Raw genomic sequence first — 72,089 nt, 5'->3', positions numbered from 1 at the left:
CCTTTGTGCCTAAAACTTTTCAAAAGCCAAAATTCTCACAAGAGCTATGAACTTCCACATGCTCTGAGACTCTGTGTCTATAGCTCCAAGCTCATCCCACCACCCTCTTCCCAAGTCAATGCTTTCCCCAAGCATTACTTCGTTAGTTTCTTACACACTCCACCTCCCAACCTCACACCCTCCTCTTTGTAGCTAACTTCTCCTCTATTCTTGCTTTGCCTGGTTCATTTCTATCTATTCTTCCAGAACTGAAGTTTAAACCTCTCCCTTCTCCACCCTCAATCAAGTACCCTTCCATTTTGCTCTCAAGGCCTTGTGGCATCATTCCATTGTGGAACACAGGTGTGATAGGCATGTTAAAGAATTATTAATATTCTTTTATGTGTCTATCTTAGGAGATCATAAACTTCATGATGGCAGAACCTATTTTACCTATATATCCCAGTGTCTATTACATAGTAGGTATAAAAGAAGCAGCTCATGAATGAATATAACACTTTTAAAATAATTTAAATAAAGTGGAGGCTTAGAAGAGAGACCACAAGGCACGGGGTCTTAAAAAATACCATGATAATAGAAAACATTTCAACACTTTCAACTAGCATTTCAACAATGCTAGTCTTTACACTTTATTTAGACTACCCTGATTAATTATGAGAGCAACTCTGTTAGGGGTTCTACTATTACTATCTTTACTTATTTATTTATTTATTTAGATAGAGTCTTACTCTGTTAAGCCCTGAGTGCCATGGCATCATCATAGCTCACAGTAACGTCAAACTCCTGGGCTCAAGCAAATCTCTTGCCTCAGCCTCCCATGTAGCTAGGACCTTAGATGCCCACCACAATCCCTGGCTAGTTTTTTATTTCTTCCAGGCTCTCCATTACCATTTTTTCTTCTTTCTGCACGTGATTCCAGACCCCCTCCCAATGACTATCCATGTACCAACCTTGTATCTTTAGGCTCCGGAGCCCAAGAACCCCACATCTAAGTAGAGATGGGGTCTCACTTCTGTTCAGGCTGGTCTTGAACTCCTGAGCTCAAGAAATCCACCTGCTACAGCTTCTCAGAGTGCTAGGATTACAAGTATGAGCCACTGCATCCATCCTGAGGAAAACAGGGCTTGAGGGGGTTTCTCCAAGATCATACACACAAGTGCTTAAGAGCTGCATTCCAACGCACATAGGGGGCTCCCAGGTCTGAACCCCACCACCCCGTCTCTGCAGGAACTGAGGGAGTTTCCTTGGGAGAAGAAAATTTTCTTTAAATGCATGAAGCACAAACATGAAAAAGTAAAAAGAAGCTTGGTCTGTGTGGATTCAACAACCAGTTGAATAGAGAAAAACAAGTTTTAGCTCAACATGACATGGAAAACTTATAAGAACTAGATTTGTCTAAACAGAATGTACTGCCTAGGTGGACCGTCTAAGGCTAGAAATCAATGGAACAATGGAGAGGAAAAACAAATATTAAGTGGGCACGTGGATTAGAACTTTAATGTCTTTCTAAGGACAATTGCACAATCTGTCACCTGCACTTTATACATTGCCATGTACTGTGCTGAACAATGATAAATGCTTTCATCGCCATGGCCATGAATCTCAATTGTCAATAAAATAATCATTAATTGACTATTAATAAGGCAGCTTCCATGAATTCTTGTTAGAATGAGGAAGGGTCTGAAAAATGTTTAAATAATTAAATACTTAGGTAAGTGGGCTCATTTTAGAACAATTTGCACCAGGATAAAGGTTTCTTGATTAATTCATACCCAATCAGAAATTCAATTAACCAGGACAAACATCCCCTCAGCATTCCGGTCCATCCAGATTCTCATGTAGAGCCTTTTTTTCCTCCTCTGTAGTCTTTTAGCCACTCTGTCTAAGGGTGGTTAAATTCTATGTCAATTTACATGTTTGTTTACAAAATCTATTGCAGTCTGGGAGGAAATCTAGCCAGTCTCGTCTGTTGTTCCTCTGCTTTTAAAGTAATTTCAGGGTTGGGGAGAAGAAGAGTAGGGAAAGAAAAAGAAATAAAAAAGAAAGTAAGAAAAAGAATGAAGAGGCTGATGGGAGAGGCCTAAACACTGCAATTTTCCAACCATTTTCATCCAAATTGTCTGCAATTTCCCTGTGGCCCAGGCTCCAAATTGTGAGTGAATGCCAAGGTAGTAATCCCACGGAAACTCAAGTGCTGTCTCTGTAATAACAGCCAGATCCACAACAGAACATGCAGACACATATCCTGGCCAGGAAGAGTCCACGTGTAAAGCAGGGGAAATGATGCCCGTCTCCCAAGTCTTACTCTCCTGCTTGTAAAAATGGTCCTCAGTAATCTGAGGTCCACTGTTATCTGAGTTGGAAACATCCATTTCAGATACTACAATCTCTCTTCCTCTCTCCCCTCTCCTCCCCTCACTTTACAGATGAGAAAACTGAGGCCCAGAGAAGTGAAGTGGCTTCACTGAGGTTCCACAGCAACTTACCGTGGCAACAAGGCTGAGACCTGAGGCTGCTGATTCTGTTTCTTCCTCTGCCTCCCTCTCTCTGATCTTGAGAAAAGAACTCATCTCTTTGTCAAAACACTTTACTTGACCATGTAAAGTGGTCAAGGAGCAGAAATAGGAAGGAAAAATAGGAATAGAATCTAGAAAAGTTAATATTCTTTTACCTAGGAAAGTCAATTCAGTGACCCGAGAGAACAAAATCCACCCATAAATGAAAGAGAAGTCACAAACCCAATGGGACGTGAATATCTTGAACCATTGGCCATTCATTAAAATTCATAATGAAGCTGATAATTAAACGCATAAATACGTGGTGCGGCAGGCATTAAATCTAATCACCGCACCTCTGAAGATCAATTTATGTGCATGAGTTTATTAATCTGTGATTGTCATTAATTATCAATGGCAAGATCAATATGTAGCTGTCTCTTGCCTGCCATTGCCTTCTGTCCAAGGAACGGGTCCACACTGGAATTCTAGTGATGTTGGGTTTCCTGGAGAAACAGATTACACACTTTATCAAAAATTTGTTTCAGGAGGAAAAGTGATGCATCTGGGTCAGGAGAGGCAGCTTCTCTGTCACTGAAGTGTGAGTCTTTGCACTAACTGCCCTGTTTCTATATGACACAAGAGGACAATTTGGATGTCACCTGCTCTGTTCTAGCACCTCTCTTCCAATGTTTGTTCTGCCACCTTCTACTGCGGGGTATCGGGAATGTACCTATTCCCTCTGAATCTTCTCATGCAAGGAGACATCAAAAACAGAGGATCTAGAAGGGGGCCAGGCAAACAACAATCATTATTATTTACCACATTCTATCAACCTGTTCCTATATTAAGGGGAAGTTTAATTCATCATCATCATAATATATACGAAACAAAAGTTATTATATACAAAACAAAAGTTATTATTCCTGTTCTTTTGGCCTTGCAAGGTGGCCGAGTGGGCAGGGATCAATGAAAACTAGTATATAAGAAAGCATTTTGCAAACTGAAAAGCACCCTAGCGCCTTAGGATAAATGTTCTTCCTGACATAGAGAGAAAAGGGAAAATCTCCAAGGCCCAGCCCCTGGATGGCACCCATTTCTCCGCCAGGTACCCCACCTGGGGAAGAATAGCTTTTCCAGAACCTCTGTGCAATCCCTTCTGGGAGACCAACTGCAAACCCCCCCATGTTTAAGTATCAGAATCAACCAGTCTTCACCCTTGATGAAGTGACCACTTGCACACTTTAAAAGTCTTCAGGACAGGGCAGCACCTGTGGCTCAAAGGAGTAGGGCACCGGCCTCATGTACTGGAGGTGGCGGGTTCAAACCCAGCCCCGGCCAAAAATTGCAAAAAAAAGAAAGGTCTTCAGGACACAGAAAGAGGCACTTTGGACTTTAAAAACGCCAAACTTACTAAATGCAGAATACAAATGTCTGCATACAGTAACTAAGAAAAGGCCACGAAGGCTACGTTGAACAGTTTGATGAGAATATTTCAGATTGTATATGAAACCCGCCCATTGTACCCCTTGATTGCACTAATGTACACAGCTATGATTTAACAATTAAAATAAAAAATAATACTAAAATAAAATAATGCCTTTGCTAAGTTCTGAAAGGGAACTTATATCTGGTAACAAATAATTCTTCACTTGGCCAAACTTTATTCAGGCTTATGAACCTTCTTTTAGGGCACTTCGGTGCACTTGGTAGTCCATTTGCACTGCTATAAAGGACTACCTGATACTGGATTCTTAATTTACAAAGAAAAGAGTTTTATTCGGCACGTGGTTCTGCAGGCTGTAGGAGAAAACTTGGCACCACCATCTGCTTCTGGGGAGGGCTTCCAGGAGCTTCTAATAAAGGAAGAAGGAAAAGTGGGAGGAGGGTGTCATATGGCAAGAGGAGGAGGGATGCCCAATTCCCCCAAAAAACCAGTTCTTGCATGAACTAAGAGAGGGAAAGGTCGCTTTGTGAAAGATACAAACCATGATCCGGACACCTCCCACTAGGCTTCACCTCCAACATTAAGGATCAAATTTCGATAAGAGAACTGGAGGTGACACACATTCAAACCATACCAACTTCCTTATAAAATTCAGCTTTATAGAAAGAGGGACGGAGGGACGGGGGTGGGGCCTTGGTGTGTGTCACACTTTATGGGGGCAAGACATGATTGCAAGAGGGACTTTACCTAACAATTGCAATCAGTGTAACCTGGCTTATTGTACCCTCAATGAATCCCCAACAATAAAAAAAAAAAAGAAAGAAACACACCCCCCCCCAAAAAAAAAAAAATTCAGCTTTATTTATTTATTTATTTATTTTTGCAGTTTTTAGCCGGGGCTGGGTTTGAACCCGCCACTTCCGGTATATGGGGCCTGTGCCCTTCTCCTTGAGCCACAGGCACTGCCCTATAAAATTCAGTTTTAATAAAAAACCCCGCTAAGTCAGATTGGCAAGAACCCTCCATTCTTGAAGCCTGATTATTTTCAATATCTGATCAGGTTCTTCATCTTCCACCATTCCCCAGGTGGTGTCTGCTGACCCTGGCCTGTCCTGGGCAAGAATCTTGTTAAATTGGTTTAGTCAGTATCCTCTTACCCTGGTGTTGTTTTCTCTTAGTAATTGTCCATCCCCTGACCAACCCCCACTCTCTTTGGCTATAAATTCTCACTTGCCCATGCTATTTACTTGGGATTGAGTCTGGTCTCTCTTCCCCACTGCAAGACCTGGTGCAGTGATCCTTATACCTATTACGATGGTCCTAAATAAAGTCTTCCTTACTGTGCTTTAACAGGTACCACTGAAAAATGCTTTCTTTAAGAGTTATAGTGCAGTGTTTCAGATAAGGTCAGATTCATCACTGGACACCTGGGTCCACCCAGGATCCTAAGTGTGCACCTTCAAAGCCTTTGTCTTCATTTCTGACTGATCAGGGATCCACAGGTGAATCAGACTCCTGCACCACTACTCTGGACAAATGTCTGGCAATCAGGAAGGACACATTTTATTCTGAAGGTATGAGTATACTCTTTGAAGCTGAGCTGGAGTCACACGCATCTTTTGAAAGGTACCTCCTTGGCAAAAAGGTCTTCACTCTGGTTCCTTATTTTGAGTGGACATTGTCTTCTGACTCTGTGGCCTGGAAATTTCTTCTTGACTCCCTTTTCCTAAATGGGGATAATTTCTTGATTCTTTGGGCTGGAAGTCCTTCCTTCACGTTCTCTATGAGGTCCCTTTCTCTTCTCTTTGCTCTTTCTGTTGGGTCTGCCTTTTCCCATAGAAACTAATCTGCCACCTAAAATCCTTCTTCTGAAACCTTTGCTGTCCATGTGCTATGCCAACTCTGTCCACTTCTGCCAGACCCTTTCCCTTCCTACTCCAGCTCCATGAGCTTTAAGTCCCCTACCCTCCATTGGAGGCTCTTGGGGGACTCAGAAGCTGCTCGAAAAGCAACAGAGGCTAAAAAGAGAAAAGAAATAGAGTTGCTCAGTTTTACTGCCTCATGATTGAAATTTTTTTTTAAATGTCATAAGATCTGGTTGTTCTATCTGTATATTTATGTATGTCTATTATGTACCTGTGTGTGTATTATATATTATTCTATGTATGTGATATTTATCTACCTTGGAATAATGTCACCAAAATATATAAAAGGTCTCTGTTTAATTAGCTTTTTAAAAAGTGCTATTTTTTAAAAAAATAAATAAATAAATAAATAAATAAAAAGTGATTATATCAGGCGGTGCCTGTGGCTCAAAGGAGTAGCCCTGGCCCCATATACCAGAGGTGGTGGGTTCAAACCCAACACCAGCCAAAAAAAAAAAAAAGTGATTATATCAAATATTATTCCAGAAAAGTAGAAACTAAACCAATTGCCTTCTAGATCATGTAACTTGAGTAAATCTTTGGTAACTACACCAGGATTTAAACTTTTGATAAAATAAAAATAGGAGTGTCTTCACAATTATCAATATTAAATATAATACAGACATGTCTTTCTGCCTGGGTTTGCTGGTCAGACATGCTTGTGTTGTCTCCACTAAATGTTTAAAACCACAAAACTATAAATACAACTTAAGAACAAATTGCACATTAAATAAATTGCTTAATTGCTTGATGCATGTTAGTTTTGGAAGCAAGAAAGAGAGAGAAAGAAATAGAGAATGAGGAAAGAAACATTTTTAACATTTTAGTTTATTTGATTTTTTTAATACTTTTGATATTTGCCTGCGTTGTCAAGAGGAAAAATACTTTAAAATAGCGGCTAATTTTGTTGACTGTTTCATGGAATGTTTTCTGAGCAATTTAAAAACAGTTGGTGAGAATGAAGGAATTAGGTGAATGTAAGTGGAATAAAATTCTTTTTTTTAATTAAGTCCTATACACATAGATCATGAATACATTTATGCATATGTGGGGTACAAGATGTTGATTTTTTAATACAGTTTGACATGCTTACATCAAACTAATTAATACAGCTTTCACTCATTTACTTGATCATTGTGTTAAGACATTTATGTTCTACACTTGACAGATTTGACTTGTACCCTTGCAATATGCTCCATAGGTGTGGTCCCGCCTTTTATCCTCCCTCAATTAAACCTTCCCCCCCTCCCTTCCCACTCCATTTCTCTCCTTCATCCTGGGCTATAGTTGTGTTCTATCTTTCATAAGAAAGTATGAGAAAATATAAGTTGGTTTCGTAGAAGTACTGAGTACACTGGATACTTTTCCTCCATTCTTGAGACACTTTACTCAGGAGAATATGTCCCAGGTCCCTCCATGTTAACATAAAAGAGCTAAAGTCTCCATCATTTTTTAAGACTGCATAGTATTCCATGGTATACATATACCACATTCATTAATCCATTCAGCATCCTTTTATGATCAGAACACTTAAGAAAATAGGTATAGAAGGGAAATTTCTCTCTTTTTTGTGTGTGGGTGCTGTTTTTGGCCGGGGCTGGGTTTGAACCCGCCACCTCCGGCATTATGGGACCAGTGCCTACTCCTTTAAGCCACAGGTGCCGCTCAGAAGGGACATTTGTTAAACTGATAGAGGCCATCTACAGCAAACCTACAGCCAATATTATATTGAATGGAGTAAAATTGCAAACATTTCCACTCAGATCAGGAACCAGACAAGGTTGCCCACTATCTCCACTGCTTTTTAACATTGTAATGGAAGTCTTAGCCATTGCAATCAGGCAAGAGAAGGCAATCAAGGGTATTCATATAGGGTCAGAGGAGAGCAAACTTTCACTCTTCGCAGATGATATGATCATATATCTGGAAAACCCCAGGGACTCAACCACAAAACTCTTAGAAGTGACAAAGGAATATAGCAGTATCTGAGGCTATAAAATCAATACTCACAAATCAGTAGCATTCATATATACCAACAATAGTCAAGCTGCAAAAACAGTCAGGGACTCTATTCCCTTTACAGCAGTGCCAAAGAAAATGAAATATCTGGGAATGTACCTAACAAAGGAGGTGAAAGATCTCTATAAACAGAACTATGAAACTCTGAGAAAAGAAATAGCCAAAGATGTCAACAAATGGAAAAACATACCATGCTCATGGCTGGGAAGAATCAACATTGTTAAAATGTCCATACTAAATTCTTAGGTAAACTTTCAAAAATAATTATGCTTCAAATTATGTCTCCTTGAAAATGGTTTTAAAAATACTTTTGATAACTTGTAACTTTAATAATACAAAATTATTAACTAAATAATACAAAATTATTAACAAAATAATACAAATAATACAAAATTATTAACTAAATAATATAAAAATAATTATGCTTCAAATTATGTCTCCTTGAAAATGGTTTTAAAAATACTTTTGATAACTTGTAACTTTAAGTTGTGTTAGGTTAAATAGAATAATAGATATTCATTAAAAATCTAGAACTAACCATGAGAAAGGAAATCTTAGCTTGTATGATCAAAGGTGGCTAAGATTGAGTGGTTTATACGGTTTTGTTATAAATTATTTTTTGTACTACACTAATACAAAAGTACAATTTAGTCTTCTCTATTAAAATGACAAAGTCTTCTTGGAGTATTGATCTCAGAATGTAAAGGTTTGGTTTTTTTTTTTAAGTTATTGGCCCAGAAGACAATGATTTTCTGTTTTATTAATTTGTTGTGCTTAATCTTGTTTTTATTAGGCCTTTGATCACTTAATAAAACTGAATAAACTCAATATTAAAAGAGCCAAGTGTTTTATCAACTGTGCAATCCTATTTGTCTTTAAAAATCTTTTATTGTCATTCCAATTAAATAGATAACCAATATCATATTTAATTAAATGTCTTACACCTGTTGCCTTTTTTTTTTCAAACTTCCTAAAATCAAATTTTTTTTTATTAAGTCATATACACATAGATCATGAATACATTTATGCATATGTGGGGTACGCTGCGTTGAGTTTTTTTATACAATCTGATGTGCTTACATCAAACCAATCAACATAACTTTTGCCTCATTTACTTGAATATTTTGTTAAGACATCTATGTTCTACACTTGACAGATTTGACTTGTACCCTTGCAATATGCTCCATAGGTGTGGTCCTGCCTTTTACTCTCCCTCGAACAAACCTCCCTCCTCCCCTCCCTTCCCACTCCATTTCTCTCCTTCATCCTGGGCTATAGTTGTGTTCTATCTTTCATAAGAAAGTGTGAGTAAATATAAGTCGGTTTCATAGAAGGACTGAGCACATTAGACACTTTTTCTTCCATTCTTGAGATACTTTACTCAGCCTTAGAAAAAGACGAAGACTTTACCTCTTTTATGTTTACATGGAGGGACCTGGAACATATTCTCCTAAAATCAAATTCTAAATTAAATCTTTCTGCCTTCAAATTAACCTTGGGATTTTCCAGTTGGACCACTGGAAAGATCAAAGGCTGTGTCTCTCACCTTGGAATTAGTCTTATTTTATTAGTCTTATTTTATAAGTTGAAAGATATGAAAATCATATTTTATATGTTGAAAGATATGAAAATCATTGTCAAAAAGGTGATGCTAAACCTTCTTAAAGTGTATTTGTGGGTATGTTATTGGTATGAGTATTCCAAAAATTGTGTGAGTTTCCTAGAAATCTAATATATTAGTGATCATTTTGGTTAGTGTGTTAAAATTTTGTATGCCACAGAAATAAACAAATTCTCTTGCCAGTTTCTGGTTATAATGAACTTTCATCAGATTTTTAACAATTGTGATTCATTGTCATCCATAGACAATTATTGGTTGGATTCTTCTCCAAAAGCATTTGCAGGTATAGTCCAAACTTGCTTTTTCTTCGAGGAGATTCATGGAAAATACTCTGACAACTACATTTGAACAGGCTTCTGGTAATTTTAATATTATACCATTGGACTGGGTAAGAGTTTGCAGAGCTCCACTGAAGGAACGAAACTCCTGACTCTACATCAAACAAAAAAAGAATTAAATTACATGAGATTAAATGAACTAATGAGGATAATTTTTAATGACTTTGTTTGAAAAATTGCTGGTGCTTTACATGTTTTATTTTTCAGATTTCAGTAAACCTTTTCCTTTTAAGTTATCTATAGCTTACAGCAATTCAGTAAAAATATCTTTGTGAACAAAAATTGAAACATTTTTTTCTCCCTACCTGGTCCCTTCATAATTCAGAACTATTCATGTCTATGTTTACTTTTATGGCAATATAGTTATTTGCATAAGTTCAATAAGAATCTGTTCTCCTTGTAACAGGACACAATTGGAAACAGCAGTCCTATTAGTGAGGTTTTGACTTGAATGTCATATTTTTAGATGTGACTAAACAATTTTAAGGAACTAAAGTTAATTTCGTGGAGGCAACAAAGACACACATTGACAAGATCACTCTGAGTGTCCCAGCCTTATAGGTAAGTAAGATCACTTTCTAGCAGGCCCAGAAACACCAGGATATTTTGGAGAATTTGAGCAAAGAGAAATTTACCTACATCGATAGTGTTACAGATGCATCGGTAACAAGCCAAGTCCTTGGTTTGGCTTCCTAATCTCAAGGAACTTGTAAAAGTACAATCTGAGAATCCTTATCAAAAGTTCCAGCAAAGCAAACTTAAAAAAGAGCCTATATGTAATGTACCATTGCGTCATGCAAGTGAGTATAATTATGATGGATGTGTTACTTAGTTCAATGTAAGTATTTCCCATTGTAGATTGAAGCAGTACCCTGAACCCCATAAATGCATCAATGTATAAAGTTATGATTTAATAAACAATAATTTTTAAAAAAGAGCCTATATGGTCAACCACTATTCTCATTTTTCTTATACCAATAATCAAGCAAAGCTTAATGAGGCTAAATTTATTTCACAAACGAATCAGTCTTACTTTGATTATCTTTGGTAGATATGGGTGTGTCTGTAGACAGAAAAGCTGTGTTTCAGAAGAAGACTATAGTTCACCCAATATGCTAGCCCTGTTCATTTTCTTTGAGATTTTATTATCTCTCTGCAATCTGGACCGGACCCTAAATTGTTCTGGTTTCCTCCAATATCTGGCTATGACTCTTCAAACTAATCTTCCCAATATTCTTTCACCCTTCTGACTTGGAATCACCAAAATGAAAACTGCTCTTTTCCTAAACCTTGTAAGCTAAAGCTGGGTGACTTGATATAAACTTCCGAGAAATCACCACAACCGCTCATGTGTGTACAATCCTTATGACATTCAGACTGCAGGAAAATCTGTCAGATTGCCACTGCCTGTCCCCACGCTCACTGAAGATGCTCCAAGTCCAGCATCTAGAAATTGGAACTGGTTGCCCTCTACACTCAGAAACTGACCATCTGTCAATCTTTGTTTTTCTTTTATTTTCCTAGAACTTAAACTCCCTTCTTTGAAGACCCGATGGCTTACTTTACTCAGATGGCTTAAAGAACAAAAAGTGAACAGATGAGAAAATGGACTTACGTTGTTCAAAGGAAGAGAGAATGTCTTTTCTTTCCTTGAATAAGAGGAGGGATTGGCATAGATTCTTTCCTTGGCCAAACTTGAACCAGGTTTTTGAATCACTTCCTAGGCCCTTCTGTGTACTTCCTTGGAAGATGCACTTTTAGCAAAGAACATACAAGGTGAGTTTAGCGAGAATTCCCATCTCAAATCTGATTATCTTCAATATCTGATCAGGCTTCTCATTCTCCATCATTCCTCAAGTGATGTTTGATCCCCTGGCTCATCTTTAGCAAGACTTGTGTTAGATCAATGAAGCCAAAATTCCCCTTACCCTGGTCTTAGACCATTTTCTACTGCTATAACAGAATATAACACACTAAGAAATTTATAAACAATTGGCATTTATTTGGCTCACACTTCTGCAAGCTGGGAAGTTGAGAGCATGGGACTAATATCTCACAAAGGGCCTCCCGTGGAGGAAGGTGGAATAGAGTGCACAGGATGGGGTGAGAAAATGGGACCCAAACTTAACCTTCTCTCAGATGCTAACTCCCATCACAATGACACTAATCCATTCCTGAAGTCAGAACCCTTATTACCTAACCTCTGCATCATCACAATGGCAAATAAACTCAACACAAGTCTTGGAGAGGACATTAAACCACAGCACCCCTGAGGCTTCCTCTTACTAATTTTCCAGCCACTGATCCCTTCACTGCTCCTTGGCTATAAATTCCCACTTGTCCATGATGTTTTCAGAGTTGAGCCCAATGTCCGTCCCTGCACTTGAACCTCATTGCCGTGGTTCCTGTACCTATTGTGCTGGTCCTGAGTAAAGTCTTCCTTACCACTTTTACCAAGATGGAATAATTTTTTCTTTAACACCAGGAATAAGAGAAATACAGACATCCTGGTGCTAATGTGTAAATGATTGCTCCCAAATTCTTAGGGAATTAAAAAGAGGACAACCCAAAGAGATGACAAGACTTCAAAGGGGCTGTTAGAGGACTCAAAAAATAACCCTGCCAGCTTCATAGCATTGCCCAGGTAACTCTGATAATAAGAATCTACCTGATCCCCTCAAGGCTCTCCAGCAGGTGTCCTTAAACAGATCTGGAAGCACACCCCTCCCACTGCCAGGCCTGCCTCTCACATCCCACCCTGGCACATGGACCAGACTTCCCAGTATGGAATTTCTGGAGGGAAAATCTCCAAGCTAACAAGCAATGCTCAATATCACCAAAGGCTTGATATTCTACAACAATCAAATTGGCTTTCCTGGAGAACCCAGAGATTAATGAAGTCTCCCCACCACCTGCCTATCACCCCCTGCCTGAGAAAAGGCTGGTTTGATTGTTCCCTTCAGGGGATGAAGATGAGAGAGATGTAACATCACACCGAGCTAAAACACTCTCCATAAATCATCTCTAGATGTGATTCAGGAGGGCTACACACCGTTTCTCCATCCGAGAGGACGAGATCAGGCTGAAATATTTCCGCACACGGGAGGCCTACTCACTGGACTGCTCCCAAGTCTCTGATCTGAAGATTTTCAAGTGCAGCCTTTCCCCCAGGAGTAACACTGCCTAGCATGGTAGGCCTGCTTCTGTTTTTCCTCCAAAAGAGCATACAACAATCTTTACAAAGTGCTCTGCTCTGATGGCAGAGCCAGAACCTGTAGATTTTTCTTTGTGCCCGTTCACAATTGTTACAGTTTATGCATTGAAAAGTGTTTTTCTTTTAATTGATACCAAGGGGCAGCTCACTCCTTCAAAGTGATTCAGGATTAGCACTGCTCATTAAAGGAGAGAATGGAAGGTGGGGCTGAGATGTAGTTAATTATGTCAGGCTTCAGAAAGAGGGTAGGTAGAGCCTTTTCATCCGAGACCTTTGCAGATTGCTAAATTAAAAGAACATCTTGCGCTAATAAACAGGTTGGTGCCAGGCAATGGAGTACAGCTACTGAGAGTTCAAGGGCTGCGCTGCTGTGGAGATTTGTGCTGTCGTCCGTGAGCTTTGTGAGGAGGGGTGGGACAGAGGAGAAACTGTCCCTCGACTTCCTCCCCATCTCTGCACAGACACACACACTCTAAAGTCATGGCAATGTGGATCAACTTGGAGGACAGGATGATAATAAGTAAAGTAGGCCAGTGACAGACGGACAAATGGTTTATTATCACACTTACACGAGGGACCTAAAAGAGCTAAACTCATGGAAACAAGGAAATGGTGGTTGCCAGAGGCTGGGGGGGAGGGAGAAAGAAATTGGGAATTACTATTCAGTGGTATAAATTTTCCTTATGGCAAAATGACTAAGTTGTAGAGCAGTGATTTTCAACTGTTGGGCTGTGAAAATTTTTAAAGATCATTAATTAAATTATGTTTGAAAGCAAAATATATTCAATATATTTGAATTAAGTTTCAAAGCAAAATATATTCTTTCTTTCACTCTTTTTTTGATCGACATCATTTAAGTGTGCAGTGGCAGTTTAACGACAGGTTCACATGTGCTGTAAGATTTAAAAAAGGTTCAAAAACCCTATTCTAAAGATTCGTTGTACAACATCACGCTTACAATTAACAATGCTGTAGAGGACACTTAAGAATTTGTTACAAGGTTAGATTTTATGTTAAATGCTTTGCTATAATAAATGAATGATATCCTGGCATAAAAAAAAAATAAGGGGTCAGCTGGGCACAGTGGCTCACACCTGTACTCCCAGGAAGTCAAAGTGGGAGGATTGCTTGAGGCCAGGAGTTGAAGACCAGCCTGAGCGAGAACAAGACCTTGTCTCTACAAAAAATAAAAGAATTAGTCAGGTGTGGTGACAGGTACCTATAGTACCAGCTATTCAAGAGTCTCAGGCAGGAAGATTACTTAATCACAGGAGTTTGAGGTCACTGGGATCTAGGGTGACGCCATGCCATTTTTGCCTGGGCAACAGAGGGAGACTCTGTCTCAAAAAAAAAAAAAAAAAAAGGCTCAGCAAACTACGGCCCACAGGTAAATCTGGCTGACTACCTGGTTTCACATTTTTTGATGAAAATTGGGAGAAAATTAAGAGAATATAGAATATTTCATGACACATGAAAAGTATGTGAAATTCCAACTTCAGTGCATAAATGAGGTTTTATTGGAACATGTATTATTTACCTGTTGTCTATGATTATACAGCACAGTGGAGTGCAGCAATGGAGATTGTTCAGCCCAGAACATCTAAAATATTTACTATCTGGCCCTATACAAAAAATGTTTGTTGACCCTACTTGGTGACCCTATGTGGTGAGAGACGACGTAGCTGAGATGTAGAAACTACCATGAACCTCAGGTTAAAAGGGCCGGATTTGAAGCCTACCCCCACCTTCAGGGAAAAAAAATATTAAACACCTCTCTGATCACAGGTATTACCCTTTGTAAAATGAAAATAAGCAATATATATTCCATGGATGTGGTTTTGAAATTTATATAAAATAAATACATGGGGATAAAAAACTTGGCACAACATTTTATAAAAAGCAGATGATTAATAAATAATAACAGAATGGATAAAAGAATAAGTTCACATACAACCTTTATCCTACACATCTTTAAAGAGCCGATCTTTAAAGATCCCTCTTTGGTTCCATCTCTTCTAGAAAGTTTCATAACTTCCCAGCTAACCTTGCCCAAAATGACTTCCCCTTCCTCCAAATGTCTGCAGTGTTTGCTAAACTACTCTCTTTTCTGCCTCAAGATTCCTCCGTATTAGTTTCCTAATACAGGTACTAGCTCATCTTTCCCTACAGATTGTTAGGCCAGATGACATAATCATTGTGGTCCAGGGTCCAGTTGGGAAGATGTGCGTATGCCATCTATAAACAAGGCCTGCCACAGACAGTGCTGCACATCCCAGGAATTCCACACAGGTCCCAGGGCCTCGTTGACGGCTTCCCAGAGGGCCTACAGCTGATCTTGAAATTTCTGAGTATTGTGTCTGCAGAATCTCCACCAGCTATAGAAGAGTGGCCCTGACTGGGATGATAATACTCGAGCCACAGTATGGAGGCTTGTTTCAGGAATGGAACAATTAAATTGGGGTGAAAGATGAGGACTAGAGTCAAATGAGTTGGGATAATGGGGGATTGTGAATGGCAGAAAGCCAACCTCCAACGAGGTAAAACCTAAGAAAGATGTATTATCTCACCTGCCTAAAAGTCCAGAAGTAGGACTATAGGCACAGTAGAACTTAGGTTCCCCTTGTCTGTGATGCCCTTGAATCTGCCCATCTCTGGGTACACCTGCTCCCAGATACCTGCACTGCCCCACGCCAACATGCTGCACTGATCACATCTGTTGAGACAAGGACTTGATAGGGGAGAATCTCTTCCTTATTCCTGGACCAAAAACCCTTTTCTTCACTCTGATTGGGCCAACTAGGGGCACATGATACTTCTGACCAATAGCAACCTGACTTCCTGAGCTCGTAGTACAATTGCTGTGCTTGGCTCAGACTAATCTTTATCCATCCCTCCCAGCTTCCTCCATTCACATAGGCTACCTGGAGAAAGGTGGGTTCCTGAATAAAACTGGGGTGCTACTAGAAGGGAGGGTGGAAGGACAGATGCTGAGCAAGCAACTCTCACTGTGGCCCTACAGCTAATGTCACTAACCAAAGGCTAATGGAGTTAGGTAGTGTTGAACTTCACAGTGAACTTCAAAGCATTGGATGGTATCTTGGAGAAGAAAAGGGGTCCCTGTGATCCTCCCTGCCACAACCCGCTCATGTGTGGGTTCATAATAGCCAGAACAAACCTAGAAAAGGCTGAGCTAAAAGATTTAGGAGAACAGGAGACAGAAATATGTTGTTATAACCCACATTTCATTTTGACTATCTGTGGGGCATAGACAAAAAAACATAGCTAAAGGGCTTCACTCAACAACCTTGTTATTGGCTCAAAAGATAGCTTCAGTCTTTTAATTACTACTGCCCAGAAAAATAATTCCTCTTCTTGGCCTCCCTTTACTGCAACTTACCAAGAATAGCACATTCTATATATATATTTTTTAGAAATGACAGAAATATACTTGGTGCTTGGGTTAAATAATTAAGATTTGCTGCGGGAACACCAAGGAACCCCATAAAATGGCTGTGTGGCTTGGTAAATTAATTACTTAGTGTTTAATTACTAAAAATTACTATCAATTACTAAGTGTTACTGCAAATTACTTGCAGCATAGACACATTTGTTTGTGGCTATTAATGATTTCAATTACCCCTCATAGGTAATTGGTTTCTGCACGCACCCAGGCACCAAGTGTAGACTAGGAGCTCAGCAATAAACACTATTCCTCTTGTTTCGGCTTCTTTGAGCTCAAGCTGAAAATGTTAACTAAACACTGGAATCTGCTTCCTCTAGGTTTCTGTGCTTCTTTCTTGCTTCCCTTGGGACTTGGAGGGCAGGAGAGGAAGCAGCAGGACCCACTGGTTAGTGGTTACTCAAAATCAACAAATATTACAATATGCATGAATATCAAAAACATTCGGCAAAGGGAGAGAACCAGTCACAAAAGACTGCAGATTGCTTGATCCCATTTATATAGGATATCTAGAGACTCTTATCCCACTCCCCAGCTTCCTTCCATAATCTTAGGCAAACTGATAGTAATGTTACAAGTATATCGGTGACTGCCGGAGGCTGATAAGAGGGGGAAGATCCTAGGAGTGAGGGGTAGGGGAGGGTGAAGAGTGACTGCTAATGAGTACAAGATTTATTTGGGGGTGACAATGATGTTCTAAAATTAGATTATGGTGATGCTTGTACAACTCTATGAATAATACTAAAAGCTATTGAATCATCCACTTTAATTGTGTGATCACTGTGGTATAAATTATGTGTCAATAACACTGTTAAAATAAGTAGATTTAATCATGCAATTAGATGATGGAAGGACTGGATTAAGATTAAGAAGCTGATGCTCTGACTCCCACTGTGCTGCCCTTTCTACTGGACCCTCCTGCTTCAGCACACGTCAGGCTTGCTGGGATGTGGAACTGGATGGCTGTTCAGACTTGTTGTTGAAATTGTGGTTTTATTTATGAAGGGCTCACTTCTAGCTATTTGCATAATATTAAGAGCACATAAACTATGCTCATTAATGTAGCATAGGAGGCAACAGTAAAATGTGCTTAATAAAAGAAAACCGAATGAATAATGTCTTAGCGTGGATTCCCTCTGTAACCCAGAATTTGTGTCAAGGGTTTGCCAGCAGGTAGTTTATTTGGGGCGGTGATCTGAGGGAGTGAGATGGAGGAGATGACAGAAGTACAAAAATGAAAAGAAGAAAAAGTCAATCTCAGGGTGTATTATTGAGTTGATTCAATATTTGTGAATTACTGGAACTCGGTCCCACTAGGGATCTCTAAAGAGTTGTGTATGCTGTGCTTCAGAATTGTCCAATATTTGGAGAAGGAAATATTCAGGCACTGGCTCCTTACCCACTGGTAAGAAATTTCCTGGGCCATTACGTAACTCCTTAGCTCTTCCAGATGCACATTTGAACCAGGACAGCTGAACAGATCTCCATAGAATCCTCCGATGTAGAGGCAGAGAAACATAAGGGCAGAGGGACATAGCAACCAGGCCCATGTGGCATGCACACAGTCAGGCTACTGGTGCATGCAACCTCCTGTCTATCAATTGCCCAAGCCAAAAAGTAAGTCAGGAAGGTATGAGATGGAGTGTCAAAGACGTCCTATGTAAGACACATTATAATAGAAAGAGTAGCTCCAGCAACAGCTCAAACAAGAACAAAATTTAAGAGGAACTGAGTTAGTGGCATGGATAGGAACCATCACTCTAGAATAGACTTTACCTTCACCTATGTTTGGAAGACTACAGAGTCTTGATAGAATTCCAAGCTGACAGCACTTTGGAGGAATATTGTATAGGTCAAAGATCCTGATGCACTTTTTCAAATAACCTTATGAATATTTATAGCCTTATCCCACTCCCCAGCTTCTTTCCACATTCTTAATTATTGTCTCACCAGTCTTATTCCCTAGGAATTGTTTTCTGATATGAGTCAACCCTATACCAGGTGAACATCTTCACTCCTTGGTGCACACATCTTCCTCCTGCCTGACCCTGGGCCTCCATTTATGCTATTGCTTCTTTCTAGAATATCGTCTTCCACGTATTCTTCTCTCTTCTTAGACCCAACTGAGTAATTCAAGCTAATGTTTACTGGGAGCTTGCGACATGTCATGCCCTGTTGTAAGAGCTTTACTTGCTTTATGATAAAATGGTCAACATCCCTGATCACCAGGGAAATGCCAATAAAAATCACAATGAGATATTGTCCCCACCCCGGTTAGAAGGGTTATCATTAAAAAGACAAAAAATAAGTTGGTGAGGATGTGGAGAAAGGGGAATGTGTGATGATGGGAAAGTAAATTAGTATAGGTGTTATGGAAAACAGTATGTAGGTTCTTCAAAAAGGTAGAACTGTAGGTTCTATTAGAATAGAAATGTAGGTTCCTTAAAAATAGAGCTATCTTATACATCCAAAGGAAAGGAAATTAGTATGTCATTAAGATACTAGCACTTCATGTTTATTCCAGTGTTATTCACAAGAGCCAAGATATAGAATCAACCTAAATGCTCATCTACAGATGAATAAATAAAAAAAAAAATACAGTAGAACCTCCATAGTTGACACCTTTCTGTATTGACCACCTCAAGTTGACCTAATTTTCACAGACCAGACATGCACCCCATGTACATATCAGTACAGTAGGCCAAGTTCCATATTTGACCACCTCTATATGTTGGCCAGTCCCTTGGGTGGTCAACTTACAGAGGTTCTACAATATATGTACACACACAATGGAATATTATTCAGCTACAAAATAGAGTAAGATCCTGGTATTTTTGACAAGATGGATGGACCTGGAGGATATTATGGACAGTGAAATAAGCCAGGCACAGAAAGATAAACACTACGCGATCTCACTCATACGTGGAATCTAAAAAAGTTGATTTCTTAGAAGTAGAAAATAGGATGTTGGTTCCCAGAGTCTAAGGCAGTAGGGCTCAGCAGGGAGGAAGGATGGAAAATGTTGGCAAACACATATACAAAGTTCCAGTTAGGAAGATTAAATTCTGGAGTTGTATTAAACAGTGCGGTGACTCTAGCAAATAACGCGGTAGTGTATATTTCCAGAAAGCTGGAAAGGAAGATTTTGAGTGTTATCTGTAAGGAAAAATAAATAAATAAATACTTAAAGTGATAGATATGGTAATTACCCTGACCCGATCATTATACAATGCATACATGTACTGAAATATCATCCTGTACCCTGTAAGTTTGTTCCATTATTATGTGTCGGTCACACGGCCTTAGAGATGTCAGGGGGAGAACAGCTGAAGGCTTGAACAAAGTTTAATGCAAGGGGTTATTTTATAAAGTTATGAACAGGTTTAAGGGAATTCAGCAAGAAACAGTGAAATATGTCAAGGCAACCACCTTGGAGCAAAGGAGGAAAGAGTTTCCAGGATCTGGAGAAAGCTTCAGGGCAGCCTCAGGGGAGCTATGGCCCTTCACGGAGAGATCAGTCTCTGCCAGTTTTTAGGCCAGGAGAAAACCAAAGGAATAAGTATCCCAGATCTTCAGCCTCCTGTAGATGCCTCCCACTGTCTGGACCCAAGTAGAAGCTAGAGGGCAAAAGAGATGCAATCCCTAGAGCTCAACATCCCTGGTCTGAGAGCAAGGATGGAGAAGGATCTCGAAGGCAAATGGAGATATAGCATCAAGTCTAAAATACAACTTCGGCTCTGACTGTGGCTCTCCAGTGCTCTTCCTCGAGGGGTTCAGGGTTGCTTTATACTCAGGCAAAGAGACCAGCTGTCTCCATCCTGCATCTAACTAAGAGAAGCCCAACCCAAAATAGGAGCAGGCGCAGGACCTGTCAAGACCATCATTCCTGAGTGACACGATAGAATGCTCTCATCTCCCACACGGCCAGTCCAGTGTGGCAATAGCGTCCAGGTTGCTTCTCCTAAAACAGACAAGCCTTTGAAGATTTTGCTCACTCTAATGATCCCAAATGGCTCCGGTGAACAGTCTTTTTTAGAAATGAGGCTTACCTTAAAAAAAAAAAAAAAAAAAAAAACCTGTATTGGCTATATATAACAGTTCTCAAATTCCTCTCTAATGAGCACAGAAGGGGACTTCGAGGTCTTGACTGTATAGAACTCATTTCCAAGCCAAAAAGGCTTGCAAGAAATTCTTCTAAAATACGTCTTATAATTATCTAGATTTTTCCTGTTCTAACTTAAATGAGTCAAGATGATCACTAGACTTTTCTAAGCCCCAGGGACCCTAAACAAGTCCACAGCAAGTAGTAGCCACTCCCATGTATCCATTCCACAGTTATCAAGTTCACACCATGAGCCAGACTCTGTGCTAAATAGACAGTCCACTAGCAATGGCTTTGACAGCCCTCACAACATCCCTAGGAGTAAAGTACTATTTTTGAGTCCCATTATATGAATCAGGAAACTGAGGCATGCGGTGATTACACCAGAAGCCTCTTCTATGTGCTGCTCACTGGCTTAGGTCAAGAGAGAATATGCAAACAGAAAATAAGAAGACCATGAACTTTAGAGGCGGAGAGAAGACATTGACCCCAAACAGTCTGTGAAATGAGAGTGGCAAGGAGGATAAAGCTTCCAAGGTTTAGGGTTAGAGGGTCTGGGGCCATCAAGGAAGTTTGTCCAGGGTGACGGAGACTGAGCTGAGGACCCAGAGACAGGTGAGGGAGGATGGGCAGGGGCTGAGGAGATGAAAGCTCCTGGAGGGTTGGACATGGCAGGGGTGATCTGCACAGGCAGAGCTGGGCTGCTGCACAAGCAGCATCCTCAGTGAGAAGACAGATCAGGGAGGATGTCTTGGCTTCCTTTCCCATCCTTCCCCAATTTTCTGATCTCCTGTGTGCCCATTTCTCTGCCTCTCACAGCTCCAGGGCAGCTCTGATGCTCCTGTCCTGCCTCTGAAGGCCTCATCTGGTCTCCCTTCCCACTCCCCTCAGGCTCCATCTGATGGGTTGTAAATAGCCTGTTTGAAAAGTAATTGCATGTTTGGGGCTGGTGCGTGTCATTCGTAATTGTTCATTCTTTCCCCAGCCACTTTCTTCCTACTTTCCAGGCTTGTTTCCCAGGAAGGGAATCCAGAAGCCTTCTAGGTTGGTGACTACAGGAGATAATGAGGCCCTCTGGGCCACACAGTTCAGCCAGATTTTGCTGACCAGGGAGCCACTTTGTATCTACTACCTGCCTTATGCCACAGGACAGAAAAGACAGAATGGACTCATTCCTTACTAGAAGATTCTCTAAGCAACGTGAACTAGCTACAAAAATATCCACATGGACTCTGCTTTGCCCTAGCACTTGGGGCAGCAGAAGCCAGATCTGTAATGATGTCTGTACTACCCTCTACCAGCCTCTACTTCCCTTAATTCCTTCAGGTCTCAAGTAATCAGAATTTATTTACTGAATGCCTATTGGCTGCAAGGCTGCCCTGAGCACTCATTTCAATGTATTTCCCCTCAAAGTTAGGTGTTATAGAGAGGCACAGAGTGCTATTGCCCCAGCCCCTACACTTTAAACTGCTGTCTCCACGTTATCCCACTTCTGTTGGCCTGATCCTACACAGAGACAGTTAAGTAATGGTGAAGCAGATCCTACTGGTGCTCCCCCATTCCCATATGATGTAGTTCAAATTCCAGCCATTGGCGTTAGAAGTCTCTGGCTATTGGGATGTTCTCTAGCTGGAAGCATCTGGGAATGAATGGCTCATTGGGGAAGCCCTCGATGACTAACAGGAGAAGGCGGATAAATAGCCCTCTTCTTTTACTTCTCAGACAGAATAACTTCGAGGCACATATTCTACACTGTTTTCTAGGTTGCCCAGCAAAATTAGGTTCCCTGCCAAGAGTGCAAACTTCCTTTGAAAACACACTATTTATTGGCTTTCTTCTTTCACTGTTTTCTTCCCATCCTCCTATCAGCATCACCGGTATCTTCAAATTAGAAAACGTGCACGTCTGTCCTGTTTCTTGGGAAATCTACATGAAGTCAGTTCATACCGGAAGTGACGTTAGGACAGAGATCCTCGGAATGGGATTCTGAAGTTAGAGCACTTGCCAGCCGGATGACAAGGATCCTATGACTAGTAAATGGAGCAGACTAGAACACAGTGTAGTTGTATAAATTCATCACCCTAAGAAAGTGTTTAAAGAAGGCTTTATCTTCTGCAGATGGAGAGAAGACTGCTGACAGTCAGGCCCACAGTCTGATTTTCTAACATCACTGAATTACATGTTTGAATCACAAATCTAGTGACTTCCCTATGCTAGAGTCAGAAAGGAAAGGTTTTCTGATGCCCGGGATGGGGGCATCTGGGTGGATGCCCTTGAATATCCTATTAATTAGACTTGATGAATGAGAAATAGCAAGAACTCTGTATACCCCATAAGACACACATGCCCCCATCATTGGGTGGTAAATCAGCAAAGATCAAGGGGCCTATCCCATCATTGAAGAGTTTAGGGGTCTCCTGGGCCCCAGCCTCTCTTCAGGGTAAAGGATTAACCATTATACCTTGCCTCTCTTACCACTTAGAAAAAGATTCAGCACTTGGTAGGCTTCTTTGAATTTTTAATGACAGCACATACCACTCTTAGGAATATTGCTGTGAGCCATTAATCTGGTGACTTAGAAGACTGTCAGTTTTAAGTGGTGATCAGAGCCAAAGAGGCTTTGCAATGGGCTGCAGTGGCCCTAAGGCTTGGCTCCTGTGATTTGTCAACTCTCATGGCTTGTAGAGATTTCCATGGTAAATAAGGATGCTTGATAGTATTTCTAGAAAGCCTAAACTGCACAGTTTAGGTGAAGACCCCCAGGACTCTGGAACAAAACCATGTTATCTGCAGCCAAATAGTATTCACCATTTAAAAAGTAACTCTTGCCATGCTACTAAGTAACCTGACCACAGAATATCAATGACTATATTACTGCAGGTGCCAAAGGTAAGCTGGATATTTTCAGACTCAAGTTACATGGTTAAGGGACTATAGCAGAAATACACTATATGCTGAAGGGGGTCCTGGAACTCTTTGATGCCAGCCACCTCTGTGCATGGAACCTCTTGATCAGCTCACACTTCTGGCGCCCTCAGCGACTGGAACAAACAGCTCTAAAGCTGAGTTCACCCAAGGGTCAGCTAGTTAGGTTTCTACGAACACGAAAAGGACTGCTGTCACAAAACAGCCCCTCAGGAATAGTTCTGCAAGATAGGGGTGCGTGGAAATCCCTCCAGTGGACAGAAGCTGGAGCCGTAAACTTTTGAGTTCAGGGTGAGGTACCATGAGCTGATGGTGTGTGTGTATTCCCGGGCAAGGGCCAATGTATTAAATGGTTGGTTGGGGGCCTGGAAGGAGCCATCTTGAATGATCAGAAACAGAGCAGCCTGGGAAGAAAACAGCGTGGACTCAGAGGAGGGGCACAGGGTGTGGAGGAGAGAACAGTCATCTCAGAAGAAGTGCTCAACAAGCAGGCCAACCATTGGCCCCACCTAGGGGACGGGCATTGGCCCCTGTCCTCAGCCACTGCGCTTCCTGCACGTAGACCCGCAGAGGCAGCAGGGGTGGAGCAGAGGTCACTCTTGGTGGACGTCTGACTGTCCATAGTAGAGACCAATGCTAAGTCCTGGAAGTGGTGTCATCCCTCAAGAAAACGACACAGTGCCTTGGTGGCAGGTTGATCACACCGGATCCCTGTGTCCTGGCGGGCAGAGTGACTTCAGACAGATGTCCTGCACGTGTACTTGGGGTGCTGCATTGCCCTTCCTGCACATAGAGCTCCCGCCAGATCTGCCATCTGAAGCTTCCCAGAGTATCTGATGTTTATGACAAACCTCCAAACATTCCCTCAGACCAAGGGATCTACTTTATGATAAGGAAGATAAGACAATGTGAGAAAAAAAAGCACCTTAGGAAATAACCTCTAACCCTTCACAGGCAGAAATGACATTCAGCATCTGTGCAGAAGACACAGAGTCTTCTGGTAAACCTATCACACTGCCACACGGGGGCCCCTGACTTCACCAGGCTGGTGGCACTGTGGGCACTGGACTGCCACTACCCAGAATATGGAGGTCTTCACAGTTGCCACCTTTGCCAGAGGACCTCCCCACTGCCCCTGCTCCTTCGTCTGCACAAGCACCTGACTCCAGTCTGGGACAGGTGTGCTTTCTGGCCACGCCTGCCTTGGGTGGGGTGCCCTGCCTGCAAAGGAGGCTGAGAAATAGCAGCAAAAGGGCTGTCACTCCCACCAAGACTTGATGAGATATACAATTCCCCAGATGTAGGATGTGGGCTTAGAAGCTGGATGGCTAAAATAAGTGGCAGATACCCAAAAACATACCTTCTCTGAAACTCAGAACAGCTCGCTGTGTTCACTGCGGTAAATCCTCCTGGGCCTCAGTTTCCTTCTCTGTAAAATGGGGAGGATGAACAGCTCAAAGTCACATAGGACGGTGACAGAGAAGGCAGCCCTGCGTCCCTCCCCTGCATCGGGCTGTGTTTCTCCCTTCTGCAAACACTACGGCCTTGAGGGCACCTTCTCTATCTACTATTCCCCTATTATTTCAGTATGAGTGAGGAGGAAGGATTCTGTAAGTAAAAACCGATTACAGAGCACCCTATCTCCCCCACAGTCCAGGCCAGCATCTCAGAGGTGCCGAGGCCTTAGCCAGGTGCTTGGGCTTTTCTGTGGGCTCTGCTGCCCTGATGCCTCGGGAGGCCGTTTCCTTGCCTCTCATTATGCACCCTGCAGTATGTAAGTCCTGTGGCCAAGCTTCATATAACAGGAAGTCTATTTATGGCAGTCCATACTCTTCCTTAGGAAAATACTGATTTTCTAACAACGGAATGACTGTAGAGATATTAAATCATACTTGTCTCTCATAAACTCCAGGATTAACCAAAAAGTACTTTTACTTTTTCTTTTATCCTCTCATCAACCATTGGGAGTAGATGTGTCCACTTGCGCAGGATAAGATCATAGCGTTTATTATTCAATTTGAACAATCCACCACAATTCCCCGCTCCAGTGCCAAATAAGTAATTAACCATTCTGCACTTAAAGTCTGACTGACAGGAATGAGGAAGGCTGAGTTGTATACAAAAAAGTCCCAAAGCTAACAACGGGAGTTGCATCCTGTTGCTGGAGCAGAGAGGGGGAGTGGATTATGCTGGCATTGGGGGGCTGCTCTCCAGACCTGCCCCGACCAGAGGATGTGTGAGCTCATTATCTGCCTGTTAAAGTCTTAGTTAGAAGAGTAGTCAGGGAGGCGAGCATCTTTTTCCTTTTTGGGGAAGATCTCTATCTCTCATCTTTATTGATTGCTTGCTTTTCATTTTATATCCTTTCTCCCTTGCCTGAAATGAGAAAAATGAGCCCTTGCCACGGGCTTTAAACTTTACACCCAGACAATATCTCCCCCTTATCTAATGCCAGGCAAGAAGCTTCAGCCCAGAGGACCCTGGGTAATGCTACAACAGATTATGTCATAAAATGGGGAGATAAGCAAAAGAACCAATCTAAAAGACGCAGCAAAATTTACCTTTCCACCTCCCTCTGCTCCCTCTTAGAAGAAGGCTTTGAATCAATCTGCCTTTGCCATAAATTCTCTTTCTAAAATTTGATAACAAGTGCAATATTTTCCTTGGAGATTGGGCTATAACAAGAAGGAGGTTAGGGGTGGGGGTTGGGAGCAAACAGGGTTTAGCAAAGTAATAAAATGCCATGATTGATCCTGGTCGGTGGGGTTGCTTGGAATTACTGCTATTCTTGGCTGGTAAGCGTAATCCAGCCAAGTCATAAATTTCGTTTCTTCCAGTAGACAGTATCGATTCTGATTTGTTGTTCTTTCTTGTGTAATTGCTCCCTGTGATTAAGACTCCAGGTTGGGAAGGAATGCTGGCCGGGCCAGGAACATAAAGGGATGAAGCTCAGGAGAAGAGTTTGCTCAGCCACCCCTAGCAGTGGGTACAGAGATGGGACCCGGACAGCTCTGAAGACCCAGAGTGTCCAGGGATCAGGCCGTTGGCATGTGTTATACACACATGCCGAGGTTCCTCAAACACACTTCTGATGTGGACAGTCTAGACGTATCAACACACCACGGTGAGACTTGTCCTCCTTACCATAATAAAAACACTGAGGCATATGTCCCCCCAACCCACACCCTAAGCAGGTATCCTCCACCCAAGCCACCCAGAAGCTAAGCCTTCCAGCCCACATTGAAGCCTGGCAGAAAACCCCTGAACAGAGGGTTAAGTCCCTTAAATCCCAGAGTTTGGAGCTTGGGTTGCAAGAGTTAATCTGTCTTTGAAGTATCGACCAATCATTTATAGATTAAACAGAATACAAGCATACTCATGTATCTCCCCTCATTAGCTGTGTGACTTTGAGCACATGGCCTAACCTCTCTGAGCTTCAGTCTTATTTGCACATGGGAGACGATAATATTACCTGCCCCATAAGGTCACAGTGAATCTTTGTACCTGGCAGCAAGAACAGTAATTATTATTATTGTGAGTCTTTCAGTTCCCACTAGATAAAGAAGCCTGTGGTACAGAGATACTTTGAATCTTTCTAAGCAAAGGAAGCTTTTACAGTGCAAGGAAATTTAAATTTTGATACCCTGGGGTATCTTACCCAAAGTCTGGGAAATTAATTTAAAATAAGGTTATGTACCTTTAAATAGGAACTCAAATAGAATCCTTGGTACTGCACTGTCAAATGTCAGCTCAACTTTATTTAGTTCCAGTCTTCTTAGAGATAGGAATGGAAATTCCTCAGTCCATGAACCCAGTGATAGTGCAGCTAAATCATCTGTATGTGATCCGCTTGTCTGGTGGTGGAGGCATTTGACTACACGCTTTAAAGAAAATATTCCTCATACTTCGAGGGATGTGCCTTTGCCTCTTTCCTTTTTTCTAAGTTGGAGATGTGGCTGAGGTCATGGTGAAGACTGGGGGCTGTCCAGGCAGTCCTGACTCACCGGAACAATCTCTCTCTCTCTCTCTCTCTCTCTTTCTCTCTCTCTGTGTTTCTCTGTTCTTCTCTTCTTAGAAACCCCAGCCTGAGTTGAGGAAACTGCTGTTAGACACTGGCCCAGCCCGATAGCACAGGGCAGATGCTCTGACTCTAAATCTCAGCCTCCTTCTTTATCTTGTTGCTCACCTACAGCTTCCAACTCATCCCTGCTCATCAATCCCTGCACCAGAAAGTAGTTCTCAGCTCTAAGTGAGAGAAGTAACTATTGGAAATGGAGTCAGACTCCTTGGCTTCCAAATCTGACTCCTACATTTATAAATTTAGACCTTTAGAGAAAGTTACTTCGCCTTTCTGTGTCCCCATTTCCTCTTCTATCAAATGGGGACAAAAGTACCTTAGTTCCTATTCCATAGGGCCTTGTGAGGACTAAATATGTATTTAAAATGCCTAAAACATAATAGTCTTCAATACATGCTAGATGGTATGATTTTCATGATTATTATTAATCTCATCTCTGAGTGGAAGCTTAAGGCATTATTTATTCTATAAAAATGTATTCCAGTTTCCATGTACCAAGTACTGTGATACTAGGAATACAAACATGAATTAATCATACCTCTTGCTTTTTATTAACAGTAGGGAAGGAGGCAAATCATTGAATCATAATAAAATTTGCTAAATGGCTCTAACATCATGGACAAAACAATGCGGGCCCTTAGTGGAGGAAGTGGTCAATTTAATACTTCACAAAGAACATTAAAACTGGGCTGTCTTAGTCAGCTTGAGATACCATAACAAAATACCAAAGACTGAGTACTTAAAATACAGAAATTTATTTTCTTACTTGTAATTATGGAGGTTGGAAGACTGGGTTGCCAGCAAGATTGGGTTCTGGTGAGGGCTCTCTCTGTGGCTTGCAGACGGCCACCTTCTTGCTGTGTACTTATATGGCAGACAGGGAAAGAGACTAAGCTGTCCACTGTCTCCTCTTATAAGGGCACTCGTCCTATCAAATCACCCCCCCCCCACATGACTTCATCTAAACCTAATAAGCTCCTGAAGGCTCCCTCTCCAAATACTACCACATTGGGGATTAAGACTTCAACACATGAATTTCTGTACTTTGCTCTGTAACATCAGCTTGGAAAGATGAATAGGATTTTATCAGGAAGAGAGGACATTCTAAGCACAGAGCCTGACCTCATCCAGGAAACACAGAGCATGTGCAGACCAGCTGCAGCGTGGCTGAAGCACAGAGGTCATGGTACAGGGCTGGCAGGTGGAGCAGGAGGGAAAGAGACACTGGAGAGGCCAGATGAAGCCAGGCCACGGAGAGCCAAGAAGAGTTTATGCTACAGATTGTGGTAGACAATGAAATTTGGCAAACGTTTTAAATGAGGTGAAAACATGATGAAATATGAGCTGTATAAATATCTCTTTGTAAACGGTGCAGGGGATAGTAAGATGAAAGCCACTTAGGAAGCTCTGCTATCGTCCAGGAAAGAGAGGATAAGAGTGAGCATGGGACAGAGACGAAACAGATTTCCAAGGTAGAGACAAAGACCTCTGGACTTCATCCTGGGGCCACAGAGAGTAATGCCATTTACCAAACTAACAAAGGGGTTGGAATGTGTTTAGGGAGGAAAACACCCCTAGTTGGGGATAGGTAGAGTTTGAAGTAGAGATTTAGGAAGCGATCTGGGCTTGAGATCACTAGGTATAGGTGATATTGGAAGCCCTGGGTTGAATCAGATCATACAGAAAGAAGGTACAGAGAGTGGGGCATTCCAGGAAAAGGGACTGAGGGGAGAAATCTGAGGAAGGCCAGAAAAAGTGATCACAAGGAGAGAACAGAAAATCCAAAGGAAAATGGCTTCATGGAGTCAGGAGGAGGGAGCAATCCAAGCTGCATGAGAGTTATGTAGTGTGAGTCAAGGCAAGGAGTGGGACAACTATGGGGAGGACTTTCAATTTGACACAGGTCACTAGAGATGTCCCCAAGAGCTGCTACAAGGTGCTGATGGGAGAGAAGGACAGATGGCAGCAGATTAGAGGAAAATGAAAGATTAGCAGAGACAGCGATAGAAGAGGCTCTTAGAAAAATCTGGCTGGGAAGGAATGTGCATGTCCAGGATGCTGCTCCCAGGAAACCCAAATTTGTCGTGAACTTCTTTTTCCAGCTGTTTAGTCAGGCAAATAATTTCTGAAAAGAAAGAAATTTAGGAGAAATGCTATAATCCTGCTTCACCATCAGGACAGAGAGCATGCAGAAGACTCCAGCATTTCATGGAATGAAGATATGGGGTGTAAAAATAATGAAAATCATGATTCTTTCCCATCTTTGTTTCTCCTCCACCTAGTATTATAATAGCTCTCAAACCTGGCTGCTCATCAGAATCATTTGGGAAGTCAGTAGAACATACAGATGTCCATCTTTCTGTCCCTATGCCCTGAAAATTCTCCTTCAGTATATTGAGGTTAGGGTCTGAAATTTTTTATTTTCCAAAACTTGCAATGTTTTAGTGACCAGGCTGGGGGACCGCCGTGATGTAATCTCTCATTTTAAGTGAAATTTGGGTGTGGCCATGCATACTTTAATCTGTCTTGCAGTGTCCCCTGGGGAAGGGAACCAGGGAGGCAAAGAGAGGCTTTACTCTTAAAATGGGTGCTGTGGCTTGAGAAAGGAAGAGGGGCAATGCCCCTTGAGCACGGGCTCCGAGGGCTTCATCTTCCCCAGACTGCATGCCCACCCAGGTTAGTGATAGTGAGTGGCTTGGGTCCAAGATTGCATGTGAAGAAGGATCCAAAGCTAGCCCTTGACCTCATGTACTAGTCCCCCGCCTGTGCTGCTCCTTCTTCAATCCCTGTGATACCCCCACAGCTGTCAGTTCTTGTCTGGACTGCTCTACGTGAGCAAAGAACAATAATGAGCTCCGACTCAGTGGATCCCAGTGTCTAGCAAACTCCAGTGCCTCAGGCAAGGAGCTATCCTCTGTACATGCCTGGCCCTGAGGAGAAGAGAGAGGGAGATGCCGATGGCTCACTGCTGCTCAGACTCCCCTCCAGCAAGACCTGTGCCTAATTTTCTCCCAGTTACCCAAGGAATAAAGACATCTTATCAAAGCAAGTATTTTTTTATGGGCCAGATGCTGTGGCTCACGCCTGTATTCCTAGCACTCTGGGAGGCCAAGGCAGACAGATTGCTTGAGCTCAGGAGTTGAAGACCAGCCTGAGCAAGAGCAAGACCCTGTCTCTAAAAAATAGCCAGGCATTGTGGTAGGCTCCTATAATCCCAGCTACTTGGGAGGCTGAGGCAAGAGGATCACTTAAGCCCAAGAGTTTGAGCTTGCTGTGAGCTGTGACACCATGGCACTCTACCCCAAGGTGACAGAGTGAGATTCTGTCTCCAAAAATAAGTAAATAAACATAAGAAAGGATTTTTTTACGGTGATAACATAATTCAGTCTCACATGAAGGAAGTACATCATTCCAAATAATGACCTGTGCCTTCTGAAATTATAACCCTAATATTACTACAACATGGTGTGGTTGACTTCTTCTCATTGTAAGGGTCACCATAACAGCTGGGAATGGGTCTATTTTTGCTATCTAATGGTAACAGTCTCCATTAGGTTATCTCTGACACTTAAATCTCTACTTCAAAAGAGGATTGAAAGTGTCTCAATTCACAATACCTACACTCAAATGAGAAGTTCATGAACATTTATGCCATGCGAGTCAGCCCAGGTTGCACAGCTCCCCCCATACGGCCTTATTTCTGGTTCCCATGGCATCCCTGAGCCTCACCAGAGATTGAGTTTCCCCTCAAGTTGCCACAAGTAAGGCAAAAAGCAGAAGGAACACAGAGGAAGCACCAAGTTTGCATCTCTGCTGAATCAGGGTTCTCACATCCCTTTCTGGGCAGCCCAACCCATTGGAGACCACCAAGGAAGAGCCCCTGCTTTCCAATTTGAAAGGCATCAGCACAGCCTCACTTGCTTCACACGAGCACCAGTGAGGTGCCATGACAGACACCAGCCCAAGATCAAACTGGGATTCAAGAGGGAGAGAGTAAAACCACAAATGCCCCGGTCTCTGTTCAAAATCAATCTTCCACAGGCATTTATCCCAGAGAAACACCAATCTTGTTCACACAAAAATCTGACCATGAATGTTTGTAGCGGCTTTATTTGTAATTGTCAAAAGCTGGAAAGAACCCAAATGTCCTTCAACAGGTGAGTGGTTTAACTGCAGGACCAGGAACAAGGTGCTGATACAGTCAGCAGCTCGGATGGATCTCAAGAGAATTACAATGAGTGAAAAGAAAACAGACCCCAAAGGTTACAAACAGTATGATTCCATTCCATCTCATTATTGAGATGACAACATTATAAAAATGGAAAATAGATAGTGATTGCCAAGGGCTGGGGGGCAGAGGGAGACTGCTGTGGCCAGCAGTCCTGGACATGATGGAATGGTGCAGTGTCTTGTCTGTGGTGCTGGTCAGGTCATAAAATTGCATAGACGTACACACTCATATAAAATGGTGAAATATGAATAAGACTGATGAATTCTATCAATGTCAATTTTGTGGTTATAAAATTGTGCTATCAGGTTGCCACTGTTGGGGGAAAGGGGTGAGGAGCAGAAAGGATCTCTCCATATGATTTCTTACAACTACATGCACATCCACAATTATATCAAAATTGAAAGTTGAAAATATTCTTAGCCTCAGCTTAATTCCTTTTCCTTTGACTGTGGGCTGCACACAGTGGTTTTTTCCCAAAGAATAGGGTATGGAAAAGAAAATAATAGTTTATAGGGAAAAATATGACAGGCAGACAATCAATGTCAGTGTTGCCAATGAAAGCCACGTGGGTCACATACCCCTGCTTCTACATGATGAGAAGGGTACGTCACTATGTGCCAGCTATTTGGGAGGCTGAGGCAAGAGGATCAAGGTCAATCCTCTTGACATTGGGCCAGCTGGGAGAATAAGAAAGCTTTGAGGCCATTTTATAACCAGGAAATTGACATTGAAATTGACATTAGCCTTATTCATATTTCACCATTTTATACGAGTGTGCGTGTATGAACTTCTGTGCAGTTTTATGACCTGAGTGGATCTGCGGGACCAGCACCACAGACAAGACTATACTGTTCCATCATGTCCAGACTATGGCCAGCAGTCTCCCTCTGCCCCCCAGCCCCTGGCAATCACTAATCTATTTTCCATTTTTATAATGTTGTCATCTCAAGAATGTTATATAAATGGAATCATATTGTTTGTAACCTTTGGGGTCTGTTTTCATTCATCATAATTCCCTTGAGATCCATCTGAGCTGTTGGGTGTTCTCTCCCAAAGAATGTAACCTCAGTTTAATCATGAGAAAACATTGGACAAACCAAATAGAAGGGCATTCTACAAAATATCCATACTCTGTCATGACCTTGATACTTTTGGAAACAAAGAAACCGTCATAGAGGTAGAGAGAAGTAAGGAGATGTGATGACTAAATCCAACGTGGTCTCCTGAATTGGATCCTAAATAGAAAACAAGGACATGAATGGAAAAACTGGTAAAATCTGATTACAATGAGTAGTTTAGTCACTAATATTATACCAGTGTCAGTTTCTTAATTTTGACAAGTGTGTAATAGTTATATGAGGCATCAACATTAAGGAAAGTTCAGTGAAGGAGATACAGAAATTCTCTGTGCCATTGTTACAACTTATCCATAAATTTCAAATTATTTGGAAATAAATCTTATCTTCACTTTCCCAGACTCCTCCTTCCCCCTCACACTCCCTTTGATTTGGTGGGGAAGAAGGTACCACTGGAGGGTAAACACCTGCTAATGTCAGGCACGGAGACCATGGTGTGACCAGGGAAAGTCTTTTACCCTAGACTTGGTTTCCTTCTCTGACAATGGAAGAAGAATGTTCTTCATTGTCAGCAAAAATGTTTCCTCCCTTACCAGCCACTGAAAATCCTTGGAGCATTCTCAGTTCTCCACTAGCCTGGGTCTTGTTCATCCTCCCAGGCTCCCTCAAAATCTCCCTCCTCCAAAAAGACTTCCCGGACCACTGATTGTCCTGGCCCACATGGGTCTCTCCTGTCCCTACAGTGATGAAAGACAGAAGTTGATGAACTGTTACTATTTTTCTTGGCAAGGGAGAGTGTAGGTTTGGGGGATTCTTTTGGTGGGGGGGGTCCCTTCTTTGGAGCACCTGGTACCAATTTAGCTAGATTCAAACTCAATTAATTATGTGAAGAAGCCTGATCTAGCCTGCTGATGTTGAAAGAAATATTGCCCCAGTCAACAGCCTACTGGCCTCCAGACATGCAACCACAGCCATGCTAGATTGTCCAGCTGTAAGCCAACCCACCAACTAACCTACCACATAAGATCTAGCAGATTTACCAGAGATCTGCCAAAATCAGGAGAAAAACTGTCCACGTAAGCCTAGTCTAAATCACCAAGTCCAGTTAAATAAGTGATTGTTGTTTTAAATCATTTAAAAAAATGTTAACCAAAGGCCAAGTGTGGTGGCTCACACCTGTAATACTACCCTGTTTCCCCGAAAATAAGACAGTGCCTTATTTTAAGGTGTGCTCCCAAAGATGCGCTAGGTCTTGTTTTCAGGGAACGTCTTATCTTTCCTGTAAGTAGGTCTTATTTTCGGAGGATATCTTATTTTCGGGGAAACAGGGTAGCACTCTGGGAGGCCAAGCTGGGTGAATTGCATGAGCTCATGAGTTTGAGACCAGTCTGAGCCAGAGCAAGACCCTGTCTCTAAAAATAGCCAGGCATATGGTAGGTGCCTGTAGTCCCAGCTAATTGGGAGGCTGAGGCAAAAGAATCACTTGAGCCCAAGAGTGTAAGGTCACTGTGAGCTATGATGCCACAGCACTTTGCTGAGGGCGAGAAAGTGAGATTCTGTCTCAAAAAAAAAAAAAAAGTTAACCAGAATGTTCAGCCCCTAATATTTAATAATATATCTAAACTTTTATCTACATCTAGATGTCAGATATAAAGTAGAATCATTCTACATTAGTTATAACTTCCAGTTATTTCTCAAGATAACCTTATGAGGTTAGAATTATTCTCCCTATAGTTGAGAAAAGTGAGGCTCAGAGAGGTTATGTGACTTGGTTAAGACTGCAGAGCTAGGATGGGCACTCAGTTGAATCCAGATATCCTGAGAACAAGAACAGTGTCTGCCTTCTTCATGTTTCAATCCCTACTTATCTGGCCCCTCCTGATATGCTATCTCATATTTTAATACAGTTTTAATTAGCAAATTCTACTTCTCCAACTAGACAGTACAGCCCTTCAGTATAGCTTCTGTCACCCCGTGATCTCTCTGATACTTACCACACCTAGACCTCAGCAAACTGTGGTTAAATTTAATTAAATGAACTTCTCAAGAGCTTCTAATGTTTTCCTCCCTCCCCAGGCCTATCACAGCACCTTGGCCATGGTCAAAAACTGCTGAGGATGTTGACGTCCGAAATGTATTCTGACCTTGGAGCTGCTGAGTGCAGAGAGGCCATAGGGCAGCTGGCTCTCTCTTCATAAAACAGGGATGAGGCTAATTAACCTGCATGTTTTCTTTATAAACTGGATCTTTGAGGGATAGGCATGGTGCCACCTCAGTGGACAGGTGGGGCAGGACCCATGGAGGGCACAATGCAGTCCCAGAGGGTGGACCAGCTACAAGCCTCCTCCATACAGAGGGTCCTTATTCTAGAGATCCAGAAAGCCTGGGCTTTTATGACTGTGGGTATAAATCTGGACCTTCCCACCAACTTATCCAGCCACTGAACCTCTCTGGGCCTCAAATCTTTCATCTATAAACAGCCATAAGAATATAGATAAGCACGTGTCACCTGCCCCCATCACTACTCTAAAACTGCCAGCCCCTTCTCTCCTGAACATATGCAGATGGGTTCACTGTCTCTGTTTTTCTGTAATGAATGACTTTCTCCCTACTTCATTTTTGGGGTAAATTCTGATTTCCATTTGCAATAATAGCCAGATTTCTTTAAGTGAGGCTAGTAACTTTACCTTTCTGATTCACTTCACAGAAGCAAGGGTTGGAAGGTCCCCGGGATCATATCTCCAAAGGCTGTGAGTGCACCCCATGAAAGCAAATTCCCAAGATTCTCTCATCCCATCTCAGGGGTCTGGAAGGGCCAGCATGGAGAATAAGAAAGCTCTGTCCTGTTTTCAGAAGACTAAAGGATGTCTGTCCATAGCGTAGGATGGGATAAGCCCTGGGAGGACCATCTCATTTGTTTCTTGAAAGTTTTTTTTTTTTTTTTTAACAACAATAACAATGTTTAAGATAAGGACTAGAAACAAAAACCTTGCAAAGAATGAATGAACAAAAATACATTCAGAAAAGAAATCAGAGAATTGCTGCATCAAAATATTAAGCAATAATTCATAATAATAATAATGCAAAGAAAGTAACATTCACATTGTCAAATAAGAGTATGTCTATTATAGAATGCCTTGACTCTGAGATTCAGTACGGAGGCATCAGTTAACTTCTTATTTTTTTTAAGTCTCAAAAAATAGACAACCAATATTTATAAATAAAAGCAAAAGATAATTTCAAAAAACAGATCATGCCAAATCTTATAGATAATAGAAAAAGAAGAAATACTTCAAAATCATTCTATCAATCATTGTTTCTTCTCTACAAAAGGATCTTGTCACCACCTGAAATTCCACAACCAGGGGAGTAATTCTTTTGGGTCTCAGAGCTATAGTGTCTTTGGGGATCTGAACGCAAATCACACAGGGGTGGAAATGATCCAGCTACAAAAGCTTTGACACAGCTCTGGGGATGGAGCAAGGTTGGTAAACTTAACTTGTTGGAGAACAAGGATGATGTGGCAATGGGCAAGAGAGGAGATCTTCAGATAAGGTAAAGGTAGAGGGCCACTTGCCTGTTTTCTAGTTTTGCCACAAAGTAGCATGGGCCCCCCTGAGCCCATGAGTGCCAGAAATTGTGAACAAGAAAAGATGTTTTCAGATCAACGATTTCCCACTGTCTTTATTGTGTTAGGAGTCAGTAATCAGACAGCTTTTCCTAAGTAGTTCTGATTTGATAGTCTCTTTGTACAGATGCCGCAGCTTTGTTTGCTGAGAAGGAATGTTACCAGTTTCTGAATTCAAGGACTCCTCCCACTTGCCCTTCTCTATTCCCCCAAACCTAACTGTTCAGAACATTCAAGGCACCCAGTCCAGCTTTCATTTTGGACCACACTGAACTGTTAAGCTAAACTTCTCCAGAAAGGAGAGACTCCCTAGAGGCCCTTCCCCAGAAAACATTGGAGCCTCTACATGCTTTAGCTCTGTTCTGGAGAATCCAAGCTGCAGCCCCAGAAAGGCTGTGGGAGGAAAGGCCCTCAAGCTTTGGCCACAGATGAAGCAAACATTTCCTTTGAGATCAGCTGCCCAGCCCATCTCTATCTTGACCCACATCTTGGGCTGCGGCTGTAGGAAGAGGAGCTGCAGGAATGATATTGGGATGGCTGGACAGCCGCCTGGGGCTGCCCTCTAAATCATCTCAGCCAATCAAGCACTTAATGTTCTCTGTTCTTCAAGAATGTTGCACTTTGGCGCTGCCCATGTATCTTTCAAGTTTTATTGTCACCATCTTATAAATCATCCATTAAATACCTCCCAACTAATGTACACGGCTGTTGTTCTCCGCCAGGGTTGGAAAGTGCACAAATCAGTTTTATTGCATATTAGGTCTGCCCAGTGGGTTCTAAAAAAATAAAATAAAATTAGAGAGAAGGGGAAGGCAGTGCCAGGCAGCCCCCAAATGGCACAGCTGCTAGCAGGGCCTGGAGATAAGTGTGGAGAGTGACAAAGCAGGGTGTCCACACCAATGGTCTCCGAATCCCTTCGTCATGTGGACGCCGGGAATGCTGGAGCCCTGCAGCCAGGTCACCTGTGGGACATAAAGAAGCCACATGCCTACTGGGTGCCATTTGGACCAAGCCTGGGAGGAAGCTCTCGGGCTAGGAGAAAAGGCAACTGGCCTTGAAGAAGGTTATGGGTTCAAAATCTCACTACACCTTCAGTTAGTCACCTGGGCTTCTCACAGCTTAGTTTCTGCACCATTAATGCAGGAATAATCCATACCTCATAAGGAATTTATGATTTTCAACAGAATGAGGTACATAAAGCTATAGTATCCATGACAAAATAGGCACTCGGTGCATGAAATGAAAGAAACACCAACAATGATCCAAGCTGTAAGCAACTTAGACACCCATCCCAGTCTAATGGGGGCCCCAGGTTTGTTCTCTTGCTACATTGTACTTGATGATGGCTTCAACCTTGCCTTTAATGAGGCCATTCAGCTTTAAGCAGTCACAAATGTAAGCTGATCTGTGGGTTAATAATAATGACACCTCTGCCTCAATTCAGTGTCAGGACCAGATAATTCCTTCTAATCGGTGCTTGATGTATCCAGATCTTGGAAGAAAGTAAGATGAGCTCAAAGTTAGAGCAGCAGAGATGCAGGGTTGCAGCCCAATCCTCCCAGACTGGCCACATGATCCTAGGGAAGTCACCTCACCTTTCTGAGCCTGCCCTGAAGCAGCTATAAAATGTGGGCGCCAGACGAGATCACCAGTTTAGAGATTGGATTTTGCGCGATAAAAAAATTAACCCCAGAATTCTTTTTACTCAGCAAAATTTTGTGGAAGCCCAGCATATGAAACAATAAAAATGAAGTTGCTTTTGTTAATATCACTTGAGGGTTTAAAAACCCCACATGCTTTTATTCCCCCGGCCTTCTCTTCAGGGACCCCTGAGGCCCCCTCTTACAGATCCCAAAGAGGCTTCAGAGCTCAACTTGTAAACCACTGTTCTGGGAAAAATCTAAATCCCCATCGTACCATGGGAATTGTTAAATAACCCTTGCTGCAATTTGTACAATGAAAAGACAACAGCAGTGGACAAGACTAGAGCAGATCTGGATGGATCAAGATGGAAACTGGATGAGAAGGAGATGGACACTCACACACTCTCACAGAAAAAGCTCCAAAGAATAGACTCTCAGATTCTAACCATAATTTCTTCTGGGTGGGATGGAGACAGTTTGGTGAAGCAGTGTTTCCACTGGCTCTAGATAGTAGCTGAGGTTTTATTTATTTATTTATTTTTTGGCTCACATCATATATATGCATATATGTATATATGTGTGTAAATGTATTTCATATAGATTTGTTTTATTAAGGTACGATGGTAATTTAATTACACAATGTTAATGTATACATTTTAATGAGTATGGACAAATGAACACACCAGCACCACAATCAAGATACCCCTGTTTCCCTGAAAATAAGACAGTGTGGGCTCCCAAAGATGCGCTAGGTCTTATTTTCAGGGGATGTCTTATCTTTCCTATAAGTAGGTCTTATTTTCGCAGGATGTCTTATTTTCGGGAAACAGGGTACTAAACCCATCCAACACCTCCAAAAACTTTTTGGTATCTGTGTATGTGTGTTAGTATAAGGGTAAGGTGAGAATGCCTAGCAATCTGTCCTTCTAAGGTATTTAAAGTGCACAGTATTGTTGACCACGGGCACTAGGTTGTATAGTAGATCTCTAGATCTACGATTTTTTTATCGAGCAAGAGCCAGTTTCTCAACTGGTGATCTAGTCTACAGTAGGTCTCTAGAACTTATGCATAACTTATCCTGCATAACCGAAACTTCACACCCACAGAGAAACAATTCCCATCTTCCCTTCTACCCCAGCCCCTGCAAACCACCATTCTATTCTCTGCTTCTCAGTTTACCTATTTTAAATACCTCATATAAATGGAATCGTGCAGCATTTTTTCCTTCTGTGACTGGCTTATTCCAATTAGCATACTGTCCTTTAGATTTCATACACATTGTGACAAATGGCAGAATAGCCTGCTTTATTCAGGCTGAGTAATATTCAGAGACGACGTTTTCTTTGTTCATTCATCTTGTTTTCTTTTTACAACAACCCTTTCATTTGTTTTTGAAACATGGAAAACGATTTTTCATATGTGGTACTATTTTTAAAACATAGAAGACTGGGAGCCTTTTCACTTCTGATTCCATCTGGCTGGAGCGAATTCTTGAACTCATTTGCCTTTTCAATATGGCTTCTGAGATCAGATATTGTTGAAAGTCAATGCCAGCAGAGAAAGCGCCGACGCGTCACTGTAATTGTGGGGAGCCCTAATTCTGATTGAACGTGCCTCTCCCTGGGCTGTCTGACTTGTCCACCAAGGCCCTCCCTAGGAGGCCTGGCATAAGACAATTTAACATACTTTTCTCTCTCTAAATCCAGCCAATTAAAAACTTTAGCTCACTTCAAATTTAAATCAGAATGTTTCACATTTGCAATGTTCTTTACGTTTGTAAAGAGGCATGTAAAGCCTCTTTACATTTAATATTCCACTTGGTTATTTCAAAATCCTAGCTGCATCCTACAAAAGTGGCTCAGAGAAGTCAGATGACCTACTCAAGTCTAGGTCGTGTGTCGAGAAGTAGCAGAGACTCCAGCCTCAGCCACTCTGTTCCAGGGCCGTCTTTCCATAGGTCCCACAGCTCCTTGTGCTGCCAACCCTCCCTGGCTTGCCCATCTTTGCCTATAACCTCAGGGCCAGAGAGCACTTCAACAAGCATTTCTCGCTGTGGGTGATGATGAACCAGCAAGGTGCGTTTGTACATGTGTGCCTATGAAACAAGCAAAGAACTGTTCTCTGGTGGTGGGGCTGCAGGTGAAGACAGACCATGGAACAATGTACTGAGCATAGTCACATGGCACCATATTGTTTGTCCGGCTATGAGATCTCAATGACACCTACAAAAGTGAGGAGCCAAATTCTTCTTAGGAACACAGTTGGTCACTACAGGACCCTAGGTTGAGTCATAGAAATGGGGTAGGGCCCTAGGAACCAGATACTGCAGGAGTCTTGTCCAGTCCAGCCGGGTAACTGTAGGAAGGTTTCCTCTCCCCCGGCCACCTCCTCCCCAGTGCCTCAGTTTCTTTATTTGCACAAAGGTGGCTGAATAAAAGATTTCTCCTTTTTTATTTAAGTAAAAGATCCCCTCTGTTATTGAATTATGTTTCCAGTGGTTCAGTGGTCCCAACAAGGAGTCATTGCCCAATCAAACTCACTACACTTGTCAGTACCTTTTCCACACCATCCCAGCATCTTCAAGAATCTGGAAGAGCACTCACTCCTGCAGCACAAAACACTTCTCTGGCCAGCCCCTGTGAGATCCCAGCACATTCACTCCCTGTCCCCCTCATAGAGCCCTGGCCCTGAGAGGCCAGCCGGTGTGTTTGCAGACTGGACCGTTTCTCCAGTGCTGCCACCTGCTGGACTTTTTGCCTCAGGGCACTCCAGTGCCTGTGCTCCCTGGGACCAGCGATGCATCATGGCAAGTGCCCTTGTTTGTTATTTACACTGTCATCCCCAGGATCCCATCTGTCACCATGAACCCGTTTTCTGATGTAATTGAGATTTTTTAAAGTTAGATGCATGAGAGTCCCACGTCTAATCACTCACCCTGCATGCTCAGGCTCCAGGCTTTTGGCCAAAGTTTCAAAGAGATAATACATACCAAGCACTAAAACTAGCCAGTTAGGCCCTTGGACAAGTGTTCTGGGAGCTAAAGGAGGTTGCTGCTTGGAACTAGCAGGTTTTCTTGTGAGTCTTCCTCGAGCTGAGGCTAGAGAAGCTTCATCTATTTAATCCTGCAAGTTTCACACTAGAAAGCCATGGAGAGAAAAGCAGTAGGTGGTAGCTACTACTTCTAGTCCAGAGGTCTAGAGCTGCCTCAAGCTCTGCCCTGATTAAATCTGTAATCACCTTTGCATGGGGGGAGACCCCAACCTACATGCTTAAAAAATACAGGTAGTGCAAGATGATGATCAAATAAATATTAAAATCTCAGAACTTTAGAGAAAGAAGGAATGGTAGCAGGAGTGGTAGTAGCAATCATCTGAGTTCATAGAATGCAGATGAAAAATCCCCTGAAGAAGTAATTTCCCAAGTTCAATCAGTGCGTCACTGGTACAGCTGGGACAAGAGCTAATGTCACCTGACTTGTGTCCACTGCTCAGAGATAGCTGACAACAGGGAAAATGGGATCAGGTGTGGCAGAAGAGCATGACAGAGTGTGAGAACCATTTTATCAAGTGATTTGATGCTCCCTGAGTTTCATTTCCACAAATGTAAATTGTTTAGGGTAAGATCTTGCACACGAGGCTGCTGAATATTCTAAAGAATATAACAAATATAAAGCAGTTAGCATAATGCCCTTTACATGGTAAATGTGGAGCATATATATTAGCTTTTATTATTATCTATTCATAAAACTAACAAGCCTGCTTGCCTCTTTAGCAACGAAGTAACAGGCCAATGCCTCAAGGCCTTCATTATTTAGAGAACAGGAAGGGCCCCCATCATTCTATGAGTCATTAGGAGCTACAGGCATGCACATGTAGCAGTTACCTGAAAAGACCACAGCTTCTGCCAGGCAACACCAATGGCCCAACCTGGGCAGCCTGTTAGCTCTAGGCCTATAAACTCAAAGGGGAAAACATATTCAGTAATCATCACTGTATGATTAGATTCTGGGAAACCAGGGAAAGTATCTATTTAGCAAAGAATTCCATAGCACTTACTACATGGTATATTCCAGGCACTAAATGTTTTACAACTGGCCAACCTAATTTAATTCAATGAGGAGATGAAAGCAATAAACAGAGAACGTTCACCAGCCATACACACATTCATTTGCAGGTCCCCACTCCCCCTTCTCCCCTGACACTGTTTATGAGCCATCCAGAGTCTTGAAAAAGCCAGTCCTCCCCTGTCACTTACTTCCTATCCCCTCTCACCTACTCAAACCCATCGCTGTAGAAACTCCTCTTTCTCTCTCTCCTTTATCATACTGGGTCATACCACATGATCCAAAGCAGCCAAAATATATGCTGTGTTTTTTCTCTCATTAAAAAACAAGCAAAACACACACATGCTCACACACATCCTCTCTTGACTCCACTTACCTCCAACTCTCACTTCCCTCCTTTGAGTAAAATCCCTGAAAGAGTTCTCTGTGCTGTCTTCAGTTTCTCTTCTCAACATGCTCTAATCATGCTTTTACCTCCAACGCCACCAAAATGCAATGCTCATCATTGTCACCAGTGTTTAAAAGTCCATCTCAGCCTTCATCTAACTTGGTCTGCAATCTACTTAAAGCATTTTCTTCTCCTGGCTTCTAGAGTACCACACTTACCTGGTTTCCTCCCATGCCTCTCTGACTGCTCCTTTTCAAACTGGTTTGCTGATTACTCATCAACATCAAAATATGGATGATCTGCATAAATTGTATGACTTAACTATCATTCATAAACTAGTGATTCCAAATGCATATGTTCATCAATGACCTCTGACTTACAGATTCATTTAACAACCTTACATATTTACCTTTAACATGTCAAAAAATTAAACTTCTAAAATTTGTTCTCTCATAGCCCACATATGACACATTAGCAGACTCTTTTGGCCCTAACTTTATCTAATCACTTCTCATCTCACCCTAAAAGCCAAAATAGTTACTATGATGTATGAAGCCTCATTGAAACAAAGCTATTTGAATTAATAAGTGAAGTAATCAAGAGTATACTATATAAGATCAATATTCAAAATTCAACTATTTTTCTACATACCACCAATGAACAATTAAAAAATAAATTTTAATACCATTTATAATAGGTTTAAAACTATGATATAGATACAGATAAATTTAACAAAACATATATAAGATTTATACACTAAAATATACAAATCATTGCTAAGAGAAATTTAAAAAGATTCAAATAAATAGGTATACCATGTTCATGGTGTGAGAAACTCAAAATTATCAAGATATTAATTTTCTTCCAAACAAATTTATATTTTTGATGCTGACTCAGTTAAAAGCTATTAAGTCTTATTGGTAGAAATAATTGTTATTATAGAAAGAATTTGGACTACTAAAACAATTTCAAAAAAGAGACAAAAGTTGGAAGGCTTAAAATATGTGATTTCAAGATTTATAGTAAAGTAACAGGAATCAATACAATGTGGCATAGGTGAAAAATTGACTTGTAGAGACTCCACACATAGAAGTACATCTTTATGACAAATTGCTTTTCAACAGAGTCTCCAAGATAATTCAATGAGGAAAGGATAGACTTTTTGACAGATTATTCTCGAACAACTAGATATCTGCATTATAAAAAATAAACTTTAACCTATACGATATGCCAAAATTAACTTGAAATGAATTATGAACCTAAGAGTAAAATCTAAAACTAAAAAATAATAAATGAATAAAATTCTAGAAGAAAACAGAAGTACATCCTTAAAATTTGAAAATCTTCAAAATCTAAGCAAAGATTTTTTTTAGGGCACAAAAAGCATTAACCATGTTAAAATTTGGGTACACTTCATTGAAATTAGAAATCTGGACACTTTGAAAGATGCTCTTAGGAAAAAGAAAAGGCAAACCACGGAAGTGGGGAAAATAAATGTATTCATTTTAACATCTGACAAAGGACTTATATCTAGAAACACTTCAAAAAATATTCAACTTAATAAGACAAAAAACGTTAGTGAGCAAAAGATTTGGACAATTAACAAAAGAAGACATATAAGTGGCCAAAAACAAATGAAAAGGTATTCAACCTTCTTGCCAGTTAGATTAATGCAAACTAAGGCTATGATAATATACTACTACATACCCACTAGTATGGCTTAAGTTTAAAAGGCTGCCAACAGCAAGGGATGGTGAGAGTGTGGAGCAAATGAAACTCTCATACAGTGTTGGTAGAGGTATACAATTCTATGATTTCCCTGGGAAAGAGAGTGGCTAAGTCTTTAAAGTTAAACATATACCTACCCTATAGTTCCAGAAATTTTACTCCCAGAAGAGAAATGAACATATCTGCTAAAAACGAGTTTCACACTATGTTCACAACAGATTTAGTTCTAATAGCCTCAAATTATCAGCAACTCAAATGCCTCTCAGTAGGTGAAAGATTAAATAAAGATTATACATGGGGCACCCATATAATGGCAGGGGAAAAAAAATGGAATAAACTACTGATGCTCTAGCAAGGATATGGATGAATCTCCCAAACATTACCCTTAATGAAAAAATCTGGACACAGAAAAGTACCTATAATTTGATTCTGTTTATATTAAATCCTAGAAAAAGCAGACTAAACTATGAGAACAGAAGGCATATCAGTGGTTGCTCAGGACCAGGGATGAAGTAGAAATTGACTTTAAATTGGGATACTTTGGAGGGGATGACAAAAATGTTCTATATTTTCATTGTGGTGGTGAGTACATGGATTCCTATATGTATACATTTTTAAAACACATTGAATGTGTACATTTTATGAAAATCACATCTCAATAAAGTTATTTTTTTAAACCAAGATTCTTTCTATGACTGTGACTTAAATGGCGCAACATAATAGGGCCTCATTTTCTCTCTAATCTCATCTCTTATTATCCTCTCCAGCCTTGGGAACTTTTTATCTGCTATTACTCCCTCTGCCTAGAACATTTTTTCTATAGATATTCACCTGGTCAGACCCCTTATGTTCTCCAGTTCTTTACTCAAAATACCACTTTTTTGGAGAGATTTTCTATGACCATGCTATCTAATTTCAAACCCTACTCCATGCTTCCAACCCCTTTTCCTGGTTTAGTTTTTCCCTTTAGCTCTCATCACTTTGTAGTGTATTCATTTAATCTTGTTCCTTGTCTGTCTTATCCCATGGGGAATTTAAGAACTTTAAATTCAAGGATTTATGCTTCATAAGGCCAATTTTTTTTTTTTATTGTTGGGGATTCATTGAGGGTACAAGAAACCAGGTTACACTGATTGCATTTGTTAGGTAAAGTCCCTCTTGCAATCATGTCTTGCCCTCAGAAGGTGTGGCACACACCAAGGCCCCACCCCTCTCCCTCCTTCCCTCTTTCTGCTTTTCCTTCCCCCCCCCCCGACCTTAATTGTCATTAATTGTCCTCATATCAAAATTGAGTACTTAGGATTCATGCTTCTCCATTCTTGTGATGCTTTACTAAGAATAATGTCTTCCACGTCCATCCAGGTTAATACGAAGGATGTAAAGTCTCCTTTTTCTTTAATGGCTGAATAGTATTCCATGGTATACATATACCACAGCTTGTTAATCCATTCCTGGATTGGTGGGCATTTAGGCTGTTTCCACATTTTGGCGATTGTAAATTGAGCTGCAATAAACAGTCTAGTACAAGTGTCCCATAAGACCAACTATTATTGTGAAATTTTTTTCACTATTATATCCCTAGTGCCTGAAACAATGTTTAGCTCACGGCCAGCTATCCCCTCCAAGATTCCCATAAAACAGATTTGATACTGTAAGTGCCTAGCCCAAGACTGCTCTTCCCAGCCCCCTTCCACCAGGTGGGTTGCAAGACAATTGTTGCCAGTAACATGTCCGCAGAAGTGATATGCATCATGGTCACTTCTAAGTAGAAGTATTTAAGATATAAATGGGGTGAGCCTTCATCATCCTCTCTTTCAACAATCACCAGTTAGAAATAAAAGAGTCTGAGAACCCAGTGAGTATGGAGACATACGATGGAAGGAGCCTGGGCCCCTGAATCACCATGTGGAAGGCTACCTGCTCAACAACATTTCAGACTTTTACACAGAGAAAAAAAATTAACTTCAATATTTTTGCTTGTTTTTGTTCTTGACACAAGATCTCACTTTTCAATTTTTTAAACTATAAAACTTATTTGCTAACATACCTATTATTCTCTAATACCTGGCACAGAGTCCATGTTCAATAAATGTTTTTTAAATAAATGAAGAGACGTCATTAAAGGGCAATACATGAGTTTATACGAAATGTATGAGATGGTATCACACCATGTAATAGCACATGCCATTTTGCACACTAATGGCACCCTAGTACCTGATAACTACACCTGGAAGTACGACGAGCAACTTTATCATTTAGACTCTATTTGGTGAGAAATAATCACATGTGAGCTTAATTAAAACTTTGTTCTTCAATGACAATTGGTAATACATCGAAATATAGCTGATACTGAGCTACCGAGGGAACATAAAATACAGTGATGATGATGTATTTCTAACTTTCACGGTCATGAACACTGTCAGCATGAAACAAAGCAGAAGATCCTATTTAAAGCCAGAAAAGTAGCTATCCGATGGAAATGTAAACAGAATCCTGGATGCACACGTGTACTAACCATTCAGCAGGATGGTGGGGAGTTAAGTGGGCTCAATTATCCGTTATTCAAACACATACTCTATAGATCAGTGGTTCTCAACCTTCCTAATGCCGCGACCCTTAAATACAGTTCCTCATGTTGTGGTGACCCCCAACCATAGAATTATTTTCACTGCTACTTCATAACTGTAATTTTGCTACTGTTATGAATCATAATGTAAATATCTGATATGCAGGATGTACTTAGGCGACCCTTGTGAAAGGGTCTTTTGACCCCCAAAGGGGTCGCGACCCACAGGTTGAGCACTGCTGCTATAGCTGCATTGGACTGCGACCTAGAAAATTGAAAGATTTTGTAGATCTATTCACCTACCTCTACCAAACATACCCTATCAGAGAATATACTTTGATTCCTTTATGACCATCAGGTAAAGTTTCAAGACTCTGGGACACCAAGATTCATCAAAGGAATTTTGCTGTTTATTCATTCTCATTTGAGAAAAAGTAAACCAACATTAAAATAATATTTGCACTACTTCCAGTCTTTGCTAAAATTAAGATTGCTCTAAATCATGCTCAACTTCATAAGTACACTCCCTGAGTGTGAGAGACCAACCACCCCCGCTTCAAAGGGGCTGGCCTTCTGGTGCCCCATTCACATCTTTCCTGAAGAAAAACCATGGGCTCAGAGGTAATGACCAATCACCTAGTCTCTCACCTCATTTGAGGCACAAAATTGTCTCCATTTTCCAACACTAAATAGGAAGTCAAAATAATTTGAACAGAAAAGGATTTCTCCCAGGAATTTTACAAGCTTTACATGTTCCGTCTCCTCGTTTCCTTACATAATAGTGTATTCTGGAATGGGCTCCATGCATAGATCGTAATGAGACCAACATTAGAGAAAGAGACAATTGTTAGAAGCTAGAGTTTGTTAATACCCTACCATTCTCCTAAGAGAAAAAGAAATATTATTAAGGGCGGCGCCTGTGGCTCAGTGAGCAGGGCGCCGGCCCCATATGCCGAGGGTGGCGGGTTCAAACCCAGCCCCGGCCAAACTGCAACAAAGAAAATAGCCGGGCGTTGTGGCGGCACCTGTAGTCCCAGCTGCTTGGGAGGCTGAGGCAAGAGAATTGCGTAAGCCCAAGAGTTAGAGGTTGCTGTGAGCTGTGTGACGCCACGGCACTCTACCAAGGGCGGTACAGTGAGACTCTGTCTCTACAAAAAAAAAAAAAAAATGAAATATTATTAATAGTTACATAGTAGATGTCAATCAGGGGTCTACAGGTCCATAAACAGGGCTTTTAGATTTTTTTCTTAACAAAATGTTATATTAGCAAATTTTGAGGTCATTGGCAACATTTAATATCTTGTATGCTCTTCTGTAGAGCCTAGAACAGTCCTGGATGCAATAAATATTTATTAGGGTGGTGCCTATGGCTCAAAGGAGTAGGGCGCCGGCCCCATATACCAGAGGCGGTGGGTTCAAACCTAGCCCTGGCCAAAAACTATAAGAAAATAAATAAATAAATAAATATTTATGAAGTTTACATAGGTGTCTACATTCACATCTATGACTAAGTACTCAGGTTAAAAAGCTTCCAACAGTAGCTGCCTAATGTCCAGAGCTTAGGAAAGTTCATCAATTCCTTGGCAATGCTTTTTTTTCTTCTAATTTTTTTTTTGGCTTAATAAAGATCTTTGGCCTTGATTAGAGTTGCCAGGGCATGAAAATGCATGTCAGGGCTGTCTCCAGGGATGATGTAGGAGATGGGAACACATCAACACCAACACAGAACAAGAGCAGTGTTCATTGACCAAAGACCTATAACAGATAAATAAACTCTTCCTCAGTCAAAAGGCTACCCTTGGAAAGAAAAGTACAATCAAAAGTCACAACTCATGAATTTCTAATAGTTTTGCTGGAGAATGTCACAAAGATCTCATGAACTTGTGAATAGAAATAAAGTTGCCAAAACCCAATAATTCCACCTCTACAGGGACTTCAAAGCCCTCTCACGTCATTTACACTCATCCCCTAGAATTTCTGGGAGCCCTACTGGCAGATTTGTCTTTACAGCCACCAAAGAACCCCCTTCCCTATTGTTCCTCCACTTAGAAAGAGGCCACACTCAGGAAAACCACCTAATAGCCTCATCGCCCTCACAGCAGAGGACCCCCAGTCCAGGGAGGAAATACTCAAAGTCCTTCTCCCTCTAACTCATACTATGCTGTATCCCTGTTGTCTCCCAAAGCTCTCAAAATCTCTTCTAAAAATATCATTTGTTTTCTTGTTTGCTTTTTGCCCTCACCCTTCTAGTTTTAGGGGCCTTTGGCTATCTCCAACCAGTAGCACAGAAAACAGACAAGATGTCACCTGTTCCTTTCCTTCCCTTCTCTCACAGAAGGTTAAAAATTCCACCCACTTCTGGGCGGTACCAGTGACTCAAAGGAATAGGGCACTGGTCCCATATACCAGAGGTGGTGGGTCCAAACCCAGCCCTGGCCAAAAACTGAAAAAAAAAAAAAAAAATTCCATCCACTTCTTTCAGATCAAACAAAATTCCCACCAGAGCCCCAGAAGTATAGTGAGTCATTTCATGCCCAATTCTCAGCCTTTCCACAATATGCTGTTACAGGTGCAAAGGAAATGGGCATTCAGGAAACCAGATGCCGCCAGGAGAGCAATCCTAACCTCAGGAACCTGCCTTCCCCGGGCATAACTGCCTAGAGAAAACTAAGGGGAAGATTGGCAGGTTTTTATACCTGCAACAATCAAGTCTTATCTTGGTGGCATTGTGGATAAGATGAAGGAAACACTTGTCCTCCTAGACCACTGAGCTCTTTTTCTTGTGATCATTTCAGCCCCTTGTGACTCAGATAATCAAGACTTCTGCCTTCTTTCATTCCTGGGTCATCCATCTCTGTGCCAGCTCTATTCCACAGGTGTGTATAGTTTCGTATTTCCCTTCAACCATGGCCTGTCCAATACCTGCCCCACTCCCTACCCTGGCCTGCTCCTTCCCCTCCCTCCCTGGCTCCCAGGAGCCCCCTTCAGGTCCCATTTCCTGGGAAGCTGCTTCCCCAGGGCTTACTCACCTTCCTCTGCCATCTCCAGGGCTCATTTCCACTCGCTGTGCCCTGAAAGGCTTCATTCATTTCTCTCCGTTTCACTAGTATAGCCAGGCATTTTCTGCTTATTTCCTGAAACATTCAATAAATCCACAATGCTTCAGATAAATAACAGGTACTCAACAGAATCCCTTACAGCCAGAATCCCTTTATAAGCTTGGACCTCTAGGTAGAATGAAGCATCTGTTCCTCCCCGTCACTCTCCCCGCTCCCTTCACCTCTGTTTCATTACTACGGGTTCTGTTAGATTTCAGCACCTTAAGGGCCTCCTCGCTGCTGCTTCTGCAAATTAAGTGGATGACTTTAAAGGAGAACCTTTGAACCAGAATTCTAATATTCTGCTAAGGGAGCTCCAGTATAATTAAGTGCTGCCATCACAAGGAGGAAGAGTTCCGAGGCGTGCATGTGCACACGTGCTCACACACACACACGCACACCGGGCAAAGCCAAGTGCCAGCAGGAAGCTAATGCCGCCTTGAGCTGTGCTGAGCTCCCAAGTGAGAGGGGACCATCCCTCATCCTGACATCTGCAGTTCATTAATATCTGCTCACGCTGTGGGCCAGAAGGAGAGAATACAAAGAGCTTCCCTCCAAGATCTGATGTGCAAGCTTCTCCCTTGTCCCGGGGACTATGTTCCCCAACCTGTATAAGGAAGGGAACACCTAACATTTAGAATTTTTTAAGTGGTATCCAAAATATTTTCCATTTGATGCACACCCTAACCCTTTTTATTCAGAAAACAGAGGACTAGCTAGTGACCTTTTCCAGAGCCACTCTCTAATTCATGTCAGTTCCAAGAAGAAACTCAAAACCTAGAAGCAGAGATGCCCAAAATCTCTGTCCAGGGGTCTTGCTAAGGTGGCACACACCCAGAATCAGGTCAGCCAGTTGACTAATTTGTCACCTCTGTGCATTAGCCACGTCGAAGCTGGCCATCATCATTTACAGGAGTGGCTTGATGCAAGCTCGTGCGATTGATGGACAACCGCATGGAAGAATGAAAAGATAAATTGGGAAGGACTACGGGTGTTACAAAAGGACTCTCTCCTTTATAAAATGACTCACGTGGAATTCCCTTAAGCCACAAACACTTCTACTAGGTTAAAATTTGGTCCTACTGGGTTCTTCGGTGGTTTTTGCAAGGGGATCGGAAGTCAATTTGCCCCGGACCAGCACCCGGAATTGCTGCAGCTCCACTTCCAATTTCACAATGTTTTTCTTGGCCAAGAACACACTAAGTCATCTCCAAGTTCGATACGTTCAGCAAACAATGACAAGGGCGAGCCAGCAGAAATGAACACCTGATTTTCATGATAAATATGGTAATGCAGTATCAGCTGGTGGGGCCACTTTCTGTATTGCTGCATGGACATGTGCAGTGACACAAATTGGAATAGAATGGAAGCTGTCCCCTGTTGGCAGAGTCACTCCAAAGGAACGGAGAGATCAGTAATCATCCCAGCGGTTGTAATACTGAATTGTTTCAGAACCAACTCATAAGTGATGCCAAGTAAAAGCACTGTGTACCCGTTAAAATATGACGTTATTGAAATAAAGTACATTTGAAGCCTTTAAAAAATATATTGGTCCTATTAGCCAAAATTCAAATGTCATTCGACTTTTTGAGAATGTATTATGACATGGGGCAGCACAGAGCTGCCTAAGAAATGCCCAAACAGCATCCCTGGGGTACAATTGTAGGACCAAAGTGAATTTTCACCCGTATTGGTGAAAAGTGCCTCGGAACATATTCAAAGGACATTAATCCTATCTACATGAAAGGTTCTTGTGAAAAATAGAAATCTCAAGCATAAGCCAGATACACCTGGGTAGTATTGCCTCCATGTAGGGGCAGAAAGTGTGAACTCTGAGACACAGGCGCAAAGGTCAACTTGAGACCCAGGAATGGAGGCAGGAAAGGGCCTCACCACTCAAAACGGAATGTTCATTCCTAACTGAATACAGATGCATGCCCATCCACTCTCCCTCCCATGTAGGACACAATTTGTCAAATCAAGGGTTGGTGGCCAAAGGTCCATGATGAACTGGATGGATTTGCCTCCCTGGAGCAAGAGAAGGTGAATAGTCCCCAAAGTTACCGTGAGCTCCCAGAGCTGAGCATGGAAGGTTGAGGGAACAGCACAGGGCTCCCCTATGCCCTCCTCCAGGGCAGGCATCCATGGGCTTCCCTTCTCCTGAGGTCCCAGGCTGTGGGGAAAGCCTTGGGCAGAAATCTGAATGTACAACTCACCTCTTCTCTTTCTACAGCCACTCCTTGTCCCCTCGTGTCCACGTATCTCTGTAGTCCCAGCATCCATAAAACAGGACTGACAAGAGGCTGTGTCTCCTGGACCACCTGCAGGATCTCTTCCTGGGGAGCAATCACATGCAGCCAAGTGGGCCTGACCAGCTGGCTCGAGACTCTGTCTCACCCACCCTGGATCAGGCATTGGGTTTAGTTGTGGTTTTTCCCAGCTTTCCTCAGCAGGTGCAGCAGTTTCTCCTTAATCTCAGTCCAGAAGAAATCTTTTCATTATCGCTCACAGCTGTGATCCTCGGGTTAAAAGAAATTACTCATGAAAGGACAGCCTGGGGTAGACAGCAGCAGCATCAGAAGAAACCCCGGCTTCCAAGGGAGAAGGAACTTCAAGGATTTATTGACAAGAGGGAGATCACAGCTCTGGCTTCAGGCCCAGCTGCTGACATTTGCGGTGGATTTAGGCACCGCAATTTGGCTTGGAATTATTTTTGAACTCAAGCTAAGAGGTCAGAGTAAGGTGTTCTGATCTGCCAGTGACTGTCTTGCTAACACCTGGGCAAAATGAGAATATGAAAACCATCTTCTCCATCTGCTCCCCCATTCTTTTTTCCTCTCCTTCCTACTTCTGTTCCTTCTACCTGTTTTAATCCCATCTTGTAACTTCTTGTCCATCTTCTCTTTGCCTCTTCTGTTCCTCCTAAGCTCTTTGGAGTAGCCCCAAGAGGAGAGCAAAGTGGTGCCCTGGCAGGTGGTACACCCAGGACACCAGTATCTGTCCAACCCTTACCCCAGGTTTGCTCGTTGGTCTCTAATACTCCCTGCCCCCGGCTTCACGTCCAAAAGAGAAAAGAGGCCATCCTGTATCACTCACATGGTGCTGCTTTTGTTAGAATCTTCCCTAAAGTTGCTGTACATTTAGAGCTTCACCACAACCCTGAGTGAAGCAGTGAGGATGTTGATGTTTCTTTTTCACCAAGAAGCCCACTGGTCACCTTAGGAAATATTCCTAGATCCTACCGAGCCTCCCGGGAGGAGAGCCAGTCATGGTGTGGGGCCTGGTCTATCTGACACTGAAACGCTAAAGCAGCAGGTCTCAACCTGTCGGTCAGCAACCCCTTTGTAACAAGGAAAATACATCCTGCATGTCAGGTATTTACGTTACGATTCATAACAGCAGCAAAATGACAGTTATGAAGGAGCAAGGAAAATAATTTTATGGTTGGGGGTCACCACAACATGAGGAACTGTATTAAAGGGTCGTGGCATTAGGAAGGTTGAGAACCACTGCTCTAGAGTCAGAAGCTTGAATGGACGAGACTTTTAAGATTAGCTCCTGCAGTGCATTTACTTTCTAGGAGAAGAAGCTGAGGCTCAGAAATGGAAAGCGGCTTCACCAAAGTCACACAGAGACTCTAAGACAAGGCTACTGCCTCCTGAACCTTGGAGGAGAGCACACATGGCTTTTCTATGTCCTACTATGTTTTTAAGCAACGTGAGGGGCTCTGCTCTTAACCAAAAATATAAAAATAATATTGAGTAACTGCCAGTGCCAAGCATTGGACATGTACAGGGACTTCCAATGGCTTGTCATTATGCTGTGAGCTGTATCTTACGATTGTTTTTAATAGCAGAAGCTTGGAGCTGATAAATGATTTGTTCAATATCCCAAAACTAAGGAGTCGAAGGTTAGAGTCAACTCTAGGTGTGTCTGGCTTTCCAATAATTCTTTCCACTGTCAGAGGGCTAGGGACAGCACAGACTATAGTCAGTTAAAGGAATGTTCCAGTAGAATGTTTACCTCTCAGATCAAACCATTGCCCCTTAGGAAAGCCCGTGTAGCTGCCCTTGAACCCAGGGCAGTGTGCACAATGAAGAGTGGAAGCTTCTCCCTCTGTTCCCAGGGCTTTGCTTTTGTTTCTCAGGAGAGAAGTGAGGCCAGGACGTATGTCTTCTAGCCGGGCTGCTAGGGAAAATGTACTTTCAGGCTATATTTTTTTATGGCTTTCAGTGGAGTGATTTATGGGATGATGGAAAAGGACTATTCTATTTTCCTAGTTAGTCCTGAGAATTTGGCAAGAGCTTCTGGGATGTTTTTCCAACAGATTTTTCTTGCACTGTCCAAAGATCCCACACTGTGTTCACAGCTAAGATTGTTCAAGCACACTGCTGAAGCCCTTCTGTCTGGGGAAAGGGAGCCTGGGACAGGGCCTCCACTCTGTCCTGGACCTGGGAGTCACCTCCTGTTTGGCGCAGAGCCTGTCTGGAGAGCTGGCATCTTCAGAGGCCAAACTGTGGAGCAAATTGGGCTACTGAATGAATATTAGAGCAGCCCTAGAAAAATCTGTGAGCACGTAGAGCATGCTCACAGAAAATCTTCTAATGCTTTCTGCTTGGTTCTCATTTCAATTTTCCCCCAATATTATCATGTTTCGGGATCTTCTAGAAAACTTGCCTCTGGATCCCATATCTTAAATAATGTAATTCAGTAGGTCAGCAGTAAGGTCAGAAGCCAGAACTTTCACCAATGTCCCAGTTAATTATGATCAGGTATCCCAGGAGCCAGGGTTGAAGGCCTACATCCAAGGATTCAGAACAACCCTATACAACAGAGATTGTTGTCAATGTTTTGCTTATGAGAAAACAAAAAGAAACTTGGCCACAAAGTCACCGAGTTTGTGTCAAAACTGGAATACAAAAGTCGGTCTAATTTCCAGTTCAACTACATTTTTACATAGCTATTCACTTATTCATGCATTAGAAAATATTAATTATATAAAATATAATAAAATTTTATATAGTAAATAAAATATAGTACTGCGTATGATAAAGCCCTTGATCTAATAGGACGTGCCTCCTCATGTGGAGAGACAGATGAAGATGTAAACAAAATAATTAAGACAATTGCAAATGGTGATAAAAATCTGTAAAGAAAACAAAAGAAAGTAATATGTTCAAAACCACGTGGATGATATCTAACCTGAAATCTGAATGGCAAGAATAAGCCAGCCATTTGTGGGAAGGATACACCCAGGAGAAGGAACTGATAGGACAGGAGCCCTAAATCAGAACTGAACCTTGTATATTCATGGGAACAGAAAGGGCCAGAATTACTAAAGTGAGGAGTGATAACTAAGAAATAAGGCAAGGGCTATGTTAACCAGTGTGATGAAAGTATGTCAAACGGTCTGTGAAGCTAATGTATGATGCCCCATGATCATATCAATGTACACAGCTATGATTTAATAAAAAAAAAAAGAAAGAATAGAAATAAGGCAAGGACCAGGGCACACAGGACTGCAAGTGACAGCCTGAGTCTAAGTGGGATGAGAGCCTGGCAGGATGGGCCCACGGGAGTGACACAGTTATATCTAAAAGCTCAATCTGATATTTATGTAGCACACTTCTCTTTGCTATATAAAGAAAGAAAACTCAGATAGCAACCTTCTCTTTGCTAAAGAAAGAAAAATAAAATTCAGAAGACAACCCAGGAGGCTAGAGCACTAGCCCAGGTAAAAGAAGCACATGTGATCTGAGAAGTGGCCCCTATGGAGACCAGCTGCATCCAACACCATCCACATGTGATCTGAGAAGTGGACACAGTGGAGACCACCTGCGTCCAACACAATCCACATGTGATCTGAGAAGTGGACACTATGGAGACCACCTGCGTCCAACACCATCCACGTGATCAGAAAAGTGACCACTATGGAGACCCCTGCGTCCAACACCATCCACATGTGATCTGAGAAGTGACCACTATGGAGACCACCTGCGTCCAACGCCATTCACATGTGATCTAAGAAGTGGCCACAATGGAGACCCCCTGCGTCCAACACCATCCACATGTGATCTGAGAAGTGACCACAATGGAGACCCCCTGCGTCCAACACCATCCACATGTGATCTGAGAAGTGGCCACTATGGAGACCCCCTGCATCCAACACCATCCACATGTGATCAGAGAAGTGACCACAATGGAGACCCCCTGCGTCCAACACCATCCACATGTGATCTGAGAAGTGGCCACTATGGAGACCACCTGCGTCCAACACCATCCACATGTGATCTGAGCAGTGGCCACTATGGAGACCACCTGCATCTAACACCATCCACATGTGATCTGAGAAGTGGCCGCTATGGAGACCACCTGCGTCCAACACCATCCACATGTGATCAGAGAAGTGACCACTATGGAGACCCCCTGCGTCCAACACCATCCACATGTGATCTGAGAAGTGGCCGCTATGGAGATCACCTACATCCAACACCATCCAATGTAATCTGTGAAATGGTCACTATGGAGACCCCCTGCCTCCAACACCATCCCACCACATCATCTCAGGGTATACCCCAGGTCAGTGGTTCTCAAAGTACAACCCAGGGACCACTGGACATAGGTCCCCAAGATCTTTTCAGGGAGGCCTGAAAAGTCTCTTTTTTCTCAGATATTTACCTATGTGAAGTTGGATTTTCATCATGTATTTCAGCCAAAACAGCATGTCACCATGGATTACCTATGGAAGCATATAACAGGATCTATCTTCTATTAAGCCAAATACTACAAAGATTCACAAAAGTGTAGAACAAAGCTACTCTTCTTGCTACATTTATCATTTGTCTTGGAAAATGGAGTTCTTTTTATAGAAGAAGAAAAGGGTTCTGTTTATGTTAAATCACAAGGGATTTATTTTTGTTACTTTAGGAGGAATTAATCATTTTTTTGACTTCTCAGCCTTAATTTCCACTATAATAACCACTGGCAGATATAATTAGCATATAGCAAAGGCTTTTGGGTTCTCAATCATTGCTAAGAATGCAGTGGGGTCCACAGACATTACAACTGCTATGTTAATGACCTACAGGATCCTGGGCAGAGAATGGGGCAGTGAGGACATTAGCCAGCCAACCTCAGGGAGGTGCTCCCCTCCTCTGGGCACGCATCATCTGGGGCTTCTGGGAGCTTTTGCCTATTCAATCACGGGCTGTTCCATGAAGTCTTCTCTTTGCTAGATGAGGAGTAATCAAGGCTCCCTGGTGCGATGAGGTGTCCACCTTGCTGCTGAGGTGTACAGAGGGGGTCCAGTAGCCAGCTTGGTGCATTAGCTTCAACAGCAACGGCAGGCCAGAAAGAGTGGCCTGTGCCACCTCCTCTCTCCCTATGATTTCGGCGTGTGTGTAACCACACGGTTCAGCAAACACAGAGAGGAATCACTGCCTTCTGCAAGGTTTCCCAAGCCCTGTGCCAGGGCTGCCTGTACTGCTGGAAGATAATGAACCCTCAGGGCATTTGTTACCACTTAAACATTTCTGAGGTGGAGGCTGAGCATGTAATTGCTATTTGGGAGAAGGCAAGGGACCGAATGCTAAGTAGGCTGGTTGCAGCGGGGCCGGAGCAGGCTCCAGAGATCCTACCTTTCCTAACATCATCTGGCAGATTTCCAAAGGTCAGGGCTTCTGAAGGTGTCAGGCAATGTCTGCTCACCTACTCTAGTCTGGCCAGAGGTGGGGAGCAGAGGCTGGGGCATCTAATGGAGAGAGACTTATGTTGCCTAGTCATCCCTCAGAAGCTCGGTTCAGATTCTAAAGTAAGAAACAAACTCCTCAAATGTTAGAACCTGATTACCCTGGAAATAATCCTGCCTAGAAAACACCCCCAAATGTTTTCCTCTTAGCATTAATCCAAAATATCCTGTGGTCAAGGAAGCTTTAGAAAAAATATATCCATTTCCCAACTGGAAAGTCTCTTTGTGCGTTAACTTAGTAATTTCTCTAATAAATGCTGCAGTGAAGAAATCTGCTTACTTCATTCTGATACAAATGCTTTAAGGAAGAAAATGACTTGCCCAAAGTCCTATAACAAAATTCAGAATTAAAACCCAGGCAATCCCTCTTTGACTCCCAGCCAATACCTCTTTTCCTGTCCCAGGAAAAGATCTATTGACGTCCTCAAACTTTTAAACAGGGGACCAATTCACTGTCCCTCAGACCGTTGGAGGGCCAGACTATACTTTAAAAAAAAAAAAAAACTATGAACAAATTCCTATGCGCACTGCACATATCTTATTTTGAAGTAAAAAAACAAAACGGGAATAAATACAATCACACCACTTCATGTGGCCCGCGGGCCACAGTTTCAGGACCCCTGAGTCAAGGCCTTCTACCACTGAGAGGTTAAAGACAGAGGTCAAGGATAAACTGTCAGCTAAGATCATCCAAAATCATCCCAGCTATAGATACCCTTAGGTGCCTATGGTACATGAAAGATTTAGAAGAGGCAGATGGGAAAAGCGTGTCTAACCCAAGTTACAAGTACTTATGCATACGTGTACAAACAATTCTGTCTCTAAGGACATCAACTAGGTTTGTTTCACCAACATAAACCTATCACAAATTAGCTGGGAAGAGATGATTTGATGATGTTGTGAATCAGAGTTTTGCAAATATGCATTTAATTTAGAATTAATGTGACGCATTTTTTGTAAGTTAATTGAAAAAAATGATTATTAAATACAAATTCACTAATGTTTGACAAGTAGGTAGTAAATACCCATTTTGCACATGGCAGTTAATTCTCAGTAAATGTGTTTTTCCCCCCAATAACCAGCTGGTTTTAATTTAACAAATAGATTGTTCTCCGGTGAGATCAGAATGGAGATTCAGAAAAACTTCCTGGATAGCAGGGCACAGCACCCCTCCCCATCTGCCTTGGAGATTATGTGCATGGAAGGATTTCCAGGATGCCCCCTGGAAGCCTGTTCCCTCTCTCAGCGGCACAATTTCTAACATGCCCAATTCTAAGCAGCCAAAGGCCAAGCTGACAAAACAACTAAGATGTATGTGTGTTTTACCTTCTGCCTAGGAATTTCCTTCCCTGAATGTCATCCTGGCAAACCACTTGAACCTCCCACTGCACCTCCAGAATCACTTCTTCTGTGAAGCCCTCTAGGATACCAAGTTAATCTCTCCCTCCTAAATTCCTATGTCACTTATATACATCCTTCCCAATCTTTATAATATTGTGTTAAAAACAGAAAACTCCTATAGTGCAGGTTTCTGGCTTGCAGTAATAACATCTATAAAAACACCACTAATAGTCTGGCAGAGATGGTAATCTTCTCTCCCAATATCCATTTCTCTATATTTGTAACAGAGCCTGGATTTGACAAGAACAGCTGTGGGACCCTATTTCCAGACTCCTTTGCAGCTAGGTGGGACCATGTGATGAAGTCCCAGCCAATGAGACAGAAGCGAAGCATGGCCTTGTGGGATGGTCCCTTCATTGGAGCTGACTCATGTCAATTCCATCTCGATAAAACTGAAATAAGGAAAAACAGGCTGATTCAACTGAGAGTTGCTCTGTTTCATCTGCTTCCTATGTCCTCCCTCCCCACATGCACTTCATCCTTTGTGCTTTTCAGATTCTGGACATGACTAGAACTCCAGCAGTCACACTGGATTATGACGTAGCTTGGGGGACAGAAGCCATGTGCTGAGGATATCAGAAGAGAAATCCAGGGAGAGCTGAGATCTCTGGTTACTTTGTGAAATGGCCTTGTTATCCTTAGACATATTTGTCTTTATACTCCTTTCGTGGAAGAAATGAACAATAGCCACGAACGTTTATGGATGTTCCCAACGTGCTATTAAGTATTTACATTCATTCTACTCTCACCCCCATGGCAGCCTGATGAGGTTTGACATCTCTATTGTATACGTGAAAAATCTGAGGCCAGCAGAGGTTAAGTAACAAGCTCAAGGTCACGTAGTTAGTAATTAATAAGGTTTGAGATTGCATTTGGGGGCTGTCTGATTCCAGGGCTGGAACTAGAGACAAGGACAGCCTCTTGATAAATACTTTTCAAATGAACAAACCAACACTGTTCAGAGAACCCATCTGTCTGAGGCTGCTATCAGGACCAGGCCAGCCTTTAACACTTCTCTGGGAATTGCTTTCCTTACTGGTGAAATGATGGTAACAACTCAAGCACCTTCTATTTGCCAGGAATTCATGTAGGCAGCCTGCACATGTTGCAGACAATGAGCACAGCCTCTCAAGGGCATTCATGCTACTATAATTCCCATTATAAAGCTGAAGAAATCAAGGGTCAGGAAGTCAAGCTATTTTCCTAAGATCATACTGTTTGCAAGTGGTAGATAGAAGGAGAGAAGTTAGGCCTCAGGTCCATCTGTCTGTACTTGGGATCTGCCTCTCAAATTTCACACAACATCCCAGTGTTTCCCCTAGTGCGCACGAGGAAATGTGCGTCTCACCTGCTAAGTGATGAAGCAAGGGTTCAAAACCAGGCCTATGGAACACCAAACTCGAGTCCTTCCCCCACATTCCTTGAGTGAAGAGAAAAATTAGAGAAGTTAGGGTCTGGAGGGGATGGGGATACTTCCAACCAGCTCTCAACCCAGCACTGGGTGTGTGAGTGATGCTCAGTTTGTTCTGTAGTTCCACGAAAGGGAAGCTGGTGAAGGCAGGAGAGGCTCTCCCCACTCACAGCCCCCACTCCAAAGAGGGGGGCTCAGGTCAGGGCCAAGTCTGCCTCCCCCACTGTCAGGCCTCCCCCATCAGGATTTCCACCTGTGCAGTAGAGATCACAACCGCATGGGGTTGTCATGGGAGTGAGATTGGAATGAACGTAAATACTTCACCACACCTCGTGCGCATTCACGGATATTTGTGGCGATCGTTCACATTTGTTAAGATTGATGGCGGCGAGCGCTGAAAGGCTGCATTAGTTTCCCTTGGCCACTGTAACAGATGACCACAAACCTGCTGGCTTAAAACCACTCAGATCTATCCTCTCACAGTCTTGGAGGCCAGAGTCTGAAATCAAGATGCCAGCAGGGACTTTCAGCCTCTAAAAGCTGGGAGGGAGAATCCTTCCTCACCCTTTTCTGCTTCAGCAGTGCCAGCATCCCCGAGCATCTCACGTATCACGCCGATGTCAACCTTCACCATCCTGAGACGTTCTTCCCTGTGTATCTGTGTGCCCTCTCCTCCTCCTCCTCTTCTTCCTTTTTCTTTTCTTTTCTTTTCTTTCTACAGTGCGGTGCTATCATAACTCACAGCAACCTCAATCTCTTGGGCTCAGGTGATCCTCTTGCCTCAGCCTCCTGTGCAGCTGAGACTACAGATGCATACTACCCCTCCCAGATAGTTTTTCTATTTTTAGTAGAGACAGGGTCTCACTCCTGCTCAGGCTGGTCTTGAACTCCTGAACTCAAGCAATCTATCTGACTCGGCCTCCCCGAGTGTTAGGATTACAGGTGTGAGCCACCCTGCCCAGCCTCTCTCCTCTTTTTGTAAGGACACCAGTCATTGAATTAGAGTTCACCCTCATCCAGGATGACCTCATCTTCATTATATCTGCAAAGACCTTATTTCCAAAAAGATCACATTTGCAGGTACTGAGGTTACGACTCGAATGTGGCTTTTAGGAAGACATAATCAACCCACTACCAGGACTATTTGCCAAATAGAACTGACCATGTTGACTCTCCACAAAGTAGAGACTGTTTCCTTGTAAGAAATCATGAGCAGGACCAGCCTTCTTAGTACTGCATTGCAAAAGCCTCCGACAAAATATCCGCGTCTACACATGTGTGTATCTCTGAGTGTCTGTGTATGAGTCTGCATGTGTCCGTGTGCACATCTGTGTTGGTGTCTATGTGTCTATGTGGCTCTGCGTGCATCTGTATGTGTGTGTTTTTTTCAGCCTAGCATAATGATAATGTGGAATTCCACATTAGAGATTAATTTCTTGGGTAGTCTCCTAGGAGGCCAACCATTCAGTCAATTTTCACTCACACTGAACTTGAACTCACTGGAGTGCATTCACGTATCACGCCGAACGTGAACTCACTGGAGTGAAGGACACAGGGCTGGTCATGGTGAAGGACAGCACAGGCAGAGGGGACATGTGACATGCTGTCCTGGGGATGAAGTTTGAGTATATCTTTAGTGGGTACTAGGAGGTGGTACCCGGAAGGAGGAATGAGGTCTAAGAAGGAAAGAGGGAGGAAAACCATTTCCTTGGCTGTGAAGTTAGGTTCAGTGACTTTAAAGATTTTAAAATTTATTTGAAGGCCGGGTGCCATGGCTCACGCCTGTAATCTACCACTCTAGGAAGCTGAGGTGGGTGGATTGCCTGAGCGCACGAGTTCAATATCAGCCTGAGCCAGAGCGAGACCCCGGTCTTTAAAAGTAGCCGGACATTGTGGGCACCTGTAGTCCCAGCTAGTCGGGAGGCTGAGGCAAGAGGATCACTTGAGCCCAAGAGTTTGAGGTTGCTGTGAGCTTTGACGCCACATCACTCTACTGAGGGCAACAAAGTGAGACTCTGTCTCAAAAAAAATTTAATGAATTAAATTAAATTAAATTCATTTGAAACATGAGACCCTCTAACCCCAGGGCCATCCTGAGAGATGGCACAAGACTCCTAAGTCAGAGGTGGGAAGACCTCCAACAAGAGGGCAGAGGGGACCAAAGCAAGGTCATGGTACCAGCCCTTCTGCTGTGCAGCAGAGAGACCTTATAGCAGTCACTGCCTCCTGGACCTGCTGAACGGGAGACTCGGGAGTGGTTGGCGAGATGCCCCCTGGTGCCACCCTCTGTCTCAGCCCCTCTCTGCTTGGCGGGGGCAGGTCCTGAAGCACTGACAGATTTGCTCCCCATCTCTCACTGAGGAAAGTGGTTCCCAAGTGGCAGCTTAGCTGAGACGAAAGGGGTGGGGAAAATGAGAGAGAGCCTCCCAGATTTGTGGCAAGTTGTGGGAGAACAGAGCAATACAGGGGCCCCAGCAGGATAATGGCTCTCAGCAGGTGGAGGAGTGCTCCAAATTAACCCTGATAGAAAACTTCACTCTCTGAGCTGCACAGCCCCACAGCCAGAGCAAACACCATTTGAAAATTCTCTGCCACCTTGGGTGGTGCCTGTGGCTCAAGTGGGTAGGGCACTGGCCCCATATACCAAGGGTGGTGGGTTCAAACCCGGCCTCAGCCAAACAGAGAAGAGCCTCACCTCAGAGCCACAATAAAGTATGCTTTGCCAAGAAAAAAAAAAAAAAAGAAAGAAAGAAGAAAATTCTTTTCCACCAAATCAAAGCTCTCGTTTCCAGTTAATAGTCCATCACGTGCAGTAGGTACTCTCGGCCCATGCCATTTGGCCTCTGGGTTATTGCTTTAAATTTAAGTCATTACAACAAATTACCATACTTAGCCTTTCTCAAGGAGCTCTGAAGCCTTATTGTCACTTATTGCCTGCCTCTCCCGAAACTTCACCTGCCACGCGTGAAGGAGAGAGATCCTTGACCCCATGTCCAGACGTTCCGGGCACACCAGCCCTCTGCATGGGCTCTGGGGCTGCCCCTGGACATGCTCACCACCCTGCTTGGTTCTCAGAGTGTCTAAGGCAGCCCTGTGGGAGAGAAGACACTGAATCCAGAGTTGTCAAAAAGTTGCCACCTGCTGGTCCCTCTCCATGTGCCAAGCACTGAGTTAAACTCAGAACACACTGCAAAGAATCTCACCCGGGAATTTGAAAAGAAGCAGAGCAGGTGGCAATTGTGTGGGGGATGCTCCAACTCTTTGGGCTTGGATTGGGAAGGAGGAAAGAGCAAAGAGAGCTGTCACCAGGCAAAGTGTCAGACCTTGACAATGTGGCAGAAGGGGTGCAGCTAAGAGAGTACTCATTGGGTCCACATGGACATTAGTCACATTCTGGGGAAACTCGGTATCACAGACAGAAGGCAGGCAGGGGAGGCCCTTCAGTACATGCTGACAGCAGGGCCCACACACGTCCCCATTTTCCCCAGAGACAAAAAAGTCAGAACAGTTTCGTGGCCTTGAAATACTATGTAGGTACTTGCTGGTCATCCTGTTGAACCACCTGCAGTTAAATATGCTGGACTTTGCACAAAGACACATTTATGTCACTGAGTCCGAAGTGCCTCCTCTCAAGTGGATTAAACAACAAATCTATTATCTCCAAAATATTGTCTTAAAAACACATAGTACCTACCACAGAGAAATTTCCTTTCTATTGTAATAAAAACGTTCCCACTTTTGTCCAGGCATTTCTGGCTGTGACTATCAAGCAATTGTAAGCAGAAGAAAAATACATCATTATCAAACCCACAGAAGTTGGTATTATGATTATTCCCATTTTACATCCAAGGAAACAGAAAGGTTAAGTAATGTGCCCAAGGTCACACAGCTATGAGGTGGCAGGGCTGGGACTTGAACCCAGGTGGTTTCCTCCAGAGTCTGTGTGTAGCTGCTGTGCTGTGAGCACTGCCTGGCTGTTTATTTTCAGCACTGATGAAATCCAAGCGATCGTTCTTCCCTCCCTCCCTCCTAGGGAGCTGCATCCCAGCTCTTCCCCCAGCTCTCATTATGTCAGAACCCAGCTGAACCACCAAGGGGACATGAGGCCACAGTGCTTTGTAAACTGTAAAGTGCTGCATACATAAAAGGATCCATCATGACCATCAACGTAAGCATTTCAGCCTCACTTCTCTCCTGGAAAGACTGTCTCAGAGGAAAAAAACAATTCCTCTTCTGCTATTTTGTGATCTAAATTCCTGTAAGTCTTTTCTTCATAACTGGGGCATGTCCACTTTTTTTGGTCCCCTATTCTCTGCCAAATGGCTCCAAATGTCCTTCTCTGCGGAGTGTTGGGAGCTCTCTGCCAGCGCCCCTCCCTTTCTCACCACACCCTCTTCCTGGGCAGACATAATTCCTTCCACCCTGATACTTTTTTTAACTCTCGCCAGAAGCCTGCTAAATATGCCGTGTGCTCCTCAGCTTTGCCGCTCCCCTGCCGTCCCTGGTAATCCAGCCTCAGCATCAGTATCTGAAATCCTTCCTTTGTCTATTTCGCCTCTTTCCTGCTGTATTTCTAATCTCTCTCCTTTTCTCTGCTCCCCATCACTGGGCCCTCCCGGCGAGCACAGCAGCTTGCAGCACCACGGACAGGGTATCAAGACACGGGTCTCAAATCATTGCCACCCTGCTACTCCTCACGCTGTGACCTTGAGCAAAGCTTCTTTCTCTCACGGAGCAAAGCGAGCCTCTTGGGCTGAGTCTCGGGTCCTTCCAAGCTTGGTGTTCTATTCTCTGAGGCCCCATGATCTCTAAGATCTGGGGTGACATGGGCCACCAGTCTGCTCCAAAATGGATAAACTGAGTTCCCATGATCCTTCCCGGGGGATTCATTGATTCTTTATCAGCGCTTCACAACCGACATCCTGCACACCAGAATTTCATGGCATGTTACCACGTGTGCTGCAAGAAATGCACCGAAATAACTTTGAGAAATGCTGGGAAAAGGAAGGCTATCCCTGTGATTCTTTTTCTTTTTTTTTGAGACAGAGTCTCAAGCTGTTGCCCTGGGTAGAGCACTGTGGCATCACAGCTCACAGCAACCTGAAACTCTTGGGCTTAAGCGATTCTCTTGCCTCAGCCTCCCAAGTAGCTGGGACTACAGGCGCCTGCCACAATGCCTGGCTATTTTGTTGTTGTTGTTGTTGCAGTTGTCATTGTTGTTTTACCTGGCCCAGGCCAGATTCAAACCCACCAGCCTTGGTGTATGTGGACGGCTCACTGTCCACTGAGCTGTGGGCAACGCCCATCCCTGTGCTTCTAATTGCAGGACTCAGAGAGCCTTGAATCCTCACTCAGGCATCCCAACACCCTGAGGAAGTTCAAGAGTGATTTTTCCAAATACTTTGTGACCATAACTTTGGAGCAATCCCTATTAATATCTCCCAGAAGGAGAGTGCCTTAGAGGCAATAATATGGAAAACTGTCAGGATCACACTCCCACACCAATAGTCACCTCTCTTTCCTGTCCCCTTTCCAGGGAACACTTTGGGTTCAGAAGCCTTGCCCTGTCCTATAAGCTGGGAGGCCAAAGCACAATGTTCAAGTTGTGGGGCGTAAGAAGGTTCCCCCAAAATGGGCTGATCCTGAAACTCACCAAGCCCCAAAGAAGGGGCATGTGGACTGTTCCCTAGTCAGACCTCCTCTTAAAGACATTTTCATAGAGCTTACAGCGATTTCTTTCCAACCTACACCTTCTGGGGGCAAGACATGATTGCAAGAGGGACTTTACCTAACAAATGCAATCAGTGTAACCTGGCTTATTGTACCCTCAATGAATCCCCAACAAAAAAAAAAAAAGAAAGAAAAAAAAAAAGAGTGGGGGAGGGGAGAGGTGTAAATAAAAAAAAAAAAAGAAAGAAAAGAAAAGTGGGAAAAACAACTTACCAAAAAAAAGGTGTGAACAAACATTTCTGAGTGTAGGCTACACACACGCACTCAATCAGAACACGTACACAGACGGGGCTTTCAGACTGCAGGAAGGCCCTCAAATAAAGGCAAAAGAATCATTAAACAACACAAGTGACCACCTCAGAGCTGCCTGAAAGCCACAGCAATTTGACTCTGGAAGAAAAAATTGGTTTTTAGAAATATGCGTATGGACATAGAGTCACTCACTTAAAAATACCTGCTTTAAAAACCTCTCAGGGGGAGAACTTCCATCTAGATTAGAAGTCATAAAACAAAAGCACTCCGGATGTGTCATTAAAATGTTCACATCAGAAACAAGTACAAGAAACCAGAGAGACTCTGCTTATCCAAAGAGACTTCAAGAAGGGAAATCCCCAAGCAGTTCTAATTCTCAATAAGCTTTTATTTTTATGCGTAAGAATAAAGAAATGATTGGAAGATCACAGATCAACAGTTTCGGATCGTTGGGAAGAATTATCAGATCAAGGAGCAGGAAGAGAAAGAAAGGGAAAAAGCAGAAAGGAAATGAACGGAAGCAGAGGTCTCTCGCACGTGGTGCAGGAAAGTTCGAAGGGGGCTGTACCATGACACCTTGACCATGACCTGCAAGGCAGGTGGACTGGGCTCCAGTTCCCAGATGCAGGAACAAGCCTTGGAGAGGCTAAATTGCCCCTTTCCATGATGTACATCTGACTGCACAGCAAACACGCTCTCTGCATCTCCCATGCTGGTTGACTGGAGGTATAGAAGTTTGGGACGACAGCCACCATCCTGAGCAAGAGTCCGTGCTTGGGGGTGAACAGGGAGTCCCAGATATCTTTAATATGTTTTCATGGTGATGCTATAGAAGCCAAAATGGAGGAGAAAGATAATTCTTCTGGAATCTCATCTGTGAATCCCTTCGAAGTAGCAAAAAAAAAAGAATATGGGCTTTGACATTACATAAACTTGGGTTTGAATCTCAACTCTGCCACTAACTGGCTGGGACAGCTCAGTCAGGCTACTTAACTTCTCTGAGCCTCAGTTTCCATATCTGTAAAATGTGTGTGTGTAAGAGTGAATAGTAGTAATAATAGCTAATCTTTTTAGCACTTATAAGTCAATTTCTTTTCTACAACCTTTGTATTTACAAACATTTAATTCCTGACAATAACTTTATGGTGAGGTGTTATTACCCCATTTTATAGATTAATCAGGAGGCTGGGGTGCAGAGTTACTACATAACTTTCCCAAAGTCATATGGGTATTTAATATTGGGGACAGGACTCGAACCCAGGCAATCCTAAACCACATTATTTGATTTGTGAAATCAAATGAAATAATGTTGGTGGGCCAGGTTCCTGATATCTGATATATATTAGGGACCCTTCACCCTTTTTCTTAGTTGTCCCATTTCAAATTCACCTGCTTTTTATCTTGAGGGGCTGAGGCAAGAGCTAACTTCAAGCCATGAAAACCTGAATCAAATGGTTGCAGGAAGACAAATGATCTAAGAACCGCACAGCAATTCTTCTAGAGCCCAGCTACAGCTGTTTACATCTATCTAAGCAACGTGACAGGCCGTGCCCAGAAGAAAGCTTGGGGCTTGTCTACTCCACGCCTCACAACCATCAGTGAGGAAAACAAAGGCCTAAGAGCACAAGTAGCTCGCCCAGCCCCACCCAGCCCATTAGCAGTGAAGAACAAACTGTAGTAACGTGGGTGTGTTCTTAGCCTGGTCTGGTGGGGAGGATACGGGTGACAAGGGTTGGAGGATGAGCCCTCTCTGAGATTGTAGTAGACAACTCTTGGACATGTAGCCAAACTGCTGTAAGTGCCCGGAGAGCAGTGAGCGAACGTAGTCTTGGTGAGATGCAAAGAGGCTGCAAGTCCCTAACCCACCCCTGAGTGGTGGCAGACAACTTATCCCAGCAGGTTAACCACAATGGCAGGTGTTTGCATTCCAGACACTCTGCCACTCATGACTTTCCTGTCCTATGCCGCAGCTCCAAAGCAGAGCCTCATCTGAGGGATCTAGGGTATGAAGGCCAGCATCTGTGGAAACCCAAATGAAAAAGCGAGGCATAAGTAATAGTCCCATTTAATATCACTTTGCTCCAATACATCTAAGCGTAGTCAAAACCTCACATGGCTACTGAGGTCCTGGAAACCATAATACACACAGCATACACGTCCCTTTCATTCAAAATAAATGTGATGAAAGATTCAAAGAGAGTGATAGCAAGGTAGAAACTCCAAACAGAGTCCAGCCACAAAACATCCTTTGACTTTTATAAAAAGGAAAGCAGTATAATTAATAACCTAGCCAAGGTTGTATACAAGTTCAGTAAAAACATGATCACTTGGAGAAAAAAAAAATGGTTAATGAGTTACTAACGTCCACACAAATTGAAAAATAAAAGACCAACCAGAGTAACTACATCCATGCTCAGTGTTTCCTGTTTTTATTTTCATCAGTTTTGTCTGTCCCTAATGAATCTGTGATTTGTTTTACTCTTAGGACTTGAAATTATTCATAGTGGGCCTGTCCTTTCGATCTTATACCAATAGAATAACAGCCAATAACGTTAGAACCAAGGATCTTATAAAAAATATTCTGCTCTCTGCTCGTACTACCAAAGAGGATGCTAAGAATCTGAAAGATAAGTGACTCATCCAAGATCACACGGCTGAAGGCAGATTTCAACTGGGATACAGGGCAGTGAGGGTGGAAGGGACTCTTTCTCCTCCAAAGTTCTTGTTGCACTGTCCTGAATATGTCTATTCGCTCCTCTACTTTCCCACTCTCTCCCCCCCCCACTCCTCTCTCTCTGACATTCAGATAGACATAATTCCACTGGACAGGTTCCCAGTAGACAGCTTGAGCTGGTCAGCCCCAGTAATTCATGTATCTACAACATTGCAAATGCACAGAACAGATACATGGTGAAGGGCTTCAGATTTTAATTGTATCTTATTTCACAGCTGCAGCCAATTCCTGCTACAGCTTAATAAGCAGGTTGCACGAGCCATGAACACTTTCTGTTGTTAATTTTGCTCAGGAAAATTGAGTTTTTACTACCATTTTGGCAGAAATGCTTATCATAACAATTACGATAAAGTGATGAGGATTAGAAACATCTGCAGGAATGAACTTGGAGACAGAAGGATGTCAGTGAGTCTTGTCGTGTGAAGAAAATGTGCTGTAGGAAATCTGAGTGATGGCCCTGTCACCTGCTAAGAATAGTGGGGTGATCAGAGGGCCCAGGCCTCTTCTCACCCTGTTGTAGGGACACCCACGGAAGACTGGGATTTCTCAGTGGCATGGACTGACTCCATCATGGCACCTACACTCTGCTCTGACTTTGAAGGAGATTTGAATTGAGAAGGATGGGCTTAGGAAGTAGGAGAAAGAACCTTACAGAACATCTCATTGCTCAGATGGGAAAACTGAGATGGGGGAGGCGATGACATCCCCAAGGTCACACAACTGATGAATGATATCTGAGCCTTCTGGGTCCTCTACCAGAGCTCTCTCTCCCCTGCCTAAAATAAACCCAATCAAGGCCTAAGTGAAGAAATGACTGGAATTAGTCTGAAATCTCTGGGAGTAGATCCCTGACGGTCTTTCTGATAGAGCCAGAATAAATGGGAAAATCGCAAGAAATGTGTTACCATCTGTGGCCTTGTTTGGGAATCAGGGAGTAATCTATACCAGGGATCAGATCATTGGTGCTAAAGAGAAAGTGGAGTCACAAAGGAATCGTAGGTGCCAGCAATGTGGAACAACAAGGAGGACGGAAATAATGTGACTGTGCCACGTGCTGAGGTTGTCCACATCAGCTGCTTCCCAGAGCAAGCCCTGGACAGGTGCACCTCGCTGGGCATGCCGATGAAGAGGTTCTTGAGCAGAGAACTCTCTTTCTCCCCTATGAAGACATCCAAAGACTTTCTAGGTATTTTATTTAGTACTGCGATCGTCCTATTTTAGACTGAGCATCCAGATTTTCTCAATTCTGAGACACCCATCAATTGGTAAGATGCATCGCCAATAGCATAAGGGCTTTGGGGAAGAAAATAAACCCAACCTTAAATGTGCACATCTACCATAAGACACAGCCCTGTTTCAGAAACGTGGAAAGGAGGGGAAAAATTCATCAACAGAATCAACAATGTATCATACACAGAAGTTACCGTGTCTCAGTATGAAATAGATTACCAGGAGATGAAGCAAAAGAAGACCAAAAGACTGACTCCAGGAAGACCATGGCAATAGTCTAGAGAAAAGAAGATACTTGTTGGAATTAGCATTTTCCAATTCCAATTCCAATGGTAGTAGTAAAAATGAAAAAAAAATAAAAGAATAAATAAGCTTCACCATTTTCTATTACAGCATAATAAATGACTGTAAGCTACAAACTTACACAACGCCTACTTATTAGCTCACGGTTCTGCAAGTCAGAAATCTGAGCAGAACTTAGCTGGGTTCTCTGCCCAGTTGATCACGAAGCTAAAATCAAGGTGTAATCCAGGGGGTGGAGTCTCATTTGATGCTCAAATGCTTCTCTGTTCAGCTGGTTATTCACAGAATTCATTTCCTTGCAACTGCAGAACTCACAGAGGCTGTGTCTTCAAAGCCAAAAGGGAGATACCATTCCAGGTTGTTACAATGGGCTGGAATATAAGCTAACATAATCACAGGAATGACTATCTCATCGTAATCATAGTTCCCACCCAGAATCAAGGGGAGATAATCACAAAGAGCTTGTATACCCAGGGCCAAGAATCTTGAGGACCATTTCATAACTCTGCCTGCTACCATGGATAAGTTATAAGGAACAGAGAACCAACAAGACTTTGCCAGTTGAACGAGGTATGCAATACGGGCCTAGTTATTATAGTTATATCTAGTTATTATAGAATACCTTGTAGACATTCAGGGTCATTAATATTTTAAAGCAGGTTTATACTGTGAGCTCTTTTGATCCCTGATCAACCCTATGAATCAGGTAGACCATATACCATATTTCTATTTCACAGATGGGACAACGGAGGTCCATGCAATTTAAATAATTAGCCTAAAGTCACCTGCGTAATTACTAGCTCAGCCACAGCCAGGATTGTAAAGTAGTTTCCCATTTGTGAACGGAGAGCCATTTCTTCTCTGCCACCCTAAATTGCTGCTGCTGATTTTACTAAGAAGTACTCCAATTCATGAGGCCTGTCATTGCCTTTAGGCAGCTCCAGTCCAAGCTGGACCACAGAGACCTTACCCCCGGAGCACATGAGAGTGACTTGGCTTCTCTCGTACTGGATGTGCTGGAGAGCACACCCTCCTTCCTGCTTTCTGAGTCCCTGGCTTGATGACACATGGCAAATGCTTATCTCCAAAAGCCAGCTCCAGACAGCAAGTGTAAAGAGCGTGACTTGACTCAGAAGATATTATGACAATAATGACAAGGCCGCAGCACTAGTTTACTCTTGATGGAGTTACTGCAACCACTTGCACCAGAGTCTCACGAAGGGGCTTAGCAGATGC

At 42.7% G+C, this 72,089-nt stretch overlaps 1 pseudogene; it reads left to right on the top strand.

Moving 5' to 3' along the window:
- The first annotated feature begins 51,220 nt into the window (after positions 1 to 51,220).
- On the top strand, positions 51,221 to 51,463 carry LOC128576247 (cytochrome c oxidase subunit 7B, mitochondrial-like; annotated as a pseudogene).
- Positions 51,464 to 72,089: the final 20,626 nt, after the last annotated feature.

The sequence above is a fragment of the Nycticebus coucang genome, chromosome 24 (assembly GCF_027406575.1).
Source record: "Nycticebus coucang isolate mNycCou1 chromosome 24, mNycCou1.pri, whole genome shotgun sequence".
NCBI classification, from domain to species: Eukaryota; Metazoa; Chordata; class Mammalia; order Primates; family Lorisidae; genus Nycticebus; species Nycticebus coucang.
The sequence above is the reverse complement of the archived record's forward strand: the minus strand, read 5'-3'. Positions and strand labels throughout refer to the sequence as shown.